Source organism: Gigantopelta aegis, chromosome 1 (genome assembly GCF_016097555.1).
Source record: "Gigantopelta aegis isolate Gae_Host chromosome 1, Gae_host_genome, whole genome shotgun sequence".
NCBI lineage: Eukaryota > Metazoa > Mollusca > Gastropoda > Neomphalida > Peltospiridae > Gigantopelta > Gigantopelta aegis.
Window position 1 is genome coordinate 39,465,033 of NC_054699.1, and position 72,089 is coordinate 39,537,121.

General features: G+C 37.3%; 1 long non-coding RNA gene across 1 annotated transcript; it reads left to right on the plus strand.

Annotated features, from left to right (window-relative positions):
• The first annotated feature begins 19,900 nt into the window (after nt 1-19,900).
• LOC121368036 lies at nt 19,901-31,163 on the plus strand. The gene is made up of 5 exons (XR_005957469.1): nt 19,901-20,145; nt 27,635-27,699; nt 29,073-29,096; nt 30,484-30,507; nt 31,150-31,163. It is a non-coding gene; the product is annotated as an uncharacterized LOC121368036 (long non-coding RNA).
• Nucleotides 31,164-72,089: the final 40,926 nt, after the last annotated feature.

Consider the following 72,089-nt stretch of genomic DNA (forward strand, 5'->3'; position numbering starts at 1 on the left):
AATTAACCCTTAACTACTCATTCAGTAACCTTGTAATACAGAACTAATACTGGTACATATCACAATAAAGACAATAACCCACAGTTTACCTAGGTCCTCTAGGATGACTGGCTAAGCTTTATATTACCAAATACTCGTATAAAAATATTAGACAGTGAAGCCTACAATTTACTTCGTCAGATTACCGGAAACACTATCTAAATAATACTGGTATAATACAGTATTAAAATATTTAAAGTCACATCAATCACATCAAGGTTATACAACAGAGCAGAAATATATATTTACCACGTCCGGACTGAACTTATATAGATCGTTCAGTGGACGACGTTCGTTCCCCTGCAGGCTTCCAAAGTTTCTCCTCGTAAGATCTAAAATCCTATCTATTTATTCACAAATCTCAGAGACAGCGAATATCGCCTGGGGGCACAACACTGTACCTCCACATCTGGTCTGGGTGTGTATTAGGGCGCAGCTCTACCACCGTCGCGCGGGGTCTGCACACGGCCCTCTAAAACAATTAACATCGCCACAGGCGAAAAAGATAAGAGCATGATCCGTCACAACAAACTTTACTTTTTTTCTTTTGGAACATTGGTAAGACATGATTAGATATGCGAAATCGGAGAAAAGTAGTATGTTTCCTGTTAAGTATATTAAAGTAACATTCAAATTCTGTTTTCTCTTTAAAAAACAGGTATGTAGAACATTTCCCTGATTCAGTAATACTGTTGTGCCAGTTCTGAGTATATTGGTCTTCTAGTCGTAGCTTTATGGTTCGTTTTAGACATGAAACAAATATAAAATGCTGTGCATTATTATAACCCGAGTCTGTAAAATATATCTTGCATATGTACAATCCATTTATATTCTGTGCCATATTGAATAAAGTCATAAAACATTAGTTTGTAAACGCACAATGATAGTTTTGTACTTCTACCTGTTAAAAGTCTAGCCAAAAACAAACCATTCTGCAATATACATTCAGGTAAAGGGGTTTTCTTCCAAATTCACCATATAGCATATTTACAGGAGTAGGCTATTCTTTCGAACTGAAGCTAGATATTTTAAAAATTCAATATGACGTTTTTCTATATTATCGAGATTGGCAAACCAACATATCTCGCACCCATACAACAAAATAGGTACAACAACTGAGTCGAACAATTGGATTCGGTATTCTATAGACAAACAAAATTCGTTACATTTTCTTAATATATAAAACATAGTTTTCTGAGCCTGTTCAAATAAGGTTTTCTTACATAAGTTAAATTTATTTGTTTTATGAAGCCAAATGCCAATATATTTATATTCGTCGACATGGTAAACCATTTATTTCTATAGTCCTTTTCGTTTTCACCGAATATCACCACTTTACACCTTTTTTTTGCTTGTTTTGTGTGACAGTTCAAATTGAACTTCTCTTTCTTTGATATTTTCTACTTTTTTAATCCAAATACCGACTCCAAACCCTGAGTGAGTGCTTCGCAAGGCTCAGTCGGTAGGTGTAAACCACTTACACCGACCACTGATCCATAACTGGTTCAACAAATGCCATGGTTTGTGCCATCCTGCCTGTGGGAAGCGCAAACACCATCAAAACTAAACATAATTAACAAAATACTATCATTATCCACTGCACCATATATAAGTTTAACAATCTATTCGTTTATAAGTACTTGGATACCTGTATATTTGTATTAAATATCTGTATTATTACATAATATATTGATGTGCGTGATTGTATATGTTTGTATATGTGTTTGTGTATGTATTGTAATTAATGTATTTACTGTCAACCATCTTGTCACGTGTATATAACAAAATGTTTATGTATATATTCCTCCTATGCCGTTGTATAACGGCCCGAGTGTAAATAAAGTATTGTCTTGTCTTGCAAATAAAAGATCCCTTGCTGTTAATCGGAAAGAGTAGTCCATGTAGTGGCGACAGCGGGTTTCCTCTCAAAATCTGTGTGGTCTTTAACCATATGTCTGACGCCATATAACCGTAAATAAAATGTGTTGAGTGCGTCGTTAAATAAAACATTTCTTTCTTTCTTGATTGCATGGGCTGTGGTGTCGTGGTAGACAGCGCGACCCCGTGTCGTATGTGTGTGGTCGAATACTGGTGGGTTTTTTTTTTTTTTTTTTTTTTTTTTTTTTTGTATTCTGTAATATATATATTGTTTCACAAAAAATCGGTTGGGGGGTGGGGGTGGGGGTGGGGGGCTTTGGCCCCCGCCTGAATCCGCGGGTGGATTGGATTATATGTATTTAATAACGTCGTTTTGTTATTATTGCTTCATTAATATATTTCAATATACAGATAGCACAAATTCTTGATTTAAATTGGGGGCTTTCTTTTCAAATGTATGGTAAACATGCTTGAAATGTTTTGCAATTAAGTAAATATAAATGTTGAATAACATGAAATAGATATTACTTACTGTGATCATAACTTTCTGAAATGCTTGTAGTTATGTAATGTTTTCTCTTCCAGGACACATGCCAAATCAAATAATCTGCTGTCTCTGTTTGAAGGTGTGTGTGTGTGTGTGGGGGGGGGGGGGGGGGGTGCGAGACGTAACCCAGTGTCTGACCATTTTGTCGTCGTCGGATAATGTACCGTTATCAACCATTTAGTCATGGGCTGGCAGTGCACATATTTTAGAAGAAGAAAAAAAATGTACTAATCGTATAATTAAAAAATTTTGTTTATTAATTAGCTCCACAGGTTGAAACGTTTACGAATGCATGTGGGTGTATTTATTACTTTGATGTTTTTTTGCGTTTGTGTTACAAGTGCTATTTTAAATGTAAATGAAGCTGGCAATGAAGAAGGCGATTACTAACCGGCAGCTACTGGATGTCAAACACTTGGCTATGCCGTCACATGGTCTCAGAATTCTCTGCCACCCTCGAAGCAAGGGGTCCTTTGTTCGCAGATACAGGATAGCACACACCTCAGTCTTTCGTGCACCATGTATGGATTACTGGTTGAAGCTGGAAGTAACCTAGCGGATCCAATGAGGATGATCGAGAGAGAGAGAGAGAGAGAGAGAGAGAGAGAGAGAGAGAGAGAGAGAGAGAGAGAGAGAGAGAGAGAGAGAGAGAGAGAGAGAGAGAGACTAAATGTTTGGTTTTCTTTAAACAAACCACTTTTATTACTGCAAGTGTTTGACATCACTGCTGCCCGCGCCAACCGTCTGACACTGACAGGGTTTGCAACACTGGAACGTATAAAGAAGTCTTGGAAGTGGACTTCTAGAAACAACAGACCAGAGTCAATGACTGAAGAGTGTCCAGATACTACCGATGATCGATCAGAGGAGTCTCTTCGGGTGTTGTTGTCTGGTGAGAGTGGGCGTGCAGAGTGTCACTTCGGGTGTTCTCGCCTCCAGGTATGTGTGGTAAATCAGCTTGGTCAATTCGGGTGTTGTCATCTCTCGGTGAATAATGTTTTTGTTCGGCATGATCACTTTCGATGGGGGGGGGGGGGGGGGGAGAGAGAGAGAGAGAGAGAGAGAGAGAGAGAGAGAGAGAGAGAGAGAGAGAGAGAGAGAGAGAGAGAGACAGAGGAAGGAAACGTGTTATTTAACAACGCACTTAACACATTTTATTTACGGTTATACAGCGTCAGACATATGGTTAAGAACCACACAAATATTGAGAGAGGAAACCCCCTGTCGCCAATTCATGGGCTACTCATTTCGATTAGCATCAAGGGGTCTTTTATATGCACCATCCCACAGACAGGAGTAGGTCGGATACAGGTTGAACACAGTCAACGAGAAGTCGCGAGGCACTTTAATGTCAGTCAGCGTGCGATTGGGTAGATGAGGCAACGACTGCAAATGACTGGATCCGTTTCCTATACACAAGGACAAGGGCCAGCATTAAGCAAAGCAAAGATATATGATTTAATGCAACCATGACCAATGTGGCGAATTTAAAATAAACCAGTCATAGATTATATTATATCAAGCATCATTAGTAACGACACGTTTTATAAATAGATTCTTTTAGATTCTGCATGTTATTGGCAATAAAATAGTACTTATACAACACAAAAATCAAACCAACATACGCACAAAAACATTTGGAAGCAATATTGCATTATGTGTGTCGAGTTAATAAATATAAAACATATGATTATATACCTCGGAATGTTTTATTTATTATTATTATTATTTTTTTAAATATGTATAGTATCGAACCATTTTGTTGCCGGGCAACACAAGTTTGATGGCGATAAAATGACCCGAAATGTGTGACTATTTTGTCGCTGGTAACGGAATGGGCAAAACGCAAAACCACATTGTCGTAACATTTGGAGAATTGATTTAATTATTGAATGGTGAGTCCGATAATTACCAAATGTTGCAGGATTGTTCACAATTCACTCTAGTCCATTGTGAGTAAGTGATAGGACACACCACCAAGGTCAAGGTCATCTGGAGTCAATACCGGGTGTGGCCTCCGCGTGTGTTGACAACTGCCTGGCATCGCCTGCCCATTGAAGCAACCACAGTACGGATGACGTCCCGGGGGATGGTGGCCCACTCGGCCTGCAAGGCTGCTGCCAGCTCGGGCAGGGTCTGGGGCTGTGGTTGTCGCTGTCGGAGGCGTCGGTCCAACTCGTCCCATAGATGCTCAATTGGGTTCAAATCCGGTGATACCGATGGCCAAGGAAGGACATTAATGTTGTTGTTCTGTAGGAAAGCCGTTGTGAGACGTGCTGTGTGAGGCCTGGCGTTGTCATGTTGGAACACTGCGTTGGCGTTGGCCATAACTGGAACGATGTGTGGCCGGAGGATCTGGTCAATGTAGCCCTGTGCATTCAGGTTGCCCTGCACGTGGACCAGGTCAGTTCTGCCAGTGTGTGAGATGGCTGCCCACACCATGACACTATCCCCGCCGAATCTGTCCACTTCCTGCACGCAGTTTGCCGCATAACGTTCACCACGACGCCTATACACGCGACATCTTCCATCAAGAAATCGGGACTCGTCACTGAACCACACCTGTCTCCATCGCAGTTGAGGCCATTGTCGATGAATCTGGCACCACTGCAGTCGGAGTCGACGGTGTTGTGGTGTTAAGATGACACCTCGAACTGGACGTCTGGCACGAATTCCTACCTCACGTAGGCGGTTCCGTACGGTCTGGTCGGATATCCTGCGCAAACCTGGTATTGCTGCGGCTGTGGAGGTGGCAGTAGTCAATCGTTCCCGAAGGTGGAGTACCCGGATGTAGCGGTCCTGCCCGGGGGTAGTGACCCGTGGTCGACCGGATCTAGGGAGGTCACGTGTTGATCCATGTTGCTGGTAACGGTCCCACAGTCTGGAGATGGTGCTTGGGGACACATGGAATGCCCTGGCAACGGCCGTTCTGGATTCGCCTGCGTCTAGTCGGCCAATGGCATTGTTTCTCTGCGGTTCACTGAGACGTGGCATGTCCTGGATTGTCAACTGTCGGCCAGATACAGAGGCCTGGCAAGCGAACACCCTGCACTTTTATACTGTCGGTGTTCATGTTGCACGTGCAGACAACGCACGTGCAGTGGTGACATGGTTTGCACGTGGCTGCGTTTTTGCGAATATTCACATTTTGGAACTTTATTGTACAGTAGCTGCGTTTTATCGAATGTAACCGTGGGAATGTGTTTGGGACATGCAATGACCTTATATTCACAAAGCATGAACCGGTAGGAAACATAAAATCGGAGTTATAACCCATTTGTACCCTTTTGCGTTTCTTTTTTTGAAGAGTATATATGATTGGTATTCCACATTTGGGGGGATCCGTGACACTTCGTAATTTGAAATTATTACTTAAAGCCCAGTTATATTTATTATCATAGTTTGGTATATATTTGTACCATTGTATATATATATATATATATATATATATACAAATGTATATATATAGGGATCACATCGCTATTTCAGACAATGACCGACTTTAGTTCTGTGAAAAAGAGTACCTCTTTTCTTTATTTTATTATGTTGGTGTCTGATCAGACTTGACAGTATGATTATGGAATATTGGAAGGGTAACATTGCCTCTTGATTTTGGCATATCAAACTGACAAATGCATATCTGCTTAGCTACAGGCACGACCATTGTTTACAGTGGCTGTTACATATTTTTAACGAGAGTTGCCTCCCCTCCATTACTCCATGTGTCAAGGAATCTGGATAATTGAAGTTGCAGGTGGCGAAGTATCAATTTTATTTGCTTAAATCCTGTCACAGAAGTTGTTCTCTTCATGTCAGGTAGTATATAGCACCTACTGTTAATACTTTAGTCAGTGCTTGGCTTTATAGTTGTACTGTCACCAATGTATATTATAGTGGTGAGATACCTAAATACGATTTTACCAGTGCATGACACTGACCCGGCCGTGACCTTGTTGTGATTGGTACAACTTTGCCTGCCATGTGCTTTCGTGTTGTCAGAACATCGACACACTCGGCTAGACATTTTTTTTTTTTTTTTTTTTTTTTTTATTATTTTTTTTTTTTGTAGTGTGGATATTTTAATCAGTACAAAATAACATAATCATTAAGGTAATATAACATTAATGCACTGTGGATAGCCACCACTTTGCATAAAGATAATAGAAACACAAGACAGAGTAATGTAAATAATTGCGTATTATGGAATGGGTACATAGACATTACAAAGATGTGGCGTATGGTGTCATGAATATTAGACTGCCAGGTCAGAATAAACAAGCTAATTAATGTTCACAGGCTTCGATACATGATTCATATCAAATCAGTCACTTTACCCAAATTTTTTGATGTTCCACACTTATGTCACCCAAGTTTGTGTGTCAGTGTACACGGCTTGTCATGTTAAAGGTAGGTGTCATTTGAATAATTTTGTTGATGTTGGGAGCTGTGTTTGTTGTTATGTTCGTGTTTTGCACGTTTGTTTGAAACCTTTGAGAGGTCATGGTCGACTAAACGGGGTCACTTGTAGCGTTTTTAATTTGGGGTTTACACGATGATTTTTCACCGCTAGGTGTACTTAAGGGATCAATATTTTCATCAATTGTTGTAGAATTTTTGAATATTTGCGTTTTTATTGGCAAAGCGTGAGTTATCGGTGTCGTCTGCTGTCAGTGACTGTACATTTTCGATCAGCTGATTTCGCTCAACAGGACGATTGTTAGTTGAAAGTCTGCTTGAAGAGGCCGATGCAGCAAGCGTTGCTATATCGTCTGGAGAGTATACTGGTCCGAATATTTCTTTCAATTCACCCAAATTAAACGACTATAGGCCTAGACGTCATCCATATTTAAAAACAGTGACACTTCACCACGTATGAATACACGTAAACAACGTTACAGTAGGTACATTGACTTTCAGAGGTGGTATATCGTAAAATGAACCACTTGTTCAATCAAAATGCTTGATTTCTTACAGGTATTTTACAATATATAGTTTTGTGTCATGTAAGAAGTTTAAAGTTTTAAGTTTCTAAACTATTTACACTATGGGTATTAAATACAATAACCCACTCGATACTCGGAATTACGGATTATCTGTCCCTCGTGAAACTAATCAGTGGCGTAGGCAAGATTTTGTATTGGGGGAGGGGGGCACCTGGCAGCCAAGTAAACAATGATATCGAGTATGCCACTGATCACACCTAAATTTCCCGGGATTGGGGGGGGGGGGGGGGGGGGGGTGAAGGCCCCCACCCCCTGCCACGCCACTGAAATTAATGTCGTCAGTCACTTGGAAAAGATAATCCCTAATTCCTCGTAACTCGTAAGTTATTGTCTATTTCTAGCACCGTGCAAAAGCTGGATAACCCTGTCCAGTGAGCAAGAAAAGGATTTGAAATTGATCCATAAAACCTGATATTGCCCGAACTATGGTCAATAATTGTGTTATTACATAATGACATCAATAAGATTCGATCATTCCTGCTTTGTTTATCAGAATCGGAATACGCCAACGCTTATAATTTCCCGCAATGCGTTAAAACTGATGAGAATGAGTGACGTCACGTAATCCTATGACGTTGTAACTATGATCAGCATTGGAATGCGGAAATAAACAGCTGAAACATTACCAAGACAAAAATTAAATTAGAGACATTATGATCAGCAAGATTGTCAAAAACCTATTAATAACAACAAAAAAGCCCACCCCGAAATGTGATAAATCTGAACATTACCGATTACCTCCAAATACATTCTTTATTTGTATTGTCCGTGGACCTGTTTTGGTGGTTGCGTCGTTTGTGCGCAACAGTAGGCCTACGTATTTTTCAAGATTTCTGATGTCGTTGACTTTTCATGGGCGGATCCAGGAAATATTTTTAGGGGGGGACCAAAAAAGAAGGGCACATTGACTCGTCAAAAGGGCACCTTACTACAAGTTTTGATATTTACAATTAATATGAATTCCTACAGTTCTACGTCATAATATACTAGCAATAATGAAGTAAATTGGCGTCACTCGCGTTAGAACCTCAATGGGGCCCCATTGAGACTCGATAACACAGACACATATCTGCAAGCTTGCGCATGTACACGAAAATCTTGATTTCATTTATCTACAATATAATTATTGTTTACTTAAAAAAAAAAAAATTCTACAAACAAAAAGGGCACTTGGACATTTTGAGGGCACTTGAACAATTTTTTTTGGGGGGGACGCGTCCCCCTGGTCCCCCCCCTTGGATCCGCCCATGCTTTTGCATGGGGAGATTAAACAAATGTCTGTTACATTCACAGAAATGCTCGTAAAAATAAGGTTAAAACAAGCAAAGAAAGTAATATTGAATTTAACCCTCTCATAAACACGGCACAATTCTTTTAATACCCCTTTTCTATGATTTTCAAATACTGTTATTTGAAAGAAAACGTAATTTTAAAAACTATTTCTGTCTGTTCTCAGCTGTACTGCTATCTTGTTATTGAAGTCACATGATTATCAAGGCGTCTGCTGGCAAAACTCTCTTTACAGATACCAAAAATATTTGGTCCTTATATGTTTTTACATAAATATCTTTCTGGGTATCTGTTTATATATTTATTAAGACTCGGAATATATTTTTTTTTTTAACCAAACAATTTTACCATTATAACTATTCATTTGCTCAACTTATAACACGATTGCAGGACATCAGAATTGTTATATTCATTTTCCAAAACATTCTGATAACATTGGTTCTCAAGTACTCCATTTTGTAGTTTGTCTTAAAAGTTTTAAAATGTTTTTAATAAGTACATGTTTTGTTGAACAACATACATGTTTTGATAAAACACTGAGCAGTTTTTTTTGTTTTTTGTTTGTTTTTGTTTTTTTAAGTTTTGACTGTAAGCTATACCACTAAACGTTTCACTCACCGAAACAGGTTACGTACTTAACACAATTTACTGCTTATGTATGCTAGTTTTTGACGCACGTGAGGTGATCTTTGCTACATAGCGGCCAGTTTAGTACTCATTTGAAGCGTAGAAATACTAATAAAAAGGTAGGTATTTGGATAACAACTGTCTGTTTATAAATATTGATATGCTTTAGAACCGAATGCTTATGCTCACCGAAACGGGTTCACCCATGATAACATTATGTCATAACATCCAGGATTTGCCGAATCCATCTGCGTTTTGATGTATCCATATCTGCGAGATATTCCTTACATAATTTGACGAGTACTGACCTTATCTTTGTGGTATTTTCGGAATTAAACTCAGTGTGAATAAAGTTGTTATCTTTTTGTGTGGAAGAACAGCAAAGCGTTTTGTCACAAGTTGCAGTTGACGTTGCACAAGCAATAATTAGCAGTTGATGTTGCATTCCGTTACCTACTCATTAATTAGATATACTTTTTCTCTTCTTTGTTTTAATTGGTTAAATCTCCCATGACAATATCACTTTTGATCGGACTAGTGGGACCGACTGAGGGCAATACCATTATTTACGGAAGATCATGTGACTGGTTTTCGACCAGTAAGAACACAGATATATTCTCATTATGTAATAGCATAGCTTAGCATAGCATAGCATAGCATAGCATAGCACAGCACAGCACAGCACAGCACAGCACAGCATAGCATAGCACAGCACAGCATAGCATAACCATACCAAACCACACCATATCAAACTATACCATACCATAGTATACCATACTCAAAGTCAAAATTGTAATTCAAAGATTTCGACGCCAGGTAGGAAGGCAATAAGTGCAATGTGAGTCGTATTAGTTTTTACTTACTATGTTCACACTAGTATTATTTTAACAATAGTTGACCAACGGGCCTAAAGGTGTCTGTGATGGCGGCAAATATCCATTTAAGAATTGAACGTTATATTGAACGCCATTGATAAAACGGTATTGGTGTTTATCATCGCATGGACGTAAAAATATAATATTCAATTCTTATAATTCCAAATGCATTAATATTGCCATTATACAAAACTGTATTAAAACACCCAATCGATCTCTATTTCACAATGATTTACAACTGTATCAATACGCAAATAAGGGAATTCCCTTAGAAAGTTACATTCGTTTTTTTCCGTCAAATCTCCGAGTCATTATAATGATTTACGTAAGGTTTTATAAATTTTAATTTTCTGAATCAAATGTGGATAAAAGTTATACAATTTAAAATAACTGAACATCAACTGATAACGCAAACAGGTGGGGGTTTTGGGTTTAAAAAAAAAATATCAAACGATAATCAATTAAAAATTGAACGATCTATATACTTAAATCGAAGGTTTGTTGTAAAGCGGTGAGAGTAAGAATTTGGAACTAACATAAGGGAGAGCGTCAAATTATTTAGAAGATTTATCAATTACTATATTAAAATTGCAGTTGTGAAAAATGTAATTAGTGAAAAGTGAATGTGAAGACTGACTTGAAAGGGATACATTGGTTTCAGTGTCACTGTGTGTGTGTGTGTGTGTGTGTGTGTGTGTGTGTGTGTGTGTGTGTGTGTGTGGATTTCAGAGGAAGTTTGTGATTGTGTGATATTCTCGGAAAGGACAGATCGCGTAATTGTGCACGAAGACGTATGTGTTTTCGCGCGTGTAAGTTGTCAATTTGGTGTTTTTGTCAAATGCGCTCATGTCTCTCTGTTGATTTGTTGAGCATTCTCTGCTATAACTTCTAATAGAAGCTTCGTTTTTGTGGCATGTCATATACATTACGTCTCTCAGGTCAAAACCGCAGTTGTTTAAAACCTGAATTGTCACTGTCACTCACAGTGCAGACGATATTGGTATAAAAATAGAAACGATGGAATCCTCGCGTATTCCGTTGTTAACATAATTGATAAAAAGTAGTTCCGGTAATAACGTTTTGTTTTTATTTGCTTATCGAAAAAGTGCAGTTTTGACGTTCATGGAAGAATGAACATTGCTTTTTTTAGATCACGTGATAGCATTTTAGCCCATCCAGACGCCTAATACAAAACTAATTATAAAATGGAATTCTATAGTAATGTGTGTGAAATATCAAAGTTACGGAACCCATACTAAGTACTGTTTTGGAAACACTTACGGAACCCATACTAAATACACATACTAAGTACTGTTTTGGAAACAGTTACGGAACCCATACTAAGTACTGTTTTGGAAACAGTTACGGAACCCATACTAAGTACTGTTTTGGAAACAGTTCCATGTTCAGTAGGGTTGTCGGGGTTTTTTTGGTCTGTTTGTTTGTTTGTGGGGTTTTTTTTTTTTTTTTTTTTTTTTTTGGGGGGGGGGGGGTGTTGTTTGTTTTTGTTTTGGGGTTTTTGTATGTATGTATGTATGTATGTATGTATGCATGCATGTAGGTACGTTGTGTGTGTGTGTGTGTGTGTGTGTGTGTGTGTGTGTGTGTGTGTGTGTGTGTGTGTTAAAATGAAGGTTGATAGAAAGTGAAAAGTTGACAACGAATGACAATAAATCGAACACAATTTACTTAGCCACAACAACAATCAGCGGGACTAAACACAAGGCTACAGAGAGCTGATTGTTATCACCATGTTTACTTCAAAGTTCACAACTAGAAATTAATTTAATAAATTTAAAGGTGACATCTTGCGTTATAATCTCTGCCACAGTTGAAAATTAGGAACACCAATTGTACTTACAAATAACACAAATATACTCTGTCACACACGCACACACACGCGCGCGCGCACACAGACATTGAGATACACACACAGTGAGATACACACACACAACACACAGTGAGATATACACACACAACACACAGTGAGATATACACACACACAGTGAGATACACACACAACATACACTGAGATACACACACAACACACACAGTGAGATACACACCCATTGAGATACACACACAACACACACAGTCAGATATACACACACAACACACAGTGAGATACACACACAACACACACAGTGAGATATACACACACAACACACAGTGAGATACACACACAACACACACAGTGAGATATACACACACAACACACACAGTGAGATACACACACAACACACACAGTGAGATATACACACACAACACACACAGTGAGATATACAAACACACAACACACAGTGAGATACACACACAACACACACAGTGAGATACACACACAGTGAGATACACACACAATACACACAGTGAGATACAAACACACAACACACACAGTGAGATACACACACACGCACACACACAGTGAGATACACACACACCTAACACACACACATACACGAACACATGCACACACCAGAGAGAGAGAGAGAGAGAGAGAGAGAGAGAGAGAGAGAGAGAGAGAGAGAGAGAGAGAGAGAGAGAGAGAGAGAGAGAGAGAGAGAGAGAGAGAGAGAGAGCGAGAGAGAGAGAAAGAGAGAGCATATTAAATGTGTGTTATTTTTATGTGTGTATATGTGCGTGTGTGTGTTTGTGTGTGTGGGTATCGGGTGGCGGCGAATGAAACGAAAACTCTTAACCGTAAATAAAATGTGTTGAGTGCGTCGTTAAATAAAACATTGCTTTCCTTCCTTCTTAAATGGACATACCCTAGTTTTTAAACACTAAAGTATATTTTTCACTATTAGAGCCATTTTTGATAACTAAAATCAAACTTTACTCAGGTTTTATTGTTTAGATTATCAATTTCCGTACATTCGAAGTTTTTTTGATCATCCTGGTGGTTTTAATATCACAAAATATATTTCTCATATTTTAAAGACGCACGTGCGTCTGAGAAGTAACAGTTATGGAGTCAAGTTTTAGTCTATTTTTAGAGGGTATTTGACCATTTCAAAGTCACAGACTAATGTTTTACTCAACTGTATCTATATCCAAATGTGTTACAGGTTTGTAGATTAACTAAACGTAGAGTTAATTTTCGCGGATTGAAACTAGGATATGTCCCTGTGTTTCGTGTTCTAGATAATAACCTTCAACTTGTATCATGTATACATGTTCGGGGCGGGAGGTAGCACAGTGATAAAGCGCTCGCTCGATGCTCGGTCGCTTTGGGATTGATCCCCGTCGGTGGGTCCGTTGGCTATTTCACGCCCCACGTCTGGTATATCAAAGGCCATGTTATGTGCTATTCTGTCTGTGTAATGGTGCATATAAAATATCCCTTGCTATTAACGGGTTTCCTCTCTAAGACTATATGTCAAAATTAACAAATGTTTGACATGAATTAATAAATCAATGCGCTGTAGTGGTGACGTTAAATAAAACATTTCTTTTGTGGTTTTTTGTTTGTTTTTGTATTCGTGCTCGTATGTATATTTAAGTAGTTTATTTTTATGTTTGTCGTTTACAGGTTCTATATAATTTTAGCTGCGATCTGATGTTTAAAATCTGTGTAAAAGTATTTCATTTTAAATTATCTGTTTTGATTTTACCTGATCTCTGTTTTAATGTTACTGTAATAGCATAGCATAGCATAGCATAGCATAGCACAGCACAGCATAGCATAGCATAACCATACCAAACCACACCATATCAAACTATACCATACCATAGTATACCATACTCAGAGTCAAAATTGTAAGTCAAAGATTTCGACGCCAGGTAGGAAGGCAATAAGTGCAATGTGAGTCGTATTAGTTTTTACTTACTATGTTCACACTAGTATTATTTTAACAATAGTTGACCAACGGGCCTAAAGGTGTCTGTGATGGCGGCAAATATCCATTTAAGAATTGAACGTTATATTGAACGCCATTGATAAAACGGTATTGGTGTTTATCAGCGCATGGACGTAAAAATATAATATTCAATTCTTATAATTCCAAATGCATTAATATTGCCATTATACAAAACTGTATTAAAACACCCAATCGATCTCTATTTCACAATGATTTACAACTGTATCAATACACAAATAAGGGAATTCCCTTAGAAAGTTACATTCGGTTTTTTCCGTCAAATCTCCGAGTCATTATAATGATTTACGTAAGGTTTTATAAATTTTAATTTTCTGAATCAAATGTGGATAAAAGTTATACAATTTAAAATAACTGAACATCAACTGATAACGCAAACAGGTGGGGGTTTTGGGTTTAAAAAAAAAATATCAAACGATAATCAATTAAAAATTGAACGATCTATATACTTAAATCGAAGGTTTGTTGTAAAGCGGTGAGAGTAAGAATTTGGAACTAACATAAGGGAGAGCGTCAAATTATTTAGAAGATTTATCAATTACTATATTAAAATTGCAGTTGTCAAAAATGTAATTAGTGAAATGTGAATGTGAAGACTGGCTTGAAAGGGATAAAATGGTTTCAGTGTTACTGTGTGTGTGGATTTTAGAGGAAGTTTGTGATTGTGTGATATTCTCGGAAAGGACAGATCGCGTAATTGTGCACGAAGGCGTATGTGTTTTCGAGTGTGTAAGTTGTCAATTTGGTGTTTTTGTCAAATGTGACAGAGCTGCGCTCATGTCTCTCTGTTGATTTGTTAAGCATTCTCTGCTATAACTTCTAATAGAAGCTTCGTTTTTGTGGCATGTCATATACTTTACGTCTCTCAGGTCAAAACCGCAGTTGTTTAAAACCTGAATTGTCACTGTCACTCACAGTGCAGACGATATTGGTATAAAAATAGAAACGATGGAATCCTCGCGTATTCCGTTGTTAACATACTTGATAAAAAGTAGTTCCGGTAATAACGTTTTGTTTTTATTTGCTTATCGAAAAAGTGCAGTTTTGACGTTCATGGAAGAATGAACATTGCTTTTTTTAGATCACGTGATAGCATTTTAACCCATCCAGACGCCTAATACAAAACTAATTATAAAATGGAATTCTATAGTAATGTGTGTGAAATATCAAAGTTACGGAACCCATACTAAGTACTGTTTTGGAAACACTTACGGAACCCATACTAAATACACATACTAAGTACTGTTTTGGAAACAGTTACGGAACCCATACTAAGTACTGTTTTGGAAACAGTTACGGAACCATACTAAGTACTGTTTTGGAAACAGTTACGGAACCCATACTAAGTACTGTTTTGGAAACAGTTACGGAACCCATACTAAGTACTGTTTTGGAAACAGTTCCATGTTCAGTAGGGTTGTCGGGGTTTTTTTGGTCTGTTTGTTTGTTTGTGGGTTGTTTTTTTTGTTTTTTTTTTTTTTGGGGGGGGGGGGTTGTTTGTTTTTGTTTTGGGTTTTTTGTATGTATGTATGTATGTATGTATGTATGTATGTATGCATGCATGTAGGTACGTTGTGTGTGTGTGTGTGTGTGTGTATGTGTGTGTTAAAATGAAGGTTGATAGAAAGTGAAAAGTTGACAACGAATGACAATAAATCGAACACAATTTACTTGAGCCACAACAACAATCAGCGGGACTAAACACAAGGCTACAGAGAGCTGATTGTTATCACCATGTTTACTTCAAAGTTCACAGCTAGAAATTAATTTAATAAATTTAAAAGTGACATCTTGCGTTATAATCTCTGCCACAGTTGAAAATTAGGAACACCAATTGTACTTACAAATAACACAAATATACTCTGTCACACACGCACACACACACACGCGCGCGCGCGCACACAGACATTGAGATACACAGTGAGATACACACACACAACACACAGTGAGATATACACACACAACACACAGTGAGATATACACACACACAGTGAGATACACACACAACATACACTGAGATACACACACAACACACACAGTGAGATACACACACATTGAGATACACACACAACACACACAGTCAGATATACACACACAACACACAGTGAGATACACACACAACACACACAGTGAGATATACACACACAACACACACAGTGAGATACACACACAACACACACAGTGAGATATACACACACAACACACACAGTGAGATATACACACACAACACACACAGTGAGATACACACACAACACACACAGTGAGATATACACACACAACACACAGTGAGATACACACACAACACACACAGTGAGATACACACAGTGAGATACACACACAATACACACAGTGAGATACAAACACACAACACACACAGTGAGATACACACACACGCACACACACAGTGAGATACACACACACCCAACACACACACATACACGAACACATGCACACACCAGAGAGAGAGAGAGAGAGAGAGAGAGAGAGAGAGAGAGAGAGAGAGAGAGAGAGAGAGAGAGAGAGAGAGAGAGAGATAGAGATAGAAAGCGAGAGAGAGAGAGAGAGAGAGAGAAAGAGAGAGCATATTAAATGTGTGTTATTTTTATGTGTGTATACGTGCGTGTGTGTGTTTGTGTGTGTGGGTATCGGGTGGCGGCGAATGAAACGAAAACTCTTAACCGTAAATAAAATGTGTTGAGTGCGTCGTTAAATAAAACATTGCTTTCCTTCCTTCTTAAATGGACATACCCTAGTTTTTAAACACTAAAGTATATTTTTCACTATTAGAGCCATTTTTGATAACTAAAATCAAACTTTACTCAGGTTTTATTGTTTAGATTATCAATTTCCGTACATTCGAAGTGTTTTTGATCATCCTGGTGGTTTTAATATCACAAAATATATTTCTCATATTTTAAAGACGCACGTGCGTCTGAGAAGTAACAGTTATGGAGTCGAGTTTTAGTCTATTTTTAGAGGGTATTTGACCATTTCAAAGTCACAGACTAATGTTTTACTCAACTGTAACTATATCCAAATGTGTTACAGGTTTGTAGATTAACTAAACGTAGAGTTAATTTTCGCGGATTGAAACTAGGATATGTCCCTGTGTTTCGTGTTCTAGATAATAACCTTCAACTTGTATCATGTATACATGTTCGGGGCGGGACGTAGCACAGTGATAAAGCGCTCGCTCGATGCTCGGTCGCTTTGGGATTGATCCCCGTCGGTGGGTCCGTTGGCTATTTCACGCCCCACGTCTGGTATATCAAAGGCCATGTTATGTGCTATTCTGTCTGTGTAATGGTGCATATAAAATATCCCTTGCTATTAACGGGTTTCCTCTCTAAGACTATATGTCAAAATTAACAAATGTTTGACATGAATTAATAAATCAATGCGCTGTAGTGGTGACGTTAAATAAAACATTTCTTTTGTGTTTTTTTGTTTGTTTTTGTATTCGTGCTCGTATGTATATTTAAGTAGTTTATTTTTATGTTTGTCGTTTACAGGTTCTATATAATTTTAGCTGCGATCTGATGTTTAAAATCTGTGTAAAAGTATTTCATTTTAAATTATCTGTTTTGATTTTACCTGATCTATGTTTTAATGTTACTTGGATTTAAAATCCAATATCCCTGGATCTACCTGTAAACTGGAAGTTAGAACTAATCCTGACAACCTTTCTGTAAACTGCTGCTGATATGGTAATTGTGGGCTTAAGGATTGGCATCGAGTCTATCTGTGTGTCTGTCTGTCTGTCTGTCTATCTATCTGTCTATCTATCTATCTATATATATGGTTTGGGATGCTCGCTCTATTTGCGACTACTTTATTTCATATTTAGGTCTGACGCAAACAATTAGTTTTTTTAAATTATAATTGTAAATGTATGATGCATCTTCTAATTCCAATTCCAGTTCCATAGCCGTATTACACAACCAACCCCCTGTCTTGGACACATCATTCCACTGAGGAATCTCGCAGAATGTGCCCAAGACAGTCGTGCTCGAACCTTCAATGGGTGTAAAGAAAGGAATGTTTTATTTAACGACGCACTAAACACATTTTATGTATGGTTATATGGCGTCAGACATATGGTTAAGGACCACACATATATTGAGAGAGGAAACCCACTTTTGCCACTTAATGGGCTACTCTTTTCGATTAGCAGCAAGGGATCTTTTATATGCACCATCCCACAGACAGGGCAGTACATATCATGGCCTTTGATATACCAGTCGTGGTGCACTGGCTGGAACGAGAAATAGCCCAATGGGCCCACCGACAGGGATCGATCCCAGACCGACCGCGCATCGAGCGAGCGCTCTACCACTGGGCTACGTCCCGCCCCTCAATGGATTGATTGATTGATTGATTGATTGATTGATTGATTGATTAATTGATTAATCGATTGATTGATTGATTTGATAATGTATTTTCTTGCTTGTGACACACTCCTTCCTTCAAACTGATTGACGGTGCTGCTAATAATAGATACTAAGCGCATCGTGATACAGGAAAGCAATATCGCGATATATCGATACAAGCATACTCTATAATATTACCGACTCCAAACTTTGAGTGAGTGCTCCGCAAGGCTCAATGGGTAGGTGTAAACCACTTGTACTGACCAGTGATCCATAACTGGTTCAACAAAGGCCATGGTTTATGCTATCCTGGCTGTGGGAAGCGCAAATAAAAGATCCCTTGCTGCTAATCGGAAAGAGTAGCCTATGTAGTGGCGACAGCGGGTTTCCTCTAAAAATGTGCGTGGTCCTTAACCATATGTCTGACGCCATATAACCGTAAATAAAATGTGTTGAGTGCGTCGTTAAATAAAACATTCCTTTCTTTCTTTTTACTCTATAATATACATTGTATACCAGAAAAAACGTTAATTCTAATATATATATATATATATATATATATATATATATATATATATATATATATAATGTATATATATATTTAGCCTGAGTCTTTCATCAAAGTGATAGATGATTTTGGCTATAACAGACTCCGATTTCTGTTATCGAACAAAGTTAAAGTGTGTTTTGTTTAACGACACCACTAGAGCACATTGATATACCAGTCGTGGTCTTAGAGAGGAAACCCATTTAAAATGCCAGTGTTGCTGCACTGGTTGGGACGGGAGTGAGCGGTGGGGAGGGGGGGGTGGGTGGGGGGACAAATTAGAGAATGGGTTTTTGACTATTTGTTGGAAAAATACTGCACCGTAGTTTGAAAATGTTGTAACGTTAACCGGCCTCGGTGGTGTCGTGGTTAAGCCATCAGACTACAGGCTGGTAGGTACTGGGTTCGCAGCCCGGTTCCGGCTCCAACCAGAGCGAGTTCTTAAGGGCTCAGCGGGTAGGTGTAAGGCCACTACACCCTCTTCTCTCTCACTAACCACTAACCAACTAACCCACTGTCCTGGTCAGACAGCCCAGATAGCTGAGGTGTGGGCCCAAGACAGCGTGCTTGAACCTTAATTGGATATAAGCACGAAAACAAGTTGAAATGAAATGATGTAACGTTAGCCATTTATTAGTATTCTTAGATGGTATAGTGGCGTAGAAGAATGTGGGTTTCACCCCCCCCCCCCCCCCCCCCCCCCCCGTCCCTCCAATATAAAATTCTGGATATGCCAGTGTACCGATACGTGTCCATCCACTGGGTGCAAAAGTTCATTGTTCGTCTTGTTTTCGTGATTTGTTGACGTAGATAACTGAAATTTAATTCCGACACACATGTTGCTATCTCCCCATCTGAAATGAAATAGTTTTCTCAGTGGTTTTCAATAAATATCGCAGCGCACGTGTGTGTGTATGTGTATATATATGCACGTGCGCTAGCCAACAGATATCACTAGCCGACTATTGTTCTACCACCACAGACAGTCTACCGAATCCGAAGATGAGAGTTCTGTTGATTTTCGCTTTGCTCTGCGCTTTGTTGCTGTGCTCTGAAAGTCGCCACGATGAACGTGGGAGAGGGTGCGGGAGAATGTAAGTTACATTGTAAATAGTCTTTCAATAGTTTATTGTGTATTAGGCCAAAAAGGTCGTTCTCTATCAGACCTAGAGACATATCTATCGTTTCTTATATTAATAAATGTTCTAATGACTTCGGGATTGTTGGCCTGCCAATTAGTAACGCCAGCCTTAGGTTTGAGTTCCCTTGGCACATCACCACTCCCGACGTCAGGTTTAAAGTCCGAGAAGAATTATCCAAAATTCAGCTACCTGTTTTTAATTATCTTTTTGTTTTATTTAAATAATAGTTAGGAAATTGCAGTCGTGGCACAACCAGGCGTATACTGACGGGTCCAAGGACCCCACTACAAGTAAAACTGATGTGGCCTTTGTCATCAAATCTATAAATACACCGATCACCGTTAGGGCTAGGTTATCGGACAATATATCCGTTTACACTACAAAATTAATGGCCGTACTTTGATGTGGATTTTAAACTACAGTAAAAATAAAGATAGCCCTGTTATATATGTCATCTTCTCAGATAGGCTGAGTGCGCTGCAGGCCATAGGGGGCTCTCACAGTATCAGACCATAGAGAACTCTCACAGTATCAGACTATAGGGGGCTCTCACAGTATTAGACCATAGAGAACTCTCACAGTATTAGACCATAGGGGGCTCTCGCAGTATCAGACCATAGGGGGCTCTCACAGTATCAGAACATAGAAAACTCTCATAGTATCAGACCATAGAGGCTCTTACAGTATCAGACCATAGAGAACTCTCACAGTATCAGACCATAGAGAACTCTTACAGTATCAGACCATAGAGAACTCTCACAGTATCAGACTATAGGGGACTCTCACAGTATCAGACCATAGGGGGATCTCACAGTATCAGACCATAGGGGGCTCTCACAGTATCAGACCATAGAGAACTCTCACAGTATCAGACCATAGGGGGCTCTCACAGTATCAGACCATAGGGGGCTCTCACAGTATCAGACCATAGAGAACTCTCACAGTATCAGACCATAGGGGGCTCTCACAGTATCAGACCATATGGGGCTCTCACAGTATCAAACCATAGGGGGATCTCACAGTATTAGACCATAGAGAACTCTCACAGTATCAGACCATAGAGAACTCTCACAGTATCAGACCATAGAGAACTCTCACAGTATCAGACCATAGAGAACTCTCACAGTATCAGACCATAGGGGGTTCTCACAGTATCAGACTATAGGGGGCTCTCACAGTATCAGACCATAGAGAACTCTCACATTATCAGACACAGTGGGCTCTCGCAGTATCAGACCATAGGGGGCTCTCACAGTATTAGACCATAGAGAAATCTCACAGTATCAGACCATAGGGGGCTCTCACAGTATCAGACCATAGGGGGCTCTCACAGTATCAGACCGTAGAGAACTCTCACAGTATCAGACCATAGGGGGCTCTCGCAGTATCAGACCATAGGGGGCTCTCACAGTATCAGACCATAGGGAACTCTCACAGTATCAGACCATAGGGGGCTCTCGCAGTATCAGACCATAGGGGGCTCTCACAGTATCAGACCATAGGGAACTCTCACAGTATCAGACCATAGGGGGCTCTCGCAGTATCAGACCATAGGGGGGCTCTCACAGTATCGGACCATAGAGGGCTCTCACAGTATCAGACCATAGGGGGCTCTCACAGTATCAGACCATAGGGGGGCTCTCAGAGTATCAGACCATAGAGAACTCTCACAGTATCGGACCATAGGGGGCTCTCACAATATCAGACTATAGAGAACTCTCACAGTATCGGACCATAGGGGGCTCTCACAGTATCAGACCATAGGTGGCTCTCACAGTATGAGACCATAGAGAACTCTCACAGTATCAGACCATAGGGGGCTCTCGCAGTATCAGACCATAGGGGGCTCTCACAGTATCATACCATAGGGGGCTCTCACAGTATAAGACCATAGAGAACTCTCACAGTATCAGACCATAGGGTGCTCTCGCAGTATCAGACCATAGGGGGCTCTCACATTATCAGACCATAGGGAACTCTCAAAGTATCAGATCATAGGGCCTCTCGCAGTATCAGACCATAGGGGGCTCTCACAGTATCAGACCATAGAGGGCTCTCACAGTATCAGACCATAGAGAACTCTCACAGTATCAGACCATAGGGGGTTCTCACAGTATCAGACTATAGGGGGCTCTCACAGTATCAGACCATAGAGAACTCTCACATTATCAGACACAGTGGGCTCTCGCAGTATCAGACCATAGGGGGCTCTCACAGTATTAGACCATAGAGAAATCTCACAGTATCAGACCATAGGGGGCTCTCACAGTATCAGACCATAGGGGGCTCTCACAGTATCAGACCGTAGAGAACTCTCACAGTATCAGACCATAGGGGGCTCTCGCAGTATCAGACCATAGGGGGCTCTCACAGTATCAGACCATAGGGAACTCTCACAGTATCAGACCATAGGGGGCTCTCGCAGTATCAGACCATAGGGGGCTCTCACAGTATCAGACCATAGGGAACTCTCACAGTATCAGACCATAGGGGCTCTCGCAGTATCAGACCATAGGGGGGCTCTCACAGTATCGGACCATAGAGGGCTCTCACAGTATCAGACCATAGGGGGCTCTCACAGTATCAGACCATAGGGGGGCTCTCAGAGTATCAGACCATAGAGAACTCTCACAGTATCGGACCATAGGGGGCTCTCACAATATCAGACTATAGAGAACTCTCACAGTATCGGACCATAGGGGGCTCTCACAGTATCAGACCATAGGTGGCTCTCACAGTATGAGACCATAGAGAACTCTCACAGTATCAGACCATAGGGGGCTCTCGCAGTATCAGACCATAGGGGGCTCTCACAGTATCATACCATAGGGGGCTCTCACAGTATAAGACCATAGAGAACTCTCACAGTATCAGACCATAGGGTGCTCTCGCAGTATCAGACCATAGGGGGCTCTCACATTATCAGACCATAGGGAACTCTCAAAGTATCAGATCATAGGGCCTCTCGCAGTATCAGACCATAGGGGGCTCTCACAGTATCAGACCATAGAGGGCTCTCACAGTATCAGACCATAGGGGGCTCTCACAGTATCAGACCATAGAGAACTCTCACATTATCAGACCATAGGGGGCTCTCACAGTATCAGACCATAGGAGGCTCTCACAATATCAGACCATAGAGAACTCTCACAGTATCAGACCATAGGGGGCTCTCACAGTATCAGACCATAGAGAACTCTCACAGTATCAGACCAGAAATAATTAAAAACATTCAAAGTTCCAGAATTGATGCGGCGATGCGTCTTTATTATTATTATTATTATTATTATTATTATTATTATTATTATTTAGTTTTGTTATTATTTTGTTTTCACTGAAACACAGTTTAAATCATCACTGCTGTTACTTGTAATACTAGCAATAGATCCTTACAGATAAAATACGTTTAAAATTAAACACTTCTGCTCAACTTTAACATTTCTTAGTTGCATCAGCCTATATTTAGGTGCGTTTTTTTAACTGCTTCTCATACGCCTTGGTCCATCATCAATGACCATGGTGCCCCCTCCTTTGCCTTGATACCCTAAATATTCAGTATAACCCACATGTTACAACTATAAATATCGACGTCATATCGTAGGAAATTAAAAAAGAAAAACAAAATGTTGACGCATAATGGTCAAAATCGACGCGCGCGCTGACCAGAGACCGAAGACCAGAAATTTATTTGTATTATCCTTTGGTTTGGCCTTAGTGACGCAGAAAACAAAACTAGGAACTTGAACGCTTTCTGTCCAGTTGAGCTGTGCCCTAACTGGTAGCTCGAGTCAACTCTAGCCCTCCCCTTATTGATATGTTGTAGGAGAGAGCTAGAGAGGACTGTGTGTAATAGCTCGAGTCAGCTCTAGCCTTCCCCTTATTGATATGTTGTAGGAGAGAGCTAGAGAGGACTGTGTGTAATAGCTCGAGTCAACTCTAGCCCTCCCCTTATTGATATGTTGTAGGAGAGAGCTAGAGAGGACTGTGTGTAATAGCTCGAGTCAGCTCTAGCCTTCCCCTTATTGATATGTTGTAGGAGAGAGCTAGAGAGGACTGTGTGTAATAACTCGAGTCAACTCTAGCCCTCCCCTTATTGATATGTTGTAGGAGAGAGCTAGAGAGGACTGTGTGTAATAGCTCGAGTCAGCTCTAGCCCTCCCCTTATTGATATGTTGTAGGAGAGAGCTAGAGAGGACTGTGTGTAATACTTCGGCAATCGTCGACGACCAAATTAGTTGTAATCCATGTAACAATGCGTAGTGATTCGTTTGCAACCCTACATAGCTGTTTGATAGAAATGCTAGTATGAACAAATGTTCTTATCCAGATTCGAACATTTTCGTTTAATTGGAGCAAAAACAAGCCTATAACAAATGGGAGCCCGCACGCCTATGTATAGAGTTCTATTGATGTTCGAACTAAGTTTAAATTGCATTGTCAATTTGAATGGTTGTGACGGAACATGCTCTTATCTCTTCGCCTGTGGCTATGTCCATTGTTTTAGAGGGCCGTGTGCAGCTTGGTTACGTAATACCTCCGCGCGACCGTGCATTCTAATACAGGCCCTGACCAGCTGTGGAGGCCATGTGGCCAGTAGTTACGTAAAAACTCCGGTAGTGCGGTTTATGACCGGGGTATTGCTAGCGAACTCTGGTCATCTAAGAAAATATACCGACTCTGGGAGTTGTGGAAATAACCTTACGCTGACAAATATATTTGCAGCAGTTAATTAATTAACAACAACAATAATAATAACAACCCAGAACTAATCACTTAATTAGTTAATCACTAGGTGTCTAGTTTACACAATATTCTAATCACTTCACCGTGATACAACACGCACACGTGTGATAATTGAGAAACGCTGCCAGGGGAACTTAATTAATAAAGGAATTACAACTCTATTCCTAACTGGTTGATTTTTAATTAACCCTTAACTACTCATTCAGTAACCTTGTAATACAGAATTAATACTGGTACATATCACAATAAAGACAATAACCTACAGTTTACCTAGGTCCTCTAGGATGACTGGCTAAGCTTTAATATCAATTGAAGGTTAATACAGATTCCAAAGTGTATTGTGTTTTGTTGTGTTTTCTAGTGAACTAAACGTGCTATATATATATATATATATATATATATATATATATATATATATATATATATATATATATATATATATATATATATATATATAAGATCTATTCTCTGATATACCTAGAGCCGAGCCACTCGGGTATTTGACTGCCCGATACAGAGAGATCTAATAGATATACAGTTAGGAGAGATATTTGAATAATCGTGTTTTATTCAGTTACGGGTATTATAGGATCCCAGTGACAGGATTAAAAATTGGGGCGCTCGTCCCGGATCTGAAACGGGACATGCATATTTAAAAACTATTGTTTGTAAATGGGGGCTTTATAAATTATTTTTACAAATTAACTAGAAGTAGCAACGTTGAAGTGATTAGAATATTGTGTAAACTAGACACCTAGTGATTAACTAATTAAGTGATTAGTTCTGGGTTGTTAATATTTGTTGTTGTTAATTAACTACTGCGGCAAGTACATTTGTCAGCGTAGTGTTAATACAGATTCCAAAGAGTATTGTGTTTTGTTGTGTTTTCTAGTGAACTAAACGTGCTTATTAACTATATTTTTTATATAAGATCTTATCTCTGATATACCTAGAGCCGAGCCACTCGGGTATTATACTGCCCGATACAGAGAGATCTAATAGATATACAGTTAGGAGAGATATTTGGATAATCGTGTTTTATTCAGTTACGGGTATTATAGGATCCCCGTGATAATGTTGTTAATACTTCGAATTAAGACTGACGTTTTATTTCTGCCTATATCAGGGTTGGAACATATCAGGTACCGATTAAGGCGAGAGCCCAATGCGACGTCCCCGCTCAACCCCAATATATATATATATATATATATATATATATATATATATATATATATATATATATATATATATATATATATATATCATATATATTGATCCTTTCTGAAGATAACATTGAAACATGTAAAAGGATCATCTGAAGATAACATTGAAACATGTAAAAGGATCATTATTTCTTTAAATTGTTTTTTAAAATACATATATACTGTACACTTGTTTTCTTTTATTATTTTTATATATATATTCGTGAATATACCGATATAATCAGGGCCAGATCCAGGATTTTTTTTTTTTTTTTTTTTTTTTTTTATGGGGGGGGGGGGGGGGGGGGGGGAGGTGGGAGACATGCCAAAAACGATTTGGGATCAATAGCAATTAAAAAAGTTTCTTTTATTTAACGACGCCACTAGAGCACATTGATTTTTTTTATCTTATCATCGGCTACTGGACATCAAACATATGGTTATTCTGACACTTTTTTTTAGAGGAAACCCGCTGTCGCCAGATAGGCTACTCTTTTTACGACAGGCAGCAAGGGATCTCTTATTTGCGCTTCCCACAGGCAGGATAGCACAAACCATGGCATTTGTTGAACCAGTTATGGATCACTGGTCGGTGCAAGTGGTTTACGCCTACCCATTGAGCCTTGCGGAGCACTCATTCAGGGTTTAGAGTCGGCATCTGGATTAAAAATCCCATGCCTCGACTGGGATCCGAACCCAGTACCTACCAGCCTGTAGACCGATGGCCTAACCACGACGCCACCGAGGCCGGTTCAATAGTAATTACGCTGACAGGTTGCGTTTTAATACGGTTAAAATTGGAGAGGGTTGTAAAAACTGACACTGTTTGTAGAAAACCATTTATCGCTTAGTTTCACAAGCGTATGAGACGGTGCCAAAATGGCACATGGTGCAATTACCTGAAAAAGAAGTGTGTTTTGTTTCACGACACCTTCTGGAGCACAGCATTGGACTCGAGTACTCAAGGGTCAAACTTGATCCGGACCCGAGTACCCGACACCTATACTAGATAATAATGAGGCTAAGGAATAAAGTAAAACAGCATTATTATATATCTTAAAATGACATACCCTAGTTTTTAAATACTAAGGCATATTTTTGACTATTAAAGCCCTTTTTTGATCACTGAAATCATACTTTACTAAGATTATATTGTTTAGATTATCCATTTCCATACATTCCAAGTGTTTTGACCGTCCTGCTGTTTTTAATATCACAAAATGCCTTTGTCATATTTTCAAAAACGCACGTGTGTCTGAGAAGTAACAGTTATGGCGTCGAGTTTTGGTCTGTACTTAGAAAGTATTTCACCATTTCAAAGTCACAGACTCGTGTTTCTCGCAATTGTATCCAAATGAGGTACAGGTTTGTAGACTAACTAAACGTAGTGTTAATTTTCACAGGTTGAAACTATGGTATGTCCCTTTAAGTCCAGCGCTGAACAGGACAAACCATCGCGGACATACGAGTTTGTAGTAATCTTGTTTTGTTTCTAGAATTCACGACCTGCAACATATGATTGAGAACCTGCAAGCCGAGTTGGATGAATGCCTTGCGCCACGTATGTTTAATACACATACACATTAATTTGTGACTCTCATTCTCTCTCTCTCTCTCTCTCTCTCTCTCTCTCTCTCTCTCTCTCTCTCTCTCTCTCTAACAAGCGCACACACACACACTCACACACACACGTGTTCAATCTTGCTCTGATAACCACCAATTTCGCTTCAAACATTCCAAGACACCACCCTCTAGGTAGTACAAGACCAAATAACTTCCGGCTGGGTCAAAGTTCGAGGTGCACCGAACTTTTGATAGAGAAGTGAACACCACAAGTCCTGTGATTGGTTATAAATGTGAGTGTCTTGGTTGTAAAAAATAATAGTTTTATCTGGGTTAAAAAAAATGCAATTTTATTTCATCTAGTACCAATGTGTCAAGTAGCCTTGTGCTTGAAACATGTATGGGGTACCTGTAAAAAAAAGTACTCGAATTTTGTGCGGAACAAGGGTAGTCATAGACGCTACCCGTTATCTCAGAAACGAGCAGCTTGACCCCCATTTTTTTCTGATTCACTTTAAGTGTGAGGGGTGGTAGTATTTATATCCGTGGCGTTTATGTCGGTTGATACGTTGCAGGTAGGAGTTTTAGCCACATATGTTACTATTGTCGTCTATGGGATTTGATTTGGTAGTATACACCCTCTAATCTCTGTCTATGTTCGTATCTCCTGCCCTCCCTCTTTTAATATCCCACCCCACGCCGTTACCTCTTATATCATACAAATTAGCGTCAAAATTATGTTTATTTTATATGGTATTTTCATGTTCAGCAAACACAACTGGGCCAACAGAAGTAGGTATTATATATTTTATTGTAAAAATTCAGCAAATTGTCTTTCGCTCGATGCATACTTATAGGTTATTAAACGAGCTGCTATTTCGTATGATGTTTATGTCCCGAGTGAAATAATGTTCAATCAAAATAAAGGGACATATATAGAGGATAATAAACAAGTTACCAATTATTGTCACATTTATGTCCCGCAACTCCGACAGCCGGACGTAATTATTACATTATATATTTCTCTCTCCATCTCTCCTTCTATCTGTCTGTCTGTCTGTCTGTCTGTCTGTATGTCTGTTTCTCTCTCTCTCTCTCTCTCCCTCTCCCTCACTCACTTTCAGCATGAACGTCCACAAATTGTCAAATATATCATAGTTATCCCCATTGTAATTCAATAAATGAATTTTTTTTTTTAAATCGTTTAATTTTTTTTTGTTCGGAATGAACGCAAAGTTGTATAAAATAAATACATGGTCACAACTCACTATAGTTCATCAAGATTAACCTGGAATGCAAGCACAAGTTTGATGAATGATGCGGACCTATTAAAATTATACCATTTTTTCCTTTTCACGCTTACGACGACAGCTACTACAACGCCGCCAGCCGGACGTAATTATTACATTATATATTTTTCTATCCATCTCTCTCTCTGTCTCTCTGTCTGTCTCTCTCTCTCTCTCTCTCTCTCTCTCTCTCTCTCTCTCTCTCTCTCTCTCTCTCTCTCTCTCTCAGCATGAACGCCCACAAAACTTTTACGAAAAGTGGTATCTAACATAGGAAGTTCACTCGTTTTGTAATATATATATATATATATATATATATCGAAAAACGAGAGTATATCAACTACTTGTAAGATAAATCGTGTCGTGTATTATTCTCTTTATGTACATGCTTCAAGTATTCTCATTGTAATTTAGACAGCTCGGCTATTTCTCCTTCCAGCCTGTGCAGTACGACTAGTAAATCAAAGGTCGTGGTATGTGTTATCCTGCCTGTGGGATGGTGCATATAAAATATCCCTTGCTACTAATGGAAAAACGTAGCGGGTTTCCCGTCTCAGACGATATGTAAAAATTACCAAATGTTTGACATCCAATAGCCGATGATTAATAAATGAATGGGCTCTAGACAGTGCTTTTAAAAAGGCGTACCTTTCTCTGTAAACGAATTTGCGGCGCATCAAATCTTCAGGGTCCGTTTCAGATCGATCCCCGTCGGTAGACCCATTGGGCTATTTCTCGTTCCAGACAGTGCACCACAACTGGTATGTCAAAGTCCGTGGTATGTGCTATCAAGTCTGTGGGATAGTAGATATAAAACACCCCTTGCTACTGATGGGAAAATGTAGCGGGTTTTCTCTCTAAGACTATATGTCAAAATTACCTCTTTTTTTTACATCAATTAACCGATTATTAATAAAATCAATGTGCGCTAGTGGTGTCGTTAAACAAACCAAACTTTAATAAATCTTCGGTTTTCCCCCGATTAGACTGTCGCGTTTTCAGATTAGTGTTAAAGTAGCTACGGAAATATGGGTTCAGTTTCGTAAAGTATGTGGTGTGTCTCTGTGTCTTTCTTTGTCTCTCTCTCTCCACAACTCCATCTCTGTCTCATCCCCACGGTGTGTCTCCCCACCCTACACCCTGTATCTGCCTTCTCTCTGTGTTTCTATCTCTTTGAATACTATTGGAAGCAAGTGTCAGATTTTACATTATTTGATGTAGAATAATAAATACAATACCACACTCATTATCACTAGATGACATTTTTACGAAATTTGGTATCTAACATGGGAAGTTCACTCTCATAACCACCAATTTTGCTTTAAACATCGCTATCGCTCTATCTTTCTTAATATATATAAAACTCTTGATACCTTCCGCCGCGATCACTCACCCCACCTCACCACATATCGAACAAGTTAGCTTTAACATGATGAATGATGCGGCCCTATTAAAATTATACCGTCTTTTTCTTTTCACGCTCACGCTGACAGCTACTACAACGCCGCCAGCCACATGTAATTATTACATTATATATTTGTCTATATATCTCCGTCCCCTCTCTCTCTCTCTCTCTCTCTCTCTCTCTCTCTCTCTCTCTCTCTCTCTCTCTCTCTCTCTCTCTGACTTTCCATCTCTCTGTCTCTCCGTGTTTCTCTCTGCCTCTCTCCTCTCCTCTCTCTCTCGTTATCTCTCTCTTTCCCTCTCTCTCTCCAAAACTCCATCTCTGTCTCATCTCCCAGTGTCTCTATCTCACTCTGTCTCTATCTCTGTCTGTCTGTCTGTCTGTGTCTCTCTCTCTCTCTCTCTCTCTCTCTCTCTCTCTCTCTCTCTCTCTCTCTCTCTCTCTCTCTCTCTCTCTCTCTCTCTCTCCAAAACTCCATCTCTGTCTCATCTCCCAGTGTCTCTATCTCTCTCTCTCTCTCTCTCTCTCTCTCTCTCTCTCTCTCTCTCTCTCTCTCTCTCTCTCTGTCAAATAACCACCAAGTTCCCTTTAAACATTACTCCCTCCCTCTTTTAATATATTTATTTCTTCCTACCTGCTTCAACCATCACTCCCCCTCCCCTTCCCCCGATATCGAACAAATTAGCATTAACATGAAGAAACATGCGGCTCTATTAAAATTGTAACGTTTTCTTTTCCACGCTCACGCCGACAGCTCCGCCTTAAGGTAATTAGTGTTTTTATTATTATAGATTTATCTCTCTGTTTCTCTGTGTGTATCTCTCTGTTTGCTTATATGTCTGTCTGTCTGTCTCTATCTCTCTGTCTCTGTCCGCCTGTCTGTCTTTCTGTCTCTGTACATATACAGCCATTCTTGCTGTTGGCTAAATAAAACCTTAATTTTGCTAAACATTGTTTTTATTTATTATATTATTATTTATTATTGTATTATTATAATTTTTAATGATACTATTATTAGGATAACAATTTGTTAAAGCGTTACATTTTGTTCCGCGATTATAGCCCTTTTTCAGTAAGCCAAAACCCAGTTTATATATAGACATGATTTCACGAAGATGGTTTTATAATAAGCACAAATACTAGTAGATACACTGGGATAGTTTTATAATAAGCACCATTACTAGTCGATACAGCGTGGATAGTTTTATAATAAGCACAATTACTAGTGGATACAATGGGGATAGTTTTATAAGCACAAATACTAGTAGCTACACTGGGGATATTATAATAAACACCAATACTAGTAGATACAGTGGGGATAGTTTTATAAGCACCAATAGTAGTAGATACACTGGCGATAGTGTTATAATAAGCACTAATCTAGTAGATACAGTGGCGATAGTTTTATAACAAGCACCAATAGTAGTAGATACACTGGGGATAGTTTTCTAAGCACCAATAGTAGTAGATACACTGGGGATAGTTTTATAAGCACCAATACTAGTAGATACACTGGGGATAGTTTTATAAGCACCAATACTAGTAGATACACTGGGGATAGTTTTATAAGCACCAATACTAGTAGATACACTGGGGATAGTTTTATAATAAGCACCAATACTAGTAGATACACTGGGGATAGTTTTATAAGCACCAATACTAGTAGATACACTGGGGATAGTTTATAATAAGCACCAATACTAGTAGATACACTGGGGATATTTTTATAAGCACCAATACTAGTAGATACACTGGGGATAGTTGTATAAGCACCAATACTAGTAGATACACTGGGGATAGTTTTATAAGCACCAATACTAGTAGATACACTGGGGATAGTTTTATAAGCACCAATAGTAGTAGATACACTGGGGATAGTTTTATAAGCACCAATACTAGTAGATACACTAAGGATAGTTTTATAAGCACCAGTACTAGTAGATACACTAAGGATAGTTTTATAAGCACCAATACTAGTAGATACACTGGGGATAGTTTTATAAGCACCAATACTAGTAGATACACTAAGGATAGTTTTATAAGACCATATAAAAGCCGTTGTAAATACATTGGGGATAGTTTTTAAGCACCGAGTTACAAAGATACCTAAGGATAGCTATATTAGCACCAATACTAGTAGATACACTCATAGTTTTATAAGCACCAAAGTAGATTGACTGGGGATAGTTTTATAAGCACCAATACTAGTACGTACAGTTGGGTCTGGATCCAGTTTTTACAGCACCAGGTGACACTAGTAGATACACTCAAGGTTAGGTGTTTATATAACAACACCTAATAACTAGTAGCTTTAAACGAAACTAAGGATAGTTTTATGGCCAGACCATTACTAGTTATTGACACGTGACACGATTTGTTTTTACTCAGACTACCATATAGATACACTGGGGAGTTGATGGTTTTATAAGCACCAGTTGTCTTAGTAGATACAGTGGGGATAGTTTTCATAAGCACCAATACTAGTAGATACACTAAGGATTAGCTATTATTAGCACCAATATTATAGTAGATTATTAAGGATAGTGGATTATTAGTAGCACCAATACTAGTAAGTACAGTGTAGGATAGTAGTATAAGCACCAGTACTAGTAGATACACTAGTAGTAGTGTACCAGTATAGTAGTAGTTGTAAAATTATTGGTTATAATTATTACTAATTAATTACAAATTAACCTGTCCGCCTCGATAGGGTTCGCCCCACGTGGTACACGACTGCCAAGGAAGACAACTCCAGCTAACCAAGGAGACTACTCCAGACCATGGAAGACAACTCCCGATAACGAGTAAATAAAAGTCGCCGTGTACCCATCTCCAGTGTATCTGTTTTATGGTTATAACCAAGTTCTAGTAAAAGAACTTAACTCTTAAGGTGTTCAGAATAGCAAAACAAACGGTGAAAGATAACAAATTTAGTTTCAATAAACTGAAAAAAGACCTGGTAATGCTCGGATACGCCAGATTGATTGAATCGTGCTGTGCCCGAGTCACCTCCACAAATAGGGGTGTCTTGAGGCTAAACATTTCTGTGAATATTCGCTCAGGGGTGGGGGTAAGGTTTAGCTAAACAGCAGCGATTATCATTTTTATATATTATAAGTATGTCGGTGGTTACATTGTTATTTATAGTAGTAGTAGTAGCCAGTGGTACCAGTACTAGTTATAGTAGTAGTAGTAGTAGTATGCGTATTCGTAGTATGGTAGTAGTGCATAACAATTGTATGTTTATGATACATCATAGATACTACGGGCATACATAATAAGGGCTCCCAATTTAGCCCGAATTAAACGAAAATTGCCGAAGGTCGACAACATTTATCCTGTCCAATTTAAGAGCTTTGTGGGAGATAACTCCAGCACTATAATTAGAAGATACTCCAGCCATCCAAGGAAGACAACTCCCAGGAGATAACGATTCGTATAAAAGTCGTAGGGTGTACCCAGTGCGGGGGGGTGGGGGGGGGGGGTCGTATGAACCAGTGGACCGTTCTAGTACCACCAGAAACTCCAACTCTTATAAAAGTATGTTTTAGAATAGAAAGAAACCGCAGAAAGACGGAAATTTATTTCAATGAAACATGAATAAAAACCTCACTAATCGTTGGATACGCAGACATTGATTTGAATCGTGCTGTGCCCGAGTCACCTCCAGCTGAATATATAAAAAGGCTTGAGGAAACTCTATATAATGTTTCGCGGTCGGGACAACCACCGGCGTAGAAAGTTAGGAGAAAGGGGGGGGGGATAGGGGGGAGGGGTGTGGTTAGTCAGCAGCGATGTTTTTTTTAAGGATATATTTATAAGTTTGTCGGTGGTCCCATTGTGCTATTTCTAGTATTCCAACCAGTGGATTCCACGCACTATCAGCAATGGCTGTAGTATGCGCTATTGTGTCAAAAAGACATGGGTTGTGCATAAATATGTATGTTAGTGACCGGAGCATACATGGGCGTACAGGCTCCCAATTTAGCTTTTTGTCATCAATTAAACATCATTGTCATGCATTAATGCGTCGAACTTTTGTGGGATTGATATGAGATACCGCTTCTTATAATCAGGGGCGTAGCGTGATCTGGACCTGGGGGGGGGGGGGGGGGGGTCGCGAATATGAATCAAGTGGACCTTTTTCTATTTTGTTTTTGCACCACCAGAAACTCCATATGTATAAACATGTATGTTTTAGTTCTGACAGCGGACCATTTGCCTACGCCTCTGATAATCTTGATTGGTCAAATTTTAATCACAAGACAATGTTTTGTTACGTCACTGTGTTTGTTTCAGGGCTAAACCTACCATTAGTCACGTCACGCCACTGCCGTTCTGCTAGTTAACGAGTCTACCGCTGACATTCAACCCACATAACATTACTGACATTGTTTACAACTGTCGCAAATGAAAATAATGATAATGGATGATAAAAAGAATACCCCCGTCGTGTCTTGTGATATCACAATTTATCAGCACTCGTTGATAAACGTATAAAATCCTCGGCAAGCTGATAAATTATGATATCACAAGACATTCGGGGAGTATCCTCTATTCACAGTATCTTTACTACACAATAACTATAGTGTTGCAAATATCACTATGTATTTTTTACATGGATTACAACTAATTTTGAGGGTAGAATGATGGAAATACATAATGAAAAGGTCCCAGGTTAGCACATTTAGCTCGAATACCTCTGAAATGTTTGCCCTAATTTATTCCCCCCCCCCCACACACACACCCCTCTCATACGCACACACACACACACACACACACACACACACACACACACGCACCTGTCTCATACGCTTATGGGTGGACAGGCTACACGAATAAACAAAGACATCCCTATGAGAAGCACAGTCTGCCTGTTCGCAATCAGAATTCCATGGTTACATCAGCAGATGTATGACCCTGGTTATAGTGTTCCGATTCGGATAAGAATCGCACTCAGAATTCCATCATTACATCAGCAAATGTATGACCATGTGTATAGGAGAATGCTCGCAAGACGGATATCCACCGTACAGTTGCTCACTGGGCAAAATATACGCTCCCATTTTTTTTTTTAAATGGAAAGGAAATGCTTTATTTAACGACGCACTCGTCACATTTTATTTACGGTTATATGGCGTCAGACACATGGTTAAGGACTGCACATACATTGAGAGAAGAAACCCGCTGTCGCCACTTCATGGGCTACTCTTTTTTTTATTACCAGCAAAGGTTCTTTTATATGCACAATCCCATAGACAGGATAGCACATACCATGGCCTTTGATGTACCAGTCGTGGTGCACTGGCTGGAGCGAGAAATAGCCCAACGGTTATATGGCGTCAGACATATGGTCAAATGAATGAATGAATGAATGAATGTTTAACGACACCCCAGCACGAAAAATACATCAGCTATTGGGTGTCAAACTGTGGTAATGCAAACTAATAAAGTGATGATCAACATCAATATAAAAATTCAAGATTTAAATAAAAACACAGTGTAAAGAACTGTGCAAAAATACAAATATCACAGATAGATACTGACTTTTACTCAAAACTTTAATTGTATCCCAAAGAAAACAAGTGGATTTGTGCTGTATTGGTCATTCTCAAAGAGAATGTTACACCCCTGCACCACGGTGAGGTTACAGCACGCGCAGGGGACATAGGGTCAAAGACCACACAGATATATGTAGAGAGAAGAAATATATGATTGTAGTTAAATTTTAAAATGCTATTTGCACGATCTAAGACATCACATCTCCCAACACCATGAATGAAAGAATAAATGGATGTTTATGGAAAGTCTAGCACAAGAAAGATATCGGCTTTTGGGTGTCAAACAATGGGTAGCTGCATCAATATGATTATTTGCATTAAAACGTTTGTAAAACACATTGTAAAGAGCTGTCGGATACACATATGGTAAGTATATTTTAAAATGTTGTCCAATAAAATATCAAGGTAAGTATATTTTAAAACTTCCAATAGGAATCAAAATGTTTTTTAAAGGCATATTGTCACAGAACACTGACCTATTTAATGGTCTAACAAGGTATTACCTGAACACATATAATCTGATTTGTCCCTAAATGTACTTTATTCAACCATCTTCATAACCACCATACTCCATTTATTGATGACATATTGTAAAAATAACTGAATTATGGCAATGGTCCATAATTCAGAAACTAAAATTGCCGAGAGGGATGACATGGATTTCACTCCATCATGGCTTGGTTAAGGTGATGCGATAGCTAGATTTGGTTTCCAACAGTTACTGTAATTTTTATTTAGTATCCATTTTTAGATAAATAAGTTCCTTAAATCTGTGACAGTATGCCTTTAATCTTCAAAATTAATTGTGTGTGGAATTTAAAAGACTCTAAAACATTTATTTTGCTAAATAGATCGTTTCTCGTCGACTTCAGATGATTACACTCAACCAAATGTTTTGCGCACAATCAGTGTACACAGACAATGCTCCACCAGACTAGGACCACAAGGACTACTAGGACGTCGTTAAATAAAACATTTCTTTCTTTCTTTTTCCATGATGACTAGTTGTTGTCTGGTGTTTTGCATATCGACAGTACCTCTTATTACAAAAGATACCAGGAATAGATATTTAAAAATAAATGAGTGTTTTACCTCCGTTCAAGCCACAAATTCTGACGTATTATAATGTATTCTGTATACAACCATCTGAGACTGATTCACAACTGCCAAGTTACCCTTTAGACTGCGTTGTGTCGAGATACGTTTTGAATCATGATATCAGTTTTGTTGTTGAGATTTAGGTAATAATTTACTATATGTGGTTTATATTGTTATTGTAGGTGGTCATTTAAATGTTTGTAGTGACCATTTTGAGTAATTTCCCAGCTTTGTTATGTTTCCAGTTACCTGCTACGATACTGTAGCAATACATATATAAGATAAAGATATTAACGATATTTGCAATGGCGAAACCATCAGAAAACCCCTGCGCGTGCCGCAACCTCACCGTGGTGCAGGGGTGTAACATTTTCTTTGAGAATGGCCAATACAGCACAAATAGATTTTGAGTAAAAGTCAGTATCTATCTGTGATATTTGTGTTTTTGCACGGTTCTTTACACTGTGTTTTTGTTTAAATCTCAATTTTTTATATTGATGTTGATCATCACTTTATTTGTTTGCCTTACCATAGTTTGATACCCAATAGCCGATGTATTGCTGGGATGTCGTTAAACATTCATTCATTCATTAATTCCATCAGAACATTTCTTAATTGTTTATGTCATTTAAATGTTGAGCAGTATGGCGGCCATCTTGGACTTTGTTTTAATTATTTGAATTGGCCATCCTTTAATTGATATAAATCGACATAAAAATTCCCCAAATCGACCAACATTTAGATATACCTGTATAAGTAAGTTTTCTTGTTGATCGCCTCCCTCAGCAAATACTATTTTGGCGGTCATGTTGAATGATGAGCGATATGGCAGCCATCTTGGATTTTTAAAATCCAAGATGGGTAACATAAAGGTAATATAAATCAATATAATTTTTATTTTTAATCGACCAATATTTATCTATATAAGTACGTTTTCATTTTACCCCCCCACCCCCCACCCCACCCCCACCACCGAAAAATAAAACAAATAAAAATAATAATTGGGGGGTCTGAGGGGTCATATTGGATACATTTTATCAAAATATCGGTTAGCACCATCGGTTTCCTTGGGGAAAAAATCCATCTGGAATCAACTTCAAACATAAAGTGAACACTTTCCAAAACGAGACCAAATCTGAGACCGACTACCGGGCAAGTAAGAAACACTGCGCAAAGTTCGCAGAGGGGCATCATATTCAACAGCGACCTACACATTTCCAGTAGCTTGTTGACAAGGTTGTCCACCTACGGTAGATTGTGATCCTAGATATATGTAGATATGATTTTAGGTGGCAAACCTTTTATAGCACGCCGAGTCCATTTTTCCACCTGCTTCCCCCCCCCCCCCCCCCCCCCCCCCCCCCCCCCCCCTCTCCCGGTACACGGGACCTATTTTAGCTGCATTATGTCCCTACAGTAGTACCTACAGCCATACTTCCGGTGGCTTATCCACTACACCACAGATAGGTCGATAGGTTGGGTTTTAATGGGGCAGATAATACACTAGCAAGGCCTTTCTTTCGTTACATATTCGTAGAGTTTCTCTCTCATCTTTTCTACTATCAACTTATGAACTACTCAACAAACCGTAGTATCATTATTTTCGACAGCAACAGCAAAAAAATTTCAATAGTGAACAGATGTTTTATTTATGCATTATGTTTCATTGTATTCAGTACCTGGTGTCTGGTGACCTCACACTGTGGAACGTCATGGAACACCTGCAGTCCACAAAGGAAATAATACATCTTTAGTAAATAAGTGCAGATCAGTCTATTTGAGAAAAAAACAACGAAAACGACCTGAACTCTGTAGGCTGTTTACTGTAGAATATTAAATGTTAAGATTAGAAAGTTTATGTGAATTTGATATTTTTTACTGTAAAAACGGAGGTCGGATGTGCATTTAAATCTATGTTTTATCATACTGACTTAAATTACATCACACGATAGCATACTTGACTTCTAAAAACAGTACATTAAGGCTTGTTTTGTTCTGTCTTGCTTTATTTTTGTTTCCCAATAAAAGAAAAATTAAAATAACAAATACTAATTGTCCTACAACATACGTGTTGTATAATACTTGCGTCTTTCGTCACTGAAATAAGAATTAAAATATTTTCAGAATTGTGAATAGTGTGATATGCAAGACACTCTAGAAATTAAAATTTCAATAAACAAAGCGATTGAGATAAACTTTAAACAAATCTGTAATTTGCAGTTGAAATGAAATAATATTTCAGCATATTTCACATATATGTTTTTATCATTTTCACCATTCAATTAATCACTGACCATTTAATGCATGCATGTGTTAGTTGATCGAGCCTTTCGTAAAACAGTCCAATGTACATTTTCAAAGCGTTTCTTACGTTGCTTTGGAATAATAATGTTAATCTGAATTTACGAGGGTCATTGGTAATAGTTATACGTGTGCAGTATTTGTAGAATATGTTACCCATAAATTAAGTGTTTGCAATTCTAAGACATATTGTACACTTACATGCCCCGTTTCCCTCAACTCCAGAGCCCTCCCATAGAAAATATTAAACACTAATAAATATCAACTTATTTATTGAAAGAAAGAAAGAAATGTTTTATTTAACGACGCACTCAACACATTTTATTTACGGTTATATGGCGTCAGACATATGGTTAAGGATCACACATATTTTGAGAGGAAACCCGCTGTCGCCACTACATGGGCTACTCTTTCCGATTAGCAGCAAGGGATCTTTTATTTGCGCTTCCCACAGGCAGGATAGCACAAACCATGGCCTTTGTTGAACCAGTTATGGATCACTGGTCGGTGCAAGTGGTTTACACCTACCCACTGAGCCTTGCGGAGCACTCACTCAGGGTTTGGAGTCGGTTTCTGGATTAAAAATCCCATGCCTCGACTGGGATCCGAACCCAGTACCTACCAGCCTGTAGACCGATGGCCTAACCACGACGCCACCGAGGCCGGTCACCTGTCTATTAACTGCACACTGCGGCGTGTTAGGCTTCATGTTTTCAGATCTGCGTACGCCGTGCGCCTTTCTGCCTGTTTGGTTTCTTGTAGTACTTTTTAGCAAACTCCATTATGCATCATTTTGCATTGCACTCATGTACATGTATGGTGCATGGTTGTTTTGTTTTTTGATAAAAAATCAATGTGCTCTAGTGGCGTCGTTAAATAAAACAAACTTTACTTTTTTAATAGACAGGCCGTTACGTTTGATGCACTGGCGGCTAAACTTCGTTCACGATTGTGCTAAAACGAGTTTTTACAGCTTAAGCTTTTACTGTTATTTACAGCGTCTGGCCTGGACCTTTCTACTTGTTTCCATTTCATACAATTATACTTCCAAACTCTAACAATGTTTTTGTTATAAACACTTGGATTGGTCCAATCCACATCACATGACTTAAAACAAAACCCACAAAACAAAAACAAGAACAAAAAAAAAAACGTTCATACTGCATGAAACTCAGTTTTTCAGTGACAATAGCAACAGCAGTAAGTATGGAGTAGGAGTAGCAGCAGCAACAACAGCAGTAGTAGTAGCAGCAGCAAAAGCAGTAGTAGTAGTAGTAGTGGTAACCAATAATAATATTAACAATACTACTAAAATATTAAACGGGGTAAATACTAAATGTAGTGCAAATAATAATAGTATTAGGCCTAATAATGATGATGATGATGACGACGACGACGACAAAAGCAAAAGGAAAGGAAGGACAGAAAGAAATGTTTTATTTAACGACGCACTCAACACATTTTATTTACGGGTATATGGTTAAAGACCATACAGATATTGAGAGAGGAAACCCGCCGTGGCCACTTCATGGACTACTCTTTTCGATCAGCAGCAAGGGTTATTTTATATGCACCATCCCACAGACATGGCAGTACATACCACGACCTTTGATATACCAGTCGTGGTGCACTGGCTGGAACGAGAAATAGCCCAATGGGCCCACCGACGGGGATCGATCCCAGACCGACCGCGTATCGATTGAGCGCTATACCACTGGTCTACTTTCTGCCCCAATTAGGAAATGAGGGGTAAATAATAGCCGTAAAATACTGTTAAATATGATGCTGGGAATAATACCACTACCACTACCACTACCACTGCCACTTAAAATAATAACAGTGACAGTAGTAAAAGCAGACAGGGAAAATACGTTTGCACTGACCAACAGTGCAAAAAAAAAAAAAACAATATTAATAATGGGAGCGGAATGATCAACACAATTTTGCAGCTGATAGTTTGTACTTTTTTTTTTATCATATCAATAAAAGAAAATAGACCAAATAACATAATCTTATACACGTTTCGAAATTGTAGTCAGCATACAGTTGTAAAATGTATTTAAAGGGACATACCCTAGTTTTTAAACACTAAGACATAGTTTTGACAATTAGACATTCGGAGTGTTTTTGGTCATGCTGGTGTTTTTAATATCACAAAAGGCATTACTCATATTTTTAAAAACGCACGTGCGTCTGAGAAGTTACCGTTATGGGGTTGAGTTTTAGTCTATTTTAGAGGGTATTTCACCATTTCAAAGTCATAGACTCATGTTTCACTCAATTGTAACTTTATCCAAATGTGTTACAGGTTTGTAGATTAACTAAACTTGTGTGCATTTTCATGGGCTGAAACTAATGTATGTCCCTTTAACAATAAATACAGTTCCTTTAGCAATGTTTGGGTGTGACAAATAACGAGCACCGTGAATATTGTCCTACAGCTCTAAATAACAGTATATATACGTTTTGTATTTGAATGGGTGATATTAAAACGTTCACTTTGACTGTTGTCCGAGTCAGAGGTTTTCTTTTGTTTCGCCGCTTGCTTCTGGATTCTTCCCATGACCAGTATTAAGCTAAGGGTTGAGTCATGTTAATGGATAACCTCGCTTGTCAACGTCACTTAATGGCCATTGTCCGACAATCACATGATATATGCATTTTGTTTTGATTAATTGTCTCGACCAATATACTTATTTTGGCATAATAGTATTGTACATGCAACGTCTCTGGTACGTACAGACAGTTATGCTAGTAGAAACAGTATCTGAACCGTGCTTTTTTGTTGCTGTCTGTAAACTTAAAATCTCTCAGAGAGACGAATTCGCGTGTGCTTGTCTGGCGGCCATTTTTTCTCTCTCTTCTTTAGTAAGATATGACTAAATTCAGAGATTCCCCGTCCTGTGAACGGACTCTAGTCTTGCTAGACCCGAGTCCGTGCTTTAGTACTCGAGTACTCGTGGAGACCCTATTAAGAACAGCCGAACAGGTTGTAACTGGTCCGATCCCCATTCCTAACATATCTAACAAAAGAAGAACAAAACAACCCTCACTTGTTCATTAGGGAAACATGGTAGGTAGGAGTACAAAGAGATGCATAATTATATGGAAGGATGTAAGTCAGTCTGATGGACAAAACAACTGAGGTTTTGACTTCTTCAAAATCGTATATCCGCAAAAGACAATGCCAAAACAAGGAAGTTAAACATTGCTCGACTGCTTCCATGAGTCACTGCGGTGTTTTGTTGTTCTCTCATTGGGGTGACTGATACTATCCAAGACTAGACACCCTTCCCACTTTGCCTGTAGGGATTAACCACATACAAACCTAGATGATTGAAATTGTAAACAGTTTTCTTGATATTTTGATATGCACTCATCATCTCCTTTCAAACAGTGATGATATGAGATGAAGAACGCGAACCAAGATGTCTGAAATAGTGAACATTGCGAATAAAACACGTGACCAGAGGGAATTGATAGCTTCAACAGGGATTCATTACCCAAAACAACGAGACTCAATATAGCTTATTATCGTTAGACTCTACATGTTCACTAGACCGGCCTCGGTGGCGTCGTGGTTAGGCCATCGGTCTACAGGCTGGTAGGTACTGGGTTCGGAACCCAGTCGAGGCATGGGATTTTAACTCCAGATACAGACTCCAAACCCTGAGTGAGTGCTCCGCAAGGCTCAATGGGTAAGTGTAAACCACTTGCACCGACCAGTGATCCATAGCTGGTTCAACAAAAGCCATGGTTTGTGCTATCCTGCCTGTGGGAAGCGCAAATAAAAGATCCCTTGCTGCTAATCGGAAAGAGTAGCTCATGTAGTGTCGACAGCGGGTCTCCTCTCCAAATCTGTGTGGTCCTTAACCATATTTCTGACGCAATATAACCGTAAATAAAATGTGTTGAGTGCATCGTTAAATGAAAAACATTTCATTTTTTTCTAAATGTTCACTAATAATAACTCGGATCCTGTTTCGAATGGAAAAAAGAATATTATACGAATGAATACAATTGTGTTTTACTGCAAACTTGCATTAGGCTATATATTAAAAAAAACAATCACATCCAAGTAAACGTCGCAAAATATTTATCTTTTTTTTTTTTTTTTTAGATTTCCGTAGTTACATAAATACGTCGTAATCTACTATTATCTGAGTTAGGTATCGTCACATGTTTGATTACTCACGGAACGACTGATAATCGCTTACCTAACTCACAGGCACACCTTAATATTATACTATAAAGGTGAACATATTTGTACTGAGAATTCGCACCTTAGATAATTACCAGAGGGTAAATATTATACACATAATTTCTTATTGAAAGCTATTGATATAATTTTATATGAAACGTTTATATGCGTTGATAAAACAAGTAATTAGTTAATTTTGTAATAATATATATATAGACTGCCAGAATTGTTAGATAAATTAGTTTATTACTAGGCGTTGAGTTAGCTGTCTACTTTTGACTACATTATCAAACCTCAATGACAAATTGCGCGATATTTACCTTTAAAATATTGACCAAACGTAATTTTATAATCATGAAACATCGAATTAACTCGAAACAGAAATTAGAAATTGAGAAAAGATGAGAACAGATGATGCATATATCTACATTAAAATTGTTTGTATACGTAGAAAGGTTATTTAGAATCTGTATATCGACAAAGCAAACAGCATTGAGGAGTAGCCGTTCTATAAAGAAAATTATAGTTTGGCTATATCCGGTTAGGCCTTGTGCAAACATTTGATATGATACTGTGGTGACAAAGAATATACAAACTGTGTATGATAAATATGAAAATTATTTCTTCCATTTTTTTATTTTTTTTTTTTACCAACACGGGTATACTTTTTTTCAGACATTCATGATGAAGCTCTTTTTGATCCTGGCGTGTGTTGCTGTTGTAAGCTGTCTTCCCGTGGAGCTAGAAGGTACTGATTAATAATTACTACCCTATTAGGGACTATAATTTCCATCTCCGTCCTTATGTCTGTTTGTCCGTCTCTCTATCCGACCGTTATTCTGTCCCAAATATGGTTTTCTAGATGTTTTATTTTTACTTTGTTTTGAGATATTGTGCTCAAATTGTGTATAGCTTTATCATGTACAGAGTATGGCCACTGAATTTAGGTGATACGAAAATTGGTTGGGTCCGACAGGAGACATCTGTTGTTTTAGCAGTACTCCACGAACGCTTGTTATTTATGTTATTATGTCTGAAATCGGAACCAATATTTCATATTGCTTTATCTTCGACAACTCGTTACTATTAGCAGACTTAGCATTATATTAGACCAAGCGTGCAGAATAATATTTATTATACAACATTTAGCGAAATATCTTAAAATATCAGTGAAATAAAAGTGTTATCAGTCACTCAGTGACGGTAACAATAACACATTTTAGAGTGGAAATTTCAGAAAGTGTTATGTTCACTGTAAGAAAGCCGGAACTATTTTGCTGCTGGCATTTTAAAAATAAAGGTAAATTGTCAAAAATTATATAATAAATAGAAAATGTCATGTTTTTTTGTCAAATATGATTTATATCTCATCTCGTGAAGTTTGCAATCATATAACACTCGTCGCTCAAGCGCGACTCGTGAAATATGATTGCAAGCTTCACTCGAGATACCCTCTATGCATTTAAAAATAGTCGTGTTTGGTATGGGGACTGAAGATACCACTCCTTATGTCTATTATTTGGCAACTTCATTTTGACCGATATATTTGTGTACGCTCGAAATTTCGATCATATCTGTACATATGTTTTATTGAAAACATATTTCATTGCATATAATGTATATATGCAAAAGAATTGTGCACAAATTGTCCAACTGTACGTAAAATCATAGACACACCCAATAACAGTGCACCGTTAGAATGAATAAATGAATGTTTAATGACACCCCAGCACGAAAAATACATTGGCTATTGGGTATCAAACTGCACCGTTAGAAGACCGGGTTAAAATGCTGCTGTATTTAGTATCGGAATATTCTTTTATCACGGAATTGGTGTCAAATGAAAATGACTGATAGATTTGGTCTTGTGCAGATGTATTATTTTGAAAGTTACAGAGTTACAATGTTACTGGTTTTGACGTTCAGGTTTTTAGAAAAACTAGTAGCTTGTTTATAGGTTATCAAATGTTAGTTAATCGCGAAGAATGGTCCAGGGTTAGAGAAGAAAGGAAGAAATGTTTTTTATTTAACGACGCACTCAACACATTTTATTTACGGTTATATGGCGTCAGACATATATTATGGTTAAAGACCACACAGATTTTGAGAGGAAACCCGCTGTCGCCAATACATGGGCTACTCTTCCGATTAGCAGCAAGGAATCTTTTATTTGCGCTTCCCACAGGCAGGATAGCACAAACCATGGCCTTTGTTGAACCAGTTATGGATCACTGGTCGGTGCAAGTGGTTTACACCTACTCATTGAGCCTTGCGGAGCACTCACTCACGGCTTGGAGTCGGTATCTGGATTAAAAATCCCATGCCTCGACTGGGATCCGAACCCAGTACCTACCGGCCTGTAGACCGATGGCCTACCACGACGCCACCGAGGCCGGTAGGGTTAGAGAAGTGATTATCCATTGTTAAATAAAATGTCCCTTTTCCTGCTATTTGAACACATGGTGGTGCATACATCGTATTCATAATTTGCATCATTATATTTGTACCATATTCTTCTCTCTTTTTTTTTTTAGAAAAAAGATTCAGGTAAGTATTTATGCAATCTAGTTTTGTCAACACACTTGCAAATTAGTGTACGATATTGTAAATTTGGAACAGAACTTTAAACGTGTTCTTCATTGTATATTCGTGATTGCCATTACCATATACAACTGGCATGACATGTAACTCAATAAGATACTTTCACCACGCATTTTCGCAATGTGCAATGACATGCCATTTAGTTAATGTTAAATATGAATGTTTCACAAATAATGTTGCTTAAAAATACGTTTAAAAATTAAATAAATTCAGAAAATCTTAGAATACATAATATATAAAGTATTGTCTGTTTCTTGTGTTTTATGTTTAAACCTAAAATACATTATGTGTAAAAGGTCCTATTGTCTTTGCCTTGCCTCTGTAAATTATTTTTTGTTTCATGTTCGTTTTATACTGTTGATCAACGACCCAACATTTCTCGTCCATTCTTTTCTGGTAAGTACATTCGTTTTCCTTTTCTGTCATTGTGGTTAGATACGAATCGATCTAATATTCTGATGAAAAGAAATAAGGGAACACATGGTATTTGATACCAAATGTAATTCACTGCTAGTGTAGTTGCGTCTGTATAAAATACAGAGATATATTGTGACACTGCATGTCAGTACTGTGGGGTTGACGTCCAGTAACACGGTTAATGTCTTGATGCTTGTGGACGAGGATTTTGGTTGTAGTCAACATTTGATGTTACTACTCGCATATGTTGATATAATAATCATACTTTCAACAGTTTATTTTAGTTAAAATACTTATAAAACGCGCACAAAACGTGACTACCCCCAATGCTGGAGCCACACTACTAATTCGGGCAAAATAGTTGGCCTGAAAACATTTTTTTCCATCATGTATGAAGTTGCATTTCAGAATAACTACTTTTCAAGGTCTTAACTGAGAATATTCACCTGGACCTTTGTAAATTTAACATAAACTTCCCCAGTTGAAGAACAGTACCATTCTTTTATTCAATTACATTATATTTGCGATTGTAATTGTAACGAATTGCTGATTTTATTGTAAGTAATTATTTCATTTGATCCAACAACTTGGTGCTTGAGTATGGTGTTTATATGTTCAATATGTATGCAACAATTATATATTATGAACAATCATTTTAATAATTGTAGCATTTTCTAGCTATTGTCATAATGGATTGTATTTGCAGAATGCAGAAACTTACGCTTCTGGACATAGTATAGTTTACAAAATGTTCCGGGGAGCATGCCCCTCCTCTCCCACTATCTCTAAAAACTCGGATGCTTTGTGCACTTGATGTCATTCAGGTCCACCAATGGCCACCTGTTTCCACTTACGTCAATGTGTGTCTTGTGTCAATGGGGTTTATGGGGAAAATAGTTATACCAGCATACGAGTGGATCAAGCAAGTTGTCAAGCAATACATTTCTATTATGTACTTTAATACTAATTATTTGTAACCCATGTAAAAATCCGTAGTGAATCGCTTGCAACCCTATATAGCTGTTTGGTAGAAATACAGATGTGAATAAACGTTGTTTCCAAGATTCTGATATTTTCGTTTAAACATCTAAATGCGGGCAAAAACCAGCCTGCCCCACCCCCATACGAATGGAAACCCATAGGCCCATGTCAACACTATGCTCGTGAGGAAACAGCTCATCGTATATACAATAGTTCTGTGAAATATCTAGTCCGTGACGCTGTAAAGAGGACATGAAAAAAGCAGGCAACATATGGTTTCAACAGTAAAAATAGTTCCATCTTGAATATTTATCTAAAGAGATAGGCTTTGGGATTTTTTATAAATTTATTATTATTATTTTGTTTGCTATTTTTTAATTAAAATTTTATTTCAGAGAATATTTAAAAATATATCTTTCTACTATTTTTCATTCCAGAAATAAAGGGAACCGTGAGTACCTTTTCATTATTTCCATAAGATGTCCATGCATAAACAATTATTATATCCAGTTCGACAATTTCTATTAATATCATTTCAAATAAGGCAAGTAAACCCAACGTACTAGCACAAAGCAAACCAATCGTTGCTTTTAAAAGACCTCTCAGTGTTAAAGACATGCTTGTTTTATATACAATGTTATATCATTTAATAAGTCAAGTAAACTCAACGTACTAGCACAAAGCAAACCAATCGTTGCTTTTAAAAGACCCCTCAATGTTAAAGGCATGCTTGTTTTATATACAATGTTGTATCATTTAATAATCTTTTCTTTATCGTAATTAAACAGAATTGCTAAGAAATGTCAACATTTTCAGTTAGTGCTCTAATGCCTGTTCTAATGGTGATGTATAATTAACCTGTTTGTCCCAATGACATCAGCAAGACGTGAGATCATCATATTCTTAATGTGACAAAAAAAGCAAAAATACTATTAAATTACGGAATTGTTGGTGGTGGTATTTTATGTAATATCTATCTATCTATATATATGTGTGTGTGTGTGTGTGGGGGGGGGGGGGGGTTGTCAGTGTGCGGGTTTGTGCACGTATGTGTGTCCTATAATTTCCACATACCATCCATGTCATAAAGCCATATAAAAAAAACTCGTGTCGTGTCCCCCCTCCCTCTCTCTCTTTATCTCTGACACACACTCTCTCTCTCTCTCTCTCTCTCTCTCTCTCTCTCTCTCTCTCTCTCTCTCTCTCTCTCTCTCTCTTATCACACACACACACACACACACACACTCACTCTCTCTCTCTCTCTCTCTCTCTCTCTCTCTCTCTCTCTCTCTCTCTCTCTCTCTCTCTCTCTCTCTCTCTCTCTCTCTCTCTCTCTCTCATACTTAGAGAGGGTACATTGTGCACTGACCGAAATATATAAATGTTAGGTCGTGGAGTATCATAAAAAGCAGTGACAGTCCTCCTATAGGCAGTGCAGGAAGGATGAAATAGTATTGTGTCGTGCTCGCATCGGTCATACTTACTTGACCCATTCATTTATTTTGAAGAAAGATCATCCACTTCAGTGTGAGCACTGTCAGTGTACTCTGACGGTACGCCACATTTTGTTTGAGTGTCCTTATCTCAAAGAAACTCGAAAAAATGTATTTGTACAAAACACTGTGATGGAATCCTTTCGACTCCATCTAGAAATTTTATTATAATTTCTTCGAGATACTTTCTTTTATTCAAAATTTTAATATTACCTATCTGTGATATTTGAATTTTTTGCATAGTTCTTTACACTGTGTTTTAATTTAACTGTTCAATTTTTATATTGATGTTGCTCATCACTTTACCAGTTTTCCCTTTACCATAGTTTGACACCCAATAGCCGATGTATTTTTCATGCTGGGGTGTGATTAAATATTATTTCATTCATTCATTGATAAAACGTATCAGTACTGTCAATCCAGCCAACCCCCAAAAGAAGACCACGGAGATATAAATGAAAGTTAATTGATTATTTATATAAAGCAATTTGTAAAATAGAATGTGAATTAATGTTGGGCAAGTTTGGCTTGACGAGTAATAATGTAGTCAGTTTGGTTTGACGAGTAATGATGTAGTCAGTTTGGTTTGACGAGTAATGATGTAGTCAGTTTGGTTTGCCGAGTAATGATGTAGTCAGTTTGGTTTGACGAGTATTGGTCTCAAGTAAAATGGTGTAGTCAGTTTGATATTGCTGAATTTGCCACTTTTATAAAGAAAACGGCAAAACCTGTATTATCTGTATTTTTTCTGTTAGTAGATTTCTTTGCTGTACAATGGTATCGCAGGCTGTTGTTGCAGCGTTAGCTTTTTTGTGTGGCTTTCTTATCGGTGTCCCACCTAGTGGATTCCACATAAAAATAAAAAACAGAGCACGCGGTTACACAAGTCACTGATATAATCTGAACACTGAACCATAGTCAACTAAAGTAGAGAAGACATTATTGTCAAACGTTCACAACATGAACATGAAGCATATATCTGACATCATTAACTAGTTACTCTAAGAAGAAGAAAAGAAGTAATAATAATAAAAAAAGATATAAACTGTTTTTCTTGTTCATTTTCATGTTCCTCGCACTTTGATCATCGGTCCGAGTAATACAAGTTTTGTTGTTTTCGTTTCCGGTAAGTCCACTTGCCCTTTTTTGAAATGAAAACTGCTAACAAAGGATATATAGTTAGACTAATTTTCAATTTATTTTTTTGAAAAGGGTTTATTTGCAAAAGGAAAGTGATAAACTTTGTTCTTCGACATATTGTTTGATTTGTTTTTCTCCTAAATATGGTATTTGCTAAAGATAAATAGCCTGGCAGTGCTAATGCTTTTCCCGACAGTTAATAGGTCAATCATATTTGGTTAGTTTCTCGTCATTAGTTTCAAATAATTGTTATAATAAATTAAATGATTATCCGGTCCATATTGATAATAGTAGTGTTTGGAGTTTGCTCATGTTCAGTTGGTTTACCAAATAACATATTGTTTCAATTTGAAATGTTCATACTGTGTTTGTTGTAAGTTTGTCTTTGTATTTATTATCCGACGCCATTTAATCGTAAATAAAATGTGTTGAGTGCGTCGTTAAATAAAACATGTCCTTCCTTGTATCTATTATCTAAATTTATATTCAGTTTTAACTCCATTGCACATGTTGTTGCAAACGCTTATTTCTTTCTCTAACAGGAAACAGTTTGCCGTGAGTATTTTGTTCTTATTGTTTCCTCCATTTCTCTTTGATAGCCAAATCATAATAAATTTATTGTATGAATTTGACAAACATATGCATTCAATTATTATTATTATTATTATTATTATTATTATTATGATTGACATTTTTGTTTTGGAAAAACAACCTAACTATATTAATAATTATCTAATATATAATTATATATACATTTTTGACAGTATTTACAATTTATAATCAATTAATTTTTTTTGTTTTGTTACAATAACTTTACAAAATAATGAAAGAACTATTGGTAAATTATTTTAAACAGTTCTTTGATTTTCATTATTTATATATTCTAACAGGGGCGGAATTCTAGATGGAGACTTAGGTGGAGTCTTAGGAGGAGGAACGTTTGGTGGAAAAGGATTTTTCCTTCCTGGTCGTAAGTATTTCAGTTTATCTCTGTCTCCTGACAAAACAATAGAATCATAAGTATTTCTCCTTCCTGGTCGTAAGTATTTCAGTTTATCTCTGTCTCCTGACAAAACAATAGAATCATAAGTATTTATCCTTCCTGGTCGTAAGTATTTCAGTTTATCTCTGTCTGCTGACAAAACAATAGAAACATAAGTATTTTGAATTTGTTAAAATAATTAAAATTCACTTTGTGTGTATCGGATTTGGAAGGGGAGGTGCGGCTAAATAAACGAAGAGACATTTAACAGAACTTGGATCACATAGATATGCAACATTGCTACCTCATATACATTATATGCAGGTCTATTTGATCGATGAATATATGAAGTAGCGTAGAAATGTAAACGTTTTAAAAACAGTTCACAAATGGTAATCCATTTTTTTTTAATTCTGATTTTATATCATTTAGCTTTTTTCATGTTAGATTGGTAGGCTTGTTTTGATTTGAATAGTACTTAGCAATTTTTTTTAATCTAAATTTTACTCTTAGTTTCCTGTTCCAACAGTATCAGTATGCTAGTGATATGTTTGCGATGCAACTGCATCCCATGATGTAACCAAAATTACGTAGGATGTATGCTAGACATTTAACTCATACATTTCATATTTATAGCCTTCATTGTGTCCAAGCGGAACGAAAGGGACGTGTGAGTACCTATTTCATATTTCGAAGACGATTACATACTGTAGGGTCCGCTAGTGTTCACCTGTCCACTAGTGTAACAATGAACACTAGCGGTTGCAATGTTGACCGCTAGTGTAACAATATGAACACTAACGGTCGACAATGCAACCGTTAGTGTTCACAAAATTGACGTTAACACTAGCGGTTGCAATGTTGACCGCTAGTGTAACAACGTGAACATTAACGGTTAACTATGTACAATGTCGGCCGTTAGTGTTCACATAACTGGTTTTGATGTTGGACATTATTTTGATTTAGTCAATTTATATCAATGAAATGCGAAAGAAACATCACATTGTATTCAATATCGTACTGCAACTAATAATAAAACAATAAATTTCATTATCAAAACCTATTGTTGTACAAGAGAGAATTTAAGGGTGTTTTAGTCAATAACATCCACATAGCCTCTGGTTTGGTTCGAACACAGTACCTATCAGTTATGAACATGATGATCAACCCACTAAGTTATTTAAATGGAGCTGGTAATTAAAACGCCCTCTCCCGCCCTGGGTACACCCTCAGACTTTGGGACTCGTCCTTTGAAGACGGAGTCTGTACCCATGGGGGGCATGCTTGAACCTTTGGTGGACATAAGCATGGTAAAATATTGTCCTGCCCAGACAGCCTATTGCTGGGTTCGAACCAAGTATCTACTGGTTTTGAATCCAGTTATCTATCCAATACACGGACAAGAATATTCAATAATTAAATTAATTAACTGCTGTTCTAATCGTTGGCGTTGTTACACTAACGGTCGATGTAGTAAAATTAGTCGACTGTGTTGACTGTTACTGTAACATTTTAAATTATTATACTAGCGGTCAACATTGCAACCGCTAGTGTTCATTGTTACACTAGTGGACAGGTGAACACTAGCGGACCCTACACACACACACACACACAATTTTAGTTCTAATCACAGCTTTGCCAGCAAAGTTGTACCATAACAAGTATATGTGTATAACTCAATTTCTGACGTATTATTCGTGTTTGAATATTCCACAAAGACTGCCAACACGTGTAGCATGGATATATTGAGTTACATGTTATGTGTTTCAATGGACTTCACAAAAGGTTATTGGAATCACATTCCTGTATAAATACAAACAAACATTTATATATCGTAAACTAATGAAAGAAAAAAAAAAATAGTTCATAAATCACCATCACTGAAAGACGGTATTTACTGTACCTCCTATTTTAATCATCTTTATTTTATTTTATTATTATTTATTATGTAAATCTTGATTTTATGAAGAATTATGATTGACTATTATTTTATATAAACCCTCTCTTGATTACAACTTGACTGGAATTATCAACTGGTCTAAACCAGTGTGATGATACACTAGACAAAGATTCTTGGAATAAATAAATAAATATATATATATCTGTGTGTGTGTGTGTGTGTGTGTATGTGTGTGTGTTTGTGTGTATGTGTATACATATATACAGGGCACAATATTTCAGCTATTTTAACTCTAAAGGGATATATATATTAGACATAATAGTTCACAAATGTTGAAAACGGTTTTATCGTAAACAGGAATAGTAGAGTGTCTCAAAAGTTCAAAAATACTAACATGGCATAATGATCTTTAAAAAAACCCACATTTCGAATGTGACTGTAGTATAAAAGTACCATCGATAAAGTGAAAGTAACTTTGCCACCACAAAACAAGAAAAGGAATGTGGAAGTGTATCTATTTTGTTTCAGTACTGGGACTGATATTTAGTCCTTTTAAAATATTGTTAACTTTAGCAAGCATAAAAGAATCCATTTAAAAAAAAAAGTTTTCTTTTGTATGTTGTTTTAACTTTATGTTTGAGCTAAACATTCTGTACCATCGACGTCCCAAACTGCGTTTACCTAACGACAAAAACACGAATACGATATTTACAGAAATACTATTCTACATTTTTCAGCTACGATACGTGAAACAAAATAGACTGCGCAAAAATTCAACAATATGGACGTAAAACAAATCCATTCTAGTAAACAAAAGTAAAGCACCCTCCAGTAAACAGGAAAGAGTGCAACGTTTCTAACTGCGTTCAGGCGCATACGTTTGCAAACAGTATTGTACCGCGCATGTCCGGTTCGTCATTTTTAATTTTTAAGGCCTCTACATGGGAAAAACATTGTTTCCTAACTAAGCACAGTTGACGAATACTTTGTTCAATATTTTTTTAAAGGAAAATTTTTGTTTTGTCAAACGTTCTGGTCCGGTTCGCTTTTTACCAACAGCCATCTCTAACACCTGATGTCAATACGGATAGGCATTACGTTCATACCAGTGGATAGTTTGTAAAATATCATTTATTAAATGAATTGATTTTTAATTAACACAATTTATACATTCGAAATTATTTATAAATATTTACCAGAGTAGGGGTACACAAATGTAGCATAGTTTTTGCAGATCGAATATAATAATTGAAAACAAATTCTAACTGAGGGCTTAAAATCGTAAAAAAAAAAAAAAGAAGAAAAAAAAAGAAAGATTTGTCCTCGTTGATCTTTCACGTGTGGGGTCATGTGACATGAACCGAATGTTAAATTCATCTTCATGCACTTTAAGTCAATTTCTACAAGTCATGTGAACCCGACATCTGTAGGAATAAACAAAAACAACTTAGTAATATTAATGGTTTTAGGGAGTTGTACAGTTTTGTATTTAGATACTTACTTGTCTGAACTTTGTTGTATATAACATCCCAAAACATTATTGAAAAAGCATTCTTGTATGAAGACATTTGTATCTCATGAAACCGGCATCGGTGGCGTCGTGGTTAGGCCATCGGTCTACAGGCTGGTAGGTACTGGGTTCGGATCCCAGTCGAGGCATGGGAGTTTTAATCCACATACTGACTCCAAACCTTGAGTGAGTGCTCCGCAACGCTCAGTGGGTAGATGTAAACCACTTGCACCGACTAGTGATCCATAACTGGTTCAACAAAGGCCATGGTATGTGCTATCCTGCCTGTGGGAAGCGCACATAAAAGATTCCATGCTGCTAATCGGAAAGAGTAGCCCATGTATTGGCAACAGCGGGTTTCCTCTCAAAATCTGTGTGGTCCTTAACCATATGTCTAACGCCATATAACCGTAAATAAAATGTGTTGAGTGCGTCGTTATATAAAACATTTCTTTCTTTGTATCTGATCTCTAATCGTATACATGATAGAAAGTAAAAATTATTTTTACATATCCATAAATAGTTTTAGAACTATCACATTCGTGAACAATGGAATTTTAGTGTCCTTTGTATCCATGGAAAATTGGAATACACTATCGATTCAAACGTACTAGTATGTAGAATACAAATCCTTCTCATTCATCAAGTCAGTTTGTTTTAAAAATATTTATTCATGTAAACGCATAGTGTGTGTGTGTGTGTGTACGTGTGTGTGTGTATGTGTGTGTGTGAGTGTACGTGTGTGTGTGTGTGTGTGTGCGTGCGTGTGTCTGTGTGATAGTGTGTGTGTCTGTGTGTGTGTGTGTGTCTGTGTGTATCTATGTGTGTATGCGTGTATATGTGTGTGTGTCTGTGTGTATATATCTGTGTGTGTGTGTATTATTAGTGTGTGTGTGTGTGTGTGTGTTGTGTGTGTGTATGTGTGTTGTGTATGTGTGTGTATATGTGTGTGTGTGTGTGTGTGAGTGTGTATTATTACTGTGTGTGTGTGTTGTGTATGTGTGTGTGTGGTGTATGTGTGTGTGTGTATCTGTGTGTCTGTGTGTGTATCTCTGTGTGTGTGTGTGTGTATGTGTATATATATATGTGTGTGTGTCTCTCTGTGTGTATGTATATATATATATATATATATATATATGTGTGTGTGTGTGTGTGTGTATCTCTCTCTCTCTCTCTGTCTCTCTCTCTCTCTCTCTCTCTCTCTCTCTCTCTCTCTCTCTCTGTGTGTGTGTGTGCGTGTGTGTCTGTGTGTTGTTGTGTGTGTGTCTGTGTGTATGTATTTGTGTCTGTGTATTGTTGTTGTGTGTGTGTGTTGTTGTTGTCTTGTGTGTGTGTGTGTGTGTGTGTGTGTGTGTGTGTATGTGTGTGTGTGTCTGTGTGTTGTTGTGTGTGTGTGTGTCTGTGTGTATGCATTTGTGTCTGTGTATTGTTGTTGTGTGTGTGTGTGTGTTGTTGTTGTTGTTGTGTGTGTGTGTGTGTGTGTGTGTGTGTGTGTGTGTGTTAGCTACACACCGTAACATTATCACTTATGGAATTTTATTTCGTATAGTACAATGTTTACGGCAGAAGATGCAATGTAGTATGTTCGGAGGTTATATGGCGATTTATCCAAAGTGTTCGATCATCTCAACGCCAGTCGACATACATAGCATAGTTGGATGTGTCACACGGCGTGTACATGCATTTTACACGCATTGAACGACGAACATTTAAGAATGAAAACATTTGTCTGATATGCTGAATAATTATTTTCGTTTCAACTGCAAATTAGTGTATATCATATTCTTTGTTTTTTGCATATTTTCTATAATATAGTATATTTTCTATAATATAGCATATTTTCTATAATATAGCATATTTTCTATAATATAGTATATTTTGCATAATATATTATATCTGCAGATACTTTCATTCCTATTTCAGTGAAACCAGACGTAAGTATTATAAAATACGTGTACAAGTAGATAGCTAATGGAATTCTTACTTTAAATTCCCCTTTGTCGAGTAATCAAACCAAATAAAGTCAGTATATAGACACAAAAATCAACAAGAGGAATAACAATCAAACCTAAATGTACAATACGTGCATACAGTTATTTGTGTCACAACAGCAACGCCTTTCATATATCTGTTCAAGGTCATGTAAAGCATACTTAAAATTTTAATTCATGATATTGTATAATATTCAATCAATAGTTTAAAACAAGTTACTAAAATGTGTTGTGTTAAATAATGACAATAAAAAAAATATGTAAAAAACATTTGCATATGCATATGCATATATCTATCTATCCATATATATATATATATATATATATATATATATATATATATATATATATATATATATATATATATATAATACTGACAAATGAAGTAGTGTTAATTTTTAATTAAAACTGTTAGAACTGTTAAAATATGATTAAATATAACTATTTTACACTTCTTTGTTTCAGAAATCAGTAAGTATGATCAACTTAACTGACATTTAGATGTTCGTACCAAATGCTCATAAGTATGTAACACAGGTCAGCTATCGGGTAAAGTGATATATTACAGTCCATGAAGTAAAATGCCTATGCGCATTGAAATATAATTTATGCATAACACACGCAGAGATAAAATCACTTTACAAGAAGACACGTAGTGCCATTTCCCGCTCCCAGGAATGTGATGGGTGAAGACCAAGGTATTTGTATTACATCTTGCGGTATTACGGCGTGTGATGTTACGTTGTGTGATATTACGGTGTGTGATGTTACGTTGTGTGATATTACGTTGTGTGGTATTACGTTGTGTGGTTTTACATTTCAGTTCGTGCTTGTTTTTTCCCTCATATACATTTTAAATTAAGATCACTAAAAAGGTGAGATTTAAGATACATTTTCAAAGTATCAATTAGCAAGAAGCCTCTAAAACAATATTGTGATTCTAAATGTGGCTTAGATTTATGTAATTTATAAATATTTGTACATTGTAATATAGTTATCGTATTTCTGTATATCTGAATGTGTAACTGTGACTGAGGGAATTCGTGTATCGGGTAATTCAATCTTCAATGGAATTAGAACTACATTTCTAATTATAATCAATGTAATCATTATAGTTAACGTCATGTCTAAGACTATATGTGTACCCATCACGATACTTGCGAGAACGATATGCCTACACAATCAGACCACACATTCAACATGCAATCTATCAAGGTCCAACAATAAACATTTATTTTGTTTATTAATTTATTTATTGTTTGTAAAGGGAGAGATACTAATAATTACTTATCTTCATGCCAAATGCATAATATTATGTATTGTTATTAATATATATCAAGTTAAATACCAATTTCTTTCACAGAAGTCTGTCTAGGTGAGTTGTGCCTCGCGCTCGGGTGAAAGGTATGTTTGTTTGTAACTATCGTGTTTCAATAATATTTTAATACAGTAACATGTAGTAAGACAACAAACATATAATTACGCCAGTGGTAAATAATAATGATAAATAATAATAATAATAATCATAATCATAATCATAAGTTATTCACTCTGATAATTAGTGGCGTGATTTCATTGAAGTCAATACGATAAATGTAGATATTAAAAGCACATCTCGGTTCCGGGTTTTAACAATAAAAAAATAAAATAAAATTAACATAAATATAATCTTAACGTCTATTCATCTACAATAGCCAGCTTATTGAAGGTCGTTTTCACAAGCATATTTATTTTCGACTCTACTCATTTACTAAAGATGTGCTATTTATTGTTTGTGGACTGCAGATGTTCCCAACCAGTTCAGAGTGTGAGATCAGAAGATAACATGCTGTGTTACAAGATCCAGTACACGACGAATACATAAAACACCTGTTCACATTTGTATTAGTTTTATTGTTTTTGTTGTTTTCAAAAATAATATTACGGTTTGTTCAAACATGTATAGGTTGATAGTAGGAATCTGGGGCCTACGTCACTAAACTCTCGCAACTTTGCGATGTCGCAGTGCAATGCTAAAATACTTGCAAAGGGGATGCTTTGTTGTGTAGCAGAGCCTAAGAGACGTTTGTGAATTAGGGCCCTGGTGCGCTCTATAGATATGTACTTGGAAAGGCAATGCCATAAGCGTACGAGGCAGCGGGCAACACCTCTCATTTGTGCAAACAGATAGATGTACAGATATTCGGCCAAAATGTGCTAAATTGACACCTTCTTACCACGTATTTCTATCATTCTACCCTCAACATTAGTTGTAATTCATGTAAAAATGCGTAGTGGTTCGTTTGTATCAATATATAGTCGTCTGGCAGTAATGCTAATGTGAATAAATGTTGTTATCCAGATTCGGGCATTTTTGTTTAATTTGGGTGAAAGCCAAGTTGCCCTCCTACAAAAATGGGAGCCCGTACGCCTATGAGCTATGCTATTTTATTAATTGGAGAAACAAACATTTAGGTTACATTAAAACCCCACATCCACATACATGTATCATCATGATGTGTTAATATAGTTTGCATATCTTTCTGAAAGTGTGTTTGTTTGTTTTGTTTAACGACACCACTGGAGCACATTGATTAAAAAATCATCGGCTATTAAATGTCAAACATTTGTAGTCATCAGAGGAAATCAGCTATATTTTTCCAAAAGCAGCAAGGGATCTTTTATATGCACTTTCCCACAGACAGAAAAGCATATACCGGGGTCTTTGTCCACTTGTGGTGCACTGGTTATAACGAAAACAAACCCCACCCCAAATCAGCTGAATGAATTCACCGAGGTAGTTCGATCCTGCAACGCAAGCACCTCAAGCGAGTACTCAACCGACTGAGCTAAATCCTGCCCCTTTCTGAATGATGACTGGTAGCCGAAAAAATTGACTGCAGATTAATCTTGACACCATGTGAATGTGACGATACATAGGCATAGGCAGGCCCATCGGCTATTGGATGTTAAACATTTTGGTAATTCTGACATATAATAATCTTAGAGGGTAAAAGCGTCACATTTCTTTTCCATTTATAGCATTTTAACAACACACCAGCACGAAAAATACATCGGCTACTGGGTGTCAAACTATGAAATTATTTACAAACAACATTTTTGTATTAGGACTATAGTGTCAAAATTCTAACTGTAGAAAACTGAAGTGACGCTCTCTCTCTCTCTCTCTCTCTCTCTCTCTCTCTCTCTCTCTCTCTCTCTCTCTCTCTCTCTCTCTCTCTCTCTCTCAATACTTGGAGAGGGTATAGCCAATGACTATATGTTTTTCTCCCAAACGTGTATGACCTATTAAACGATATGTTACAAGAATGGTTATCTCAAATACTGGGGTTTTTTGTTTCTCTTCTTTAATTAAGAAAACTAAAACCTATCTTCATCTATGTAATTAATGAAACTGTATCTTATACAGAAATGAACTAACACAGAGCAGATGCTATCAGTACTTTAATATCTAATAAAGAAGTTGATCCTTATTTACATACTTACCTTTAATGAACAACCCAGAGTGCCTTCAATATAGAGCAACATCACGAGGTTCTGTGGTCTTGTTTTCGTTTTCGTTTTGATTTTTATAGCATGTTTACAGTCGAGATAAACGTGTGTGTATTCCAGCAGCTGTGTCTTGATAAAAGGTAGCAATCCCTCTAACACTGTCAACCCCGCCAACCCCCAAAAGAACACTACGAAAACATAAATGAAAATTAATTTATTATTTATATAAAAAAATTTGTAAAATAGAATGTAAATTAATGTTGGGCAAGTTTAGTTTGACGAGTAATGATCTGAAGTAAAATAGCATAGTCGGTTTGATATTGCTGAATTTGCCACTTTTGTAAACAAAAACCCGGCAAAATCTATATTATCTGTATTTTTTTTTTTAATACATTTTTTTTAGCTGTATAATGGATGGTATCGCAGGCTGTTGTTGCAGCGTTGGCTTTTTTGTGTGGGTTTGTTATCAATGTCCCACCTGGTGGATTCCACATAGAAAAACACTGCACGCGGTTTACACAAGTCACTGATATAATCTGAACACTGCGCCATAGTTAACTAAAGTAGAAGAAGCATTATTTTCTGACCATATGTGATATTTATTAATTATTACAGACCTACACTCTTGTTGCTATATATATATATATATATATATATAATTCATTGAACATATAAACTGACTTTTTAATAAGTAATAATACTAATAAAGAATGAATGAATGAACGTTTAACGACACCCCAGCACGAAAAATACATCGGCTATTGGGTGTCAAACTATGGTAAAAGCAAAACATTAAATGATGAACCACATCAATATAAAATTTCAAGATTTAAATAAAACACAGTGTAAAGAACTGTGCAAAAATACATATATCACAGATGGATACAATTAAAATTTAGAATAAAAGTCAGTATCTCGAAGAAATTATAATAAAAGATCTGGATGGAATCGAAAAGATTCCATCACAATTCTCTGACCAAATATATCTTTTCGAGTTTCTTTGAGCTGAATACACTCCACCAAAATGTGGCGTACCGTCAGAGTGCACTGACAGTGCTCACACTGAGGTGGAGGATCCGTCTTCAAAATAAATGAATGGGTCAAGTAGGTATGACCGATGGGAGCACGACACAAAATAATAATAAATATGATGACGATGATGATGATGATAATTATTATCATTATTATTATTATTATTATTATTATTTAAATGAGGTATAGACTTAAAATACAAAATTATGAATTCGCGTCATTTACTATAACAACTGATGACATTTGTGGTGGCGGGGTCTAGTCTAATTGCTAGAGTGCTCGCCTGAGGTACTTAGATCGAGGGATAAAAAGCAGTCTACAAATGGTATACCAAAGGCCGTGGTATGTGCTGTCCAGCATGTGTGCATTTGCTGCGATACAAGATAAACAAATCATGGCATATCTTTGAAAATTTCGGGTAGTCGTATCGTAGAGAAAATCCCCGTATAGAGTACGATTTCCTTCAAAATTTATGCGATTTTTTAATGTGGACATTGCTGGCGAATGTCATCAAATATTGCGGAGCTAAGACAAGAGCGCAATGCGATACGACACGGATCAGAACGATGTTGTCACGCACGATACGAAAAGTAGGGTCTTCACACGGTCGATCACCAATATGACACAGCCGAAGCAAATTTGAACATCTACGACTCGACACGATACGACACGATAGCATCGCATTTTCTATAGTCGTGTCGCAGGTATCATCACAGGGTGCAATTCGATATCGTGTCGTATTTTATGCTATGTTCAGGCTACCAGCTGCCATGTCAGAGTTGGCCAATGTTCTGCTCTCACGATTTCTACGACTGTCCAGTTACTTGTCTGTGCGCTGTTATAACTCGATTTACGTCGTATATGACCCCTACGACCGATTAGTTGTTAATCTCAGCGCATCCGTCGTAAGTCCGGAAATTACAACACAACTGTAGAGTTGACCAACATCGTCGTGGCAGTTGGTAGTCTTACACTAGCAATACAGTATCGTGTCGTATCGCAGCAATACGATGGTTTATTATCCACATGGTTCAACATAACCGAGTTAATAATAATCATACGAAGCACACGTGTAATAACAAGTGTAATGACGTAATTTTGGGAAGCAACGTCATATCATGACGTTGCTTCTCCAGTCCTAGCTCAGACTGTGCATTTGGAATATGACATCATTTCGTTGTCTCCTTCTAGTTGTGGCTGAAACATTTTGATTTGGGTCTTGTTGTCCATAATATGGATAATAACGAAATTATTACAGTCGCGTGTGTGTCATACTGATTTTACGAAACTCGTGTCAGGGTTCATGTATTACCCTCGCTCTGGCTCGGACTATACAAACATCCTGACACTTGTTTCGTAAAATCAGTACGACACACGAGCTGGTATAATAATCACTATATCGGATTAAGCAGCCGATGTAACAATATTGTAAGATACTTTATGTACAAAGTTAAAAGGTGTCGACATATTGGTTACATGACATCTGGAACATTTGCTGGACGATTATATGATACATAGAGGTGAGTAATGTCAGTACTACGAATATAACTTGCATTATGCCAACCCATGGCGAGAACAATACATTATTAGTACCCTACCGCTACCCAACCACAGAGGGCAATAAGTGTCCCAACTGCCCAAAATGTCTCGTGTGTGTGTGTGTACGCATGTATATATGTATGCATGTATGCATGTATGTATGTATGTATGTATGCATGCATGCATGTATGTATGAATGTATTTAAAAATGAATGAACGCACTGGCTCAGGATTTGTTTTTTAAAAACTAAAGCATTGTTGTTTTCTAATTTTGCCCCAGGGATTCGAAATTGATTTTAAATTGACCGTTGTGATATACAGAATATAAATTTTTTTTCGGTCAGTCTTGTTTTAAATTTATTTGGTTAGTACTATGTTTTGTTTATCATCCGGATACAATGTATTTGTTTGTTTTTTTAAGTGTTAGGAAAGGGATAACAACAAACCAACGGATGAAAAATGGACTTGTTTAGAAGCTTAGACGCAGGCTTAGGCGGCGGGTAGTCGGGTGGAGACTAAGATATCCTTGAGACTTGGATTTTTTCTGTATGCAATAACCGGACGTGCTGTAATAGGGTTTTTCACAACAGTTTGCAGATTTAAAAACTCCTCCTTCATAAGTTTACCAATATCAACGCTACGTCGACTGTAAATTATTGGAAAAAATATTTTATCTCTTTTTACGGCTTTACCAGATTCAACGTTGATTCCAAATGGCTGTTTTGTCTGTAATGTACGAATCCAGAAGGCCTCTCGTTCAAGTCTCAAGAGGTCTGTTTCGTCTTTTGAACTAAGTATCGGGGGTTGTTCATTTGGAATTATTTCAAAATTTTCATCTGACGAATTGTCAGGTAGATTAAAGTGATTGGCGACAGGGGTGTCAACTTCATGCCGAATATCATACTTCTGACAAACTGCTCTAATTCTCTGTTGGTTTTGCGTTTGTCCTACGTACTGTTTTTTTTACATAAATTACAGGTGATTAGATAATCTACATTTTTCGAATAACAGTTCATGTCTGTCCGAATTTGATATTAAATTTTGGTCTATTGACTTTTGAAAGTCGACTTCGTTTTAAGTAAGTTGTAAAGTCTACACCTGATTTTGGCACAAGTAGTAGAGGAGCCAGTGCTTATTTGAGGTGATTGGTTATGCTGAAGTTTGTATGGTTTATAGTCTTCAGTTGCCCTAAAGGGATTTTCTAATTCTCGAACAGTTTCAGATTTAATTTTCTTAAAAACCGTTTTGAATATCCCCTAGGTTTTAAAGCATTAAATAAAAGTGAACAAGCCTCATTGAAATTCTGTTTGCTACTCGAATTTCTGTGAAATCTAATAATGTGAGATTTAACAATGCCTTTAAAGGTGTGGCGTAGGTGAAAAGACTTGCAGTGGAGAAGTTGGTGTGTGTCTGTGGGTTTGAAAAACACTTTGTAGTCTAGGTAACCTGATGTTTCAAACTGTGTTCCTTTATAAATTGTTACATCAAAAAAGTCAACTGATTTATCTGATATGGTGGCCTTAAGTTCGATATTGTCATCCTGTTGATTTAATAGCTCATAAAGGTTCCAAAATTCTTGTTTAAATTTTGTGGCCAAATGATAAGTATATCGTCGAGATATCTGAGGTACAAAAGAGGTGTTTTACTCGATTTCTATAAAGCAGCCTCTTCCCATTCGGCGACATAGATAGATGCAAAGTTTGGACTAAAACGTTTGTCCATAGCACAACCACACACTTGCTGATACATTTCTCCATCAAACTCAAAATCATTTCCTTTTAGGCTTAATTCTAACAGCTCAATAATGTTCTTATCTGGTCTGTTTGGATCTGGGTTCTTTTCAACTGCTCTTTTAACTGAATCAATGCCCGCATCAATACCTATGTTGGTGTACATGGAGTCAATATCAAGGGTAACCAAGAATGAATCTTTTGGGATTTAGTTTTTTGATAATTTTGATAGAAGATCTTCAGTGTTTTTCACAAAACTTTCATGTCTATTTGCAATTGGTTTTAAGTGAAAGTCTATGTATTCTGAAATATTTTAAGATTCTGATCCACAGTCTGAAATGACTGGACGACCGGGTGGTGTGTTAATATCGGTCCATGTATCGACTGGCTTGTGGATTTTTGGAAGTAGATACAATTTCCGAGTTTGTGATTGTGACCTGGCTTCTAAATATTTTGCTTGGTTTTTTGTATTAATATGTCCCTGATCTTTTAGACATTGAATAATTGCATTGAACTTTTTACAATTTTCAGGGCAAATAGCTTTGTCTAATTTTTTGTAGTAGTTTGAATTATTAAGCTGTCGATGGGCTTCCCGGATATAGTTCTCCTTTGATAGAATGACAGTGGCTGACCCTTTATCTGCAGTTTTTGCGGTTTTTGCGTAGTTTGGTGAGAGCACGACGTTCCATGACAGAACATGTTTGCTGATTTGTGTATACTGTCATATCACCCACTTTTTCCACTGTCCTTTTATGAGCTTTAATGATTTCAGAATCTACACTAGAGTTTGGGGGTAACCAGCCGGAGTTTTCGGAGGCATGCTTCCCAGGAACATTTTTAAATGTAAATGCTCGGAGGTGTATTCTGGAGCTGTTTGTTATGGATTTTTAATATTTTATTTCAGGTATTTTGAGGTCGAGGCGCGTACATTTTTTTTATAAGACTTCAAGAGCAGCAGTAAACTTTAACTACATTAAATGTGTGACACGTTATCTTGTTACATTACTGTAGAACCGTTAACATTGAATAATGTACTTAATTGAGTATATTGCATATGTGTATGGGTAGAAGAAACGTAAATATATGGAACATGCATATGCTTACATAATAGGTACATCTTGTGCACTATTTTATGATAATGTCTAAATACGCCAATATAACATACTTTATGTCTGATCCGACCGTACATGTCCCAGGTAGAAATCATCAGTCGTGAAATTTAATTCCACGCTTATGTTCAAGTGTTTTGTTGACAAGCATATTTGGAACGACTAGTGGTCAGTTTAATTAGAAAAAAGGTTTTCCCATCTTCATTCGTCGAGGGTGCAATGCCGAGAATTAGGGCATTTAAAAAATTAAAAAAAACCCTCTAAATTCGGGCAAAACTCAGGCTGCCCACCCCACCCACAGAACAATTGTAGCCCATACGCCAGTGAGGGGCTGTATGATGAGTATAATGTTATCATTAACAGACATGGATTCATAGTTTGTGAAAACAGGAATCTGGAAAAATAACAATTGAATCACTAAACACGCGCATGGTAAACAAAAAGACCCCATCAATGCGTTTAAATTTTGGTATTGGGCATATCTTTCGTTTACTGTTTGTGTATTGGCGGCATCGGAATCACTTTCGTGAATAATATTTAAGTCAGTTGCTTCCCCTTGATTGTTAATTCGACACGGGTATTGCAGTCGAAGTTCCACCAATGACTTTATTCGAGACTGAATGAAATGTATGACATGCTAAACATATTTACAGTACCGGTATCAATCATATGCCAGACACGGTTTATGTTGAGAACGCATTCGACAGTGTCAGCTGTTAAATAAATTAATCTCTAAACAACATGCAATATAAAAAAGCAAATCGCCGAACGCAACAAAGTCAATAGCCATATTTAACTGACTTTTTTTCTTTCTTTTTTTTTTTTTTTTTTTTTTTTTTTTTTTGGGGGGGGGGGGGGGGGGATGATCGTAGTTGATCAAGACATTTCGTAAAGGTATTTATTTTATTGACCAGTTATATTATACTTTTTTTGCTTTTTCGTAAGAAAAGCGTCCATTGTTTGGCAGCTCGTGGCTGCACGTTTTTTGAATAGCTCTCTTTGCTCAAGTCGTCCCATGATAGTGGTAGTTTGTGAGTCGACAAAATAGCACGCCATTATTACTTACTTGATAGACTGGTTCTCAATTGAATATACCCATAACGACGCCTTGTAATATCATTCGTGTAACACATGTACCATTTTAGGCCAAAAAATCTTTATGGAAATTTCCGAACGCTGAAAGTAATATTTGAGCTTCTACAGAGACGAGCCAAATAGTATCAGAGGGCGAGATTCCAATAATGGTTTCGAATAAACTAGCATTTAATACAGCCATCTGTTAGGGTAAACGTTAAAATACTTATAATAGGAAATAAAAAGCATTATACATTTTTCAGCGGAACTCCATTTCTCGCGGGGGGGGGGGGGGGGGGGGGGGGGGGGGGGGGGGGGGGGGGGGGGAGGGGGGGGGGGGGGGGGGGGGGTTCTTTCGCTCCCGTCGCACCCCCGCTCCCTGGCTACGGATCTGATGGACGACAATATTAACATATGTGGCTGAAACTCCTATCTGCAGCGTATCAAACGACTTAAACACCACAAATATAAATACTATCAAAGTGAATAAGAAAAATTGGGGGTCAAGCTGCTCATTTCTGAGATAACGGGTAGCCTCATTGACTACCCTAGTTCTGCACACAATTTGAGTACTTTTTTGACAGGTAGCACATGGCTACTTGATACAGTGGTACTAGATGAAATACAATAGCATAAATGTTTTGCTCGGGTGAAACTATTGCTTTTACAACCAACACACTCACATTTATCACCAATCACAAGACTTGTGGTGTTAACTTCTCTATCAAACGTTCGGTACACCCCAAACTTTGACCCAGCCGGAAGTTATTTGTACTACCTATGCTGATAACATACATTTTTCAAAAAGTGTCGAGTACGTGTGTTTTTTTGGGGTGGGGGATCGGTGGGGTGGGGGTGGGGTGGGGGGGGGGGGGGGGTGGGGTGGGTGGGGGGGGGTTTGGAATCATGTATGCTGGGTGTGAGTGTCTTCAAGTTACCAGGTGTGAGAATTTCAAATCCATCGTCCATGATGATTTTCATAATGGACCATCAAACAATGTTAAATATTAAATGTTAATGGTTAATAAGTTTAGTTGACATGTGTTCAAGAATACTAAATCGAAATTTAACCTGTTCATCTAAAACGATAAACCACGATGACGTATATATACTATACCATTGATAAATTCATTGCTCATTGAGTAAGCATTGTTGTAATTATCGAGCTATTAGCACTCATAAGTTACCACAACTACAATACCTCAGTAAGAATGTTAGCTGAAAAACAGATAAGAAACCAACTATAACACTAACTGGCGTCTCTGCATAGCAAGATGTACGTACTTTGCTTAATTAATAACAAGTTTAGAGGATCTAAATACATTAGCCAGTAAAACTTCTGCATATTTAGCCATCTATTGTAAATCTTATTGTCTGTTGTCTGAAATCTCTATAAATTGGACAAACTAACACAAAGTGATATTCATTTTCTATAACTTCCATATTACATAATGTACAAAATATATTATCATAAGGTATATTATGATATCGATCCGTTTCGCATAATAGACTATGAGAGGATAACGTTTTAAGTGTGTTGATCATCAAATGAAATAAAAAATAAATATTTTTCACGCTCAAAACTTTGTTTGAACTTATTATAATGTTTTAATTTAGAAATAAAATGACGTTGATCGTTCCATTCTTGTTAGTATTGATCCATTATCCGTTGTTTAATAATATATGGTAAGTTAGGCAACATTTGGTCTTGACTCCACCAGACATCTGACATACCACGACTATCCAACATACATTTAACACCATACGCCCAGTTCAATCCTTATATGACATAGCCAAACATGCAACCCTCATTCCACTGTCGCGCGGTCGGTGAAAGATCGATCCCTGCCGGTGGACCCATTGGTCTATTTATTGTTCCAGCCAACGCGCCACGAAATGTATATCAAAAACCGTAGTATGTACTATCCAGTCTGTAGATTGCTGCATACAAAATACCACGTGCTACTAATGGAAAACATTTGAGGTTTTTCTCTCTAGAATTCTGTATAGTTGTTACAAAGGTTTGGCATCTAATAGGCGGTGATTAACAAATCAATCAATGTGTTGTTTTGGGGTCGTTAAACAAAACACACTTTAAACCATCCATTGATCCACCAATACGTAAGTACGTACATGTACATGCGTACCTACGTACCAACCCACCCACCTACCTACCTACATTCACACATGCATACATATATGCATACATATATGCATACACACACACACGCACACGCACATGCACATACAAAGTATCTACATATTTACACGTCACTCATGGAACACTGGTTGGAATAGGAAAACGAACTGATTACAACCAAATGAAAATCCCACTAATTTAGGCACGCATATTTTTAAAATGTCCACGTCTTTAAATGGTGTAACCAGAGCCCCACGACTGTTATATCAAAGGCTTTGGTATGTGCCGTCCTTTTTGTGGGAAAGTGCATATACAAGACCCTTTGCTGCTAATGGTAAAATGTGACAGGTTTCCTCTCAAGACTACGCATCAGAATTACCAAGTGTTTGAGACCCAGTAGCCGAAGGTTAATTAATTAATGCACTTTAAACGTGTCGTTAAACTAAACAAAATTTGAACGATTTAAGCAAATGTAACAGAGTAGCGTTTAATATCTTTATATTATATGGCATATATGGCATGTCTTGGTCCAAGAAGTCCCAATTGGAACATTTTGGGCAATTGGGACCAGTTGGGCTTCAACACAATATGTTTCGTCTCCGTCCTTCCGTCTGTCTGTCTGTGTCGTCTGTCTGTGTCGTCTGTCCCACATATAGTTTTCTGGATATTTCTCTTCAAAATGCCTCAAGATATCCATCTGAAATGTTACGTATAGCTTTGTCAATTACTGTTACAGATCAAGTTTGTCATTCATGGCGATTTACACATTTTGGCTGAGTTATTGTCCTTGATCTTGGGAGATACGAAACAAATGTCAGTGCAATTTTTTTTTCTTCGGAATGCCTCCAAGATATTGATCTGATGTGTACTGTTACAGATCCAGAGAAAATTCCATGGCAATGTGCTGATTTTGGTCAGAGTTGTGGCCCTTGAACTTACGGCGTACGAAGATGTGTATTGCTTTTGCAGAATTCTCAGAATTCTTGTTTTTAATTCACAATATCTGATATTGTCAAAAATATACACAAATTGTATTATAACCCCCCCCCCCAAAAAAAAAAAAAAAAAAAAAAAAACCCACAAAAAACACAAAACACAAACAATAAACAACAAAAACAACAACAACGAAAAAAAAAAAAAAAAAAAAAAAAAAAAAAAAAAACCACACACAAAACAAAAACAAAAAAGAAAACGAAACACTTACTCATTCACGTGAGTACACTTTTTATGGTATCTAGATACAATTTTATTTTAGTGAAAAATATGTAAATGTAAACGTGTTTTTGTTAAAAATGTATCCACTAGTCTCAATCCAAGCGAATTTTTCGAAATAGTTCAATATGAGGTTGAAACACAGCTTCACATAATTAAACTTCAGTAATATCCACACATTTAGTATATCCAATATTACAAGAAAACGCATTCAAAATACAGTACTGGCAAACTTCATGATTGCCATCGCTTCCCTCCAAACTATTCAGTGACGTCATATCGAGAAAGAAAATTACGCCATCTAAATATTTTTAGTTTTTTTACTATTACAAACGTTTTCATTAATGAACGTTGCTATAATAAAATCAGATACAAAAATATCCAAGATAATTAGATTTTTAAGACAACATAACCCACACAAAACAAACAATACAAGTTCGTTACAGATATTATTAATGGGTGCAAATAAGAACACAATTCCTATAACGATTTAACAACCAAACAGTTTTAATATCACCTAATTGAAATCGTTCTGTTTGATGACTGAATATATCACTCAATTCTGGACCGCTGCCGTAACACGTTTGCTTACATGTCAATAAAAGTAGTCCAATGAGCTGAGTAATTTGCATATGATATGCAAAGTTACAAAAAAACCTAAAATGATGTGATCTAAAAAATATCACCTTTTTTTTTTTTTAATATGGATATGCTAAATATTATATATAATGGATGTCGTTAAGCTTAACAGAACCCTATTTTTATGTAGCTTAGCTGCACTATGTTATCTCATAATCGCAAGTGCGTTATTATGTCAATCGTATCTGTAATCACCTGCTGGATTACACGAAGAAGCTGTGCCGCGGGATGTCCTAGATCGCATACACTCCTCCAAATAACACTATAAAGGTAACGAAATCTGCACGGAGAGCTCAAACTGTAGCTATCTACAAGTATGTACACTTGTTGTTTGGGGGGTTTTTTTGTTGGTTTTTGTTTTAATTTATTTATATGATTTATTAATCTTTTTTTTTTTTTTCATTTTATTATTATGTTTGTTTGTTTTTTTAAATATATTTACGTATTTACTTAATTAAATTATCAATTTAATTATTTTGCTAGTTATACAATTATATTATATTATATTATATTATATTATATATTATTATATTATATTATATTATATTATATTATATTATATATTATATTATATTATGTTATATTGTTCATTTATTTATTTAATTATTACATCATTTAATACTTTTTGTAAGCAGAAGTACGAACTACTAATAGTCAATTACAGATAAACTGTATCGATCAAAGGTTTTAAGTTAATACATGCATATAATTCGCCAAAGTAAACTTGTCAAAAGTGCAAACGTTAATGTTTATTTGTAAGCGTAGTTTAATGATAATATGGTTACTCTTGTCAATGCATATGATTTTGTGTGTTCCAGTGTTCACCTTATAATAGAAATATACTAGAAATATACTCTGATTTGTAAGGCAATAGTATACTACAGAGAGTCGAGTAACAGTTTCAACAAAGTGAATATGTGGATTAGTTACCGAATCAAATCATCAACAATACAGTTTTATGCATTGGACAATTTATCTTTTGGAATAAACCATTCTGAAAATGCTCGACGGTTATGCTAACTTATGGACCATGCGTGAGATAAAAACGTTGAATGTGTTTCGGAATGGGTCAAGTCAATAATGTAGTACTTTTATTGAACGAATATACCAACTATAAAATAAGAAAAAGCAAATATGCTAGGAAGTTTTGCTTCGTCAGCCACCTATGCGTATTGTTGCCCCATATGAACACTGAACGATTGTGTCCACTTGTAAAGTCCCACATAATAAATCATCTTATGAAAGGACCAATATCTTAATTTTCTCCTAAACGAACTTGGGATTCTTAATTATTCAAGCAGTGATGAATATAAAGAAAGAACAAATAATTGGATTCAAAGTCTGAAAGCATGTACACTGCCCTTCTGCACTGGACTCTAAATATACCCGTACAATTCATACAAGGAGTGCGACAAACACTAACCATATGTATGGCAGTGTATTCCTTGAAACTGTTCGAGCCTATCAGTGTAACCAGCAATGAACTATCTTAGCTGGAAGAATAGTAATTAAGACATACTTTTCAGACTTTTACATTACATTAAATTTTTT